We start from the raw sequence: 72,089 nt of genomic DNA, 5'->3' as shown, positions 1-72,089 counted from the left end.
GTGGCAATCCCTCCTACCTCCTCCAACCTCCTCCAACCTCCTCCTCCTCCACCTGTCCCTGGGCTCCAACACCGCTAGTTGCCGTCCAGAAGTGCTGTACGCACAGAGCCAAACACCTCGCCAATGTGTTAGTGGGGTTCAGCACCGCCAGCTGTTCCCCTGCTGTGTATACGGCAACGTGTACTGCGACCGCCACGCAGACACAACAAGTTAAATGTAAGGGAACCTGACCCCCCCCCCCCCCAGGCGTTTGTTACTGAAGGAGCCACCTTGTGCAGCAGTAATAATGCAAAGGGAAAAAGTGCCTCTTTTCGTGATGCTCCTTGCACATGCTGAACCTAACACTTATGAAATGTGTCCCCACACAGCGTTAAACCGTCCGGTAGGTGGAACTTTCCTTTGTCGTGTGACGCAGCACAGCCATCATTTTTACCCCCTTGGCGCCGTGCGCCCACTCCTCAGCGTTGTTTGAATCTGTCCCGGAGCCTGCGCTGTTAGGTTAGCCCTTGGCCATGCACACATGTTGCGCTGCCCGTCTTCTGACCTCATTTGGTGTCAGGCTGGCTGCGCCTGTGCGGGTGCGCTGGTCGAGATCCCGCCTCGCAGTGTCGTCTAATGTAATCCCACCGCGGGCCTGTGATCCGTGCCCGTGCGCAGTGCATATCCTCTCCTCTCACTCCCCTCCCTACGGCTTCTTCAGACTGTGCGATGTCAGCTGGTCCCTAATAGCATGCCACGGCCGTGACAACGCACAGTCTGAAAAAGCCGTAGGGAGGGGAGTGAGAGGACAGGATATGCACTGCGCACGGGCACGGATCACAGGCCCGCGGTGGGATTACATTAGACGACACTGCGAGGCGGGATCTCGGCCAGCGCACCCGCACAGGCGCAGCCAGCCTGACACCAAATGAGGTCAGAAGACGGGCAGCGCAACATGTGTGCATGGCCAAGGGCTAACCTAACAGCGCAGGCTCCGGGACAGATTCAAACAACGCTGAGGAGTGGGCGCACGGCGCCAAGGGGGTAAAAATGATGGCTGTGCTGCGTCACACGACAAAGGAAAGTTCCACCTACCGGACGGTTTAACGCTGTGAGGAGACACATTTCATAAATGTTTGGTTCCGCATGTACAAGGACCATAATTAAAAGAGCTAAGTTTACCTTTTCCAGCATTAGTGCTGTACACAATGGCTCTTTCAGCTACAAACGCCTGGGGGGGGGGGTGTTAAAGGTTTCCTTTCAACTTGCTCGAGTGCAGGCTTCGGCCTACACTCCGCTCCCCCTGCTCCTCCTGCTGACCCTGGGCTCTAACACCGCCAGTTTTTGCCCAGATGTGCTAGCTGCACAGAGAAAAACACCAGCCAATGTGTCAGTGGGGTTCAGCACCGCCAGCTGTTCCCCTGCTGTGTAGCCGGCAACGTGTCCTGCGACCGCCACGCAGACACAAGAACTGAAATTGAAGGGAACCTGTCCCCCCTCCCCCAGGTGTTTCTATGTTTTACAGCTACCTTGAACAGCAGTAATGCTGCATGTGTTCAAGGTGGCTCAGAAACTTATTCTCCTTGCCCATGTTGAAGTGAACACGTCTAAAATGTGTCCTCTGTGACCATTAAAACGTCCCTCAGGTGTGATTTGACTTTGTATTGACACACGCAACAAGCTCCTTGGTAGCGCTGCCCGTCTTCTGGCATCATTGTTTGGCTGGCTGCGCCTCTGCGGCCGCCCTGACCCACACAACGCCCCTCGGTGTCTTATTTATTGGGACTGCGAGGGTGTGATTGATGGGCAGGATCAGTGCATCAGTTCGCCTGTCCCTCCTCTCCTTCCGCCTTCTTCGGACTGTGCGGCTTCATGGCCGTGGCATGCGATAAGGGATCAGATGACGCCGCACAGTCTGAAGCGGGTGTAAGGACCCGAGTGTGAGAGGCCAACATATGTGCTGCGCCAGGCCCTGAATCCCAGCCCCGCAGTGTTTTAACAATGTTAAGACACTGCGGGGCTGGGATTCATGGTCATCGCGAACCGCAACGGCCGACATTAAATGATGTCAGAAGATGGGCAGCGCTAACGGCGCTAGGCCAGGGGATAACACGACAGCGCAGACTCCTGTACAGCAAATAACAACGCTCAGGAGGCTGCACCCAGCACCAAGGTGGGATTCTTGACATCTGTGCTGCGTCTCATTACAAAGGGAACTCTCGCCTCCATTACACAGTTTGACTGTATAAAGGGCTAAATGTTATACGTGTTCCATTCAGCGTGTGCAAGGAGAAAAATTACAAGAGCAACCTTTGACTTGCGCAGCACTACTGCTGCATAAGCTGTGGCTCTTCTACTTTCTAACCCCTGAGGGGGGGTTAAAGGTGACTTTTGAAATCGGTTCAATTAGGCTTCGGCCTACACTCTGCTCCACCTGCAGAGCCCGGGCTCCAACAACGCTAGTTGCTGTCCGGAAGTGCTGGCTGCACAGAGCCAAACACCTCGCCAATGTGTCAGTGGGGTCCAGCACCGCCAGCTGTTCCCCTGCTGTGTAGCCGGCAACGTGTCCTGCAAAAGCCACGCAGACACAACACACCCAAAGCTGCCGCCTGTGCAGGCTTCGGCCTACACTCCCCTCCCCCTGCTCCTCCTCCTCCTGCTCCTCCTCCTGCTGTCCCTGGGCTCTAACACACCGCCAGTTTTTGCCCAGATGTGCTAGCTGCACAGAGAAAAACACCAGCCAATGTGTCAGTGGGGTCCAGCACCGCCAGCTGTTCCCCTGCTGTGCAGCCGGCAACGTGTCCTGCAAAAGCCACGCAGACACAAGAACTGAAATTGAAGGGAACCTGTCCCCCCTCCCCCAGGCGTTTTTACGTTATCCAGCCACCTTGTACAGCGGTAATGCTGCATGTGTGCAAGGTGGCTCATAAACGTATTCTCCTCGCACATGTGGAACTGAAAACACGTCTGAAATGTGTCCTCTGTGTGACCATTTAACCGTCCCGGGGGTGTGACTTTCCTTTGTAATGACACGCTGCAACCCCCTTGGTAGCGCTGCCCGTCTTCTGGCATCATTGTTTGGCTGGCTGCGCCTCTGCGGCCGCCCTGACCCACACAACGCCCCTCGGTGTCTTATTTATTGGGACTGCGAGGGTGTGATTGATGGGCAGGATCAGTGCATCAGTTCGCCTGTCCCTCCTCTCCTTCCGCCTTCTTCGGACTGTGCGGCTTCATGGCCGTGGCATGCGATAAGGGATCAGATGACGCCGCACAGTCTGAAGCGGGTGTAAGGACCCGCGTGTGAGAGGCGAACATATGTGCTGCGCCAGGCCCTGAATCCCAGCCCCGCAGTGTTTTAACAATGTTAAGACACTGCGGGGCTGGGATTCATGGTCATCGCGAACCGCAACGGCCGACATTAAATGATGTCAGAAGATGGGCAGCGCTAACGGCGCTAGGCCAGGGGATAACACGACAGCGCAGACTCCTGTACAGCAAATAACAACGCTCAGGAGGCTGCACCCAGCACCAAGGTGGGATTCTTGACATCTGTGCTGCGTCTCATTACAAAGGGAACTCTCGCCTCCATTACACAGTTTGACTGTATAAAGGGCTAAATGTTATACGTGTTCCATTCAGCGTGTGCAAGGAGAAAAATTACAAGAGCAACCTTTGACTTGCGCAGCACTACTGCTGCATAAGCTGTGGCTCTTCTACTTTCTAACCCCTGAGGGGGGGTTAAAGGTGACTTTTGAAATCGGTTCAATTAGGCTTCGGCCTACACTCTGCTCCACCTGCAGAGCCCGGGCTCCAACAACGCTAGTTGCTGTCCGGAAGTGCTGGCTGCACAGAGCCAAACACCTCGCCAATGTGTCAGTGGGGTCCAGCACCGCCAGCTGTTCCCCTGCTGTGTAGCCGGCAACGTGTCCTGCAAAAGCCACGCAGACACAACACACCCAAAGCTGCCGCCTGTGCAGGCTTCGGCCTACACTCCCCTCCCCCTGCTCCTCCTCCTCCTGCTCCTCCTCCTGCTGTCCCTGGGCTCTAACACACCGCCAGTTTTTGCCCAGATGTGCTAGCTGCACAGAGAAAAACACCAGCCAATGTGTCAGTGGGGTCCAGCACCGCCAGCTGTTCCCCTGCTGTGCAGCCGGCAACGTGTCCTGCAAAAGCCACGCAGACACAAGAACTGAAATTGAAGGGAACCTGTCCCCCCTCCCCCAGGCGTTTTTACGTTATCCAGCCACCTTGTACAGCGGTAATGCTGCATGTGTGCAAGGTGGCTCATAAACGTATTCTCCTCGCACATGTGGAACTGAAAACACGTCTGAAATGTGTCCTCTGTGTGACCATTTAACCGTCCCGGGGGTGTGACTTTCCTTTGTAATGACACGCTGCAACCCCCTTGGTAGCGCTGCCCGTCTTCTGGCATCATTGTTTGGCTGGCTGCGCCTCTGCGGCCGCCCTGACCCACACAACGCCCCTCGGTGTCTTATTTATTGGGACTGCGAGGGTGTGATTGATGGGCAGGATCAGTGCATCAGTTCGCCTGTCCCTCCTCTCCTTCCGCCTTCTTCGGACTGTGCGGCTTCATGGCCGTGGCATGCGATAAGGGATCAGATGACGCCGCACAGTCTGAAGCGGGTGTAAGGACCCGCGTGTGAGAGGCGAACATATGTGCTGCGCCAGGCCCTGAATCCCAGCCCCGCAGTGTTTTAACAATGTTAAGACACTGCGGGGCTGGGATTCATGGTCATCGCGAACCGCAACGGCCGACATTAAATGATGTCAGAAGATGGGCAGCGCTAACGGCGCTAGGCCAGGGGATAACACGACAGCGCAGACTCCTGTACAGCAAATAACAACGCTCAGGAGGCTGCACCCAGCACCAAGGTGGGATTCTTGACATCTGTGCTGCGTCTCATTACAAAGGGAACTCTCGCCTCCATTACACAGTTTGACTGTATAAAGGGCTAAATGTTATACGTGTTCCATTCAGCGTGTGCAAGGAGAAAAATTACAAGAGCAACCTTTGACTTGCGCAGCACTACTGCTGCATAAGCTGTGGCTCTTCTACTTTCTAACCCCTGAGGGGGGGTTAAAGGTGACTTTTGAAATCGGTTCAATTAGGCTTCGGCCTACACTCTGCTCCACCTGCAGAGCCCGGGCTCCAACAACGCTAGTTGCTGTCCGGAAGTGCTGGCTGCACAGAGCCAAACACCTCGCCAATGTGTCAGTGGGGTCCAGCACCGCCAGCTGTTCCCCTGCTGTGTAGCCGGCAACGTGTCCTGCAAAAGCCACGCAGACACAACACACCCAAAGCTGCCGCCTGTGCAGGCTTCGGCCTACACTCCCCTCCCCCTGCTCCTCCTCCTCCTGCTCCTCCTCCTGCTGTCCCTGGGCTCTAACACACCGCCAGTTTTTGCCCAGATGTGCTAGCTGCACAGAGAAAAACACCAGCCAATGTGTCAGTGGGGTCCAGCACCGCCAGCTGTTCCCCTGCTGTGCAGCCGGCAACGTGTCCTGCAAAAGCCACGCAGACACAAGAACTGAAATTGAAGGGAACCTGTCCCCCCTCCCCCAGGCGTTTTTACGTTATCCAGCCACCTTGTACAGCGGTAATGCTGCATGTGTGCAAGGTGGCTCATAAACGTATTCTCCTCGCACATGTGGAACTGAAAACACGTCTGAAATGTGTCCTCTGTGTGACCATTTAACCGTCCCGGGGGTGTGACTTTCCTTTGTAATGACACGCTGCAACCCCCTTGGTAGCGCTGCCCGTCTTCTGGCATCATTGTTTGGCTGGCTGCGCCTCTGCGGCCGCCCTGACCCACACAACGCCCCTCGGTGTCTTATTTATTGGGACTGCGAGGGTGTGATTGATGGGCAGGATCAGTGCATCAGTTCGCCTGTCCCTCCTCTCCTTCCGCCTTCTTCGGACTGTGCGGCTTCATGGCCGTGGCATGCGATAAGGGATCAGATGACGCCGCACAGTCTGAAGCGGGTGTAAGGACCCGCGTGTGAGAGGCGAACATATGTGCTGCGCCAGGCCCTGAATCCCAGCCCCGCAGTGTTTTAACAATGTTAAGACACTGCGGGGCTGGGATTCATGGTCATCGCGAACCGCAACGGCCGACATTAAATGATGTCAGAAGATGGGCAGCGCTAACGGCGCTAGGCCAGGGGATAACACGACAGCGCAGACTCCTGTACAGCAAATAACAACGCTCAGGAGGCTGCACCCAGCACCAAGGTGGGATTCTTGACATCTGTGCTGCGTCTCATTACAAAGGGAACTCTCGCCTCCATTACACAGTTTGACTGTATAAAGGGCTAAATGTTATACGTGTTCCATTCAGCGTGTGCAAGGAGAAAAATTACAAGAGCAACCTTTGACTTGCGCAGCACTACTGCTGCATAAGCTGTGGCTCTTCTACTTTCTAACCCCTGAGGGGGGGTTAAAGGTGACTTTTGAAATCGGTTCAATTAGGCTTCGGCCTACACTCTGCTCCACCTGCAGAGCCCGGGCTCCAACAACGCTAGTTGCTGTCCGGAAGTGCTGGCTGCACAGAGCCAAACACCTCGCCAATGTGTCAGTGGGGTCCAGCACCGCCAGCTGTTCCCCTGCTGTGTAGCCGGCAACGTGTCCTGCAAAAGCCACGCAGACACAACACACCCAAAGCTGCCGCCTGTGCAGGCTTCGGCCTACACTCCCCTCCCCCTGCTCCTCCTCCTCCTGCTCCTCCTCCTGCTGTCCCTGGGCTCTAACACACCGCCAGTTTTTGCCCAGATGTGCTAGCTGCACAGAGAAAAACACCAGCCAATGTGTCAGTGGGGTCCAGCACCGCCAGCTGTTCCCCTGCTGTGCAGCCGGCAACGTGTCCTGCAAAAGCCACGCAGACACAAGAACTGAAATTGAAGGGAACCTGTCCCCCCTCCCCCAGGCGTTTTTACGTTATCCAGCCACCTTGTACAGCGGTAATGCTGCATGTGTGCAAGGTGGCTCATAAACGTATTCTCCTCGCACATGTGGAACTGAAAACACGTCTGAAATGTGTCCTCTGTGTGACCATTTAACCGTCCCGGGGGTGTGACTTTCCTTTGTAATGACACGCTGCAACCCCCTTGGTAGCGCTGCCCGTCTTCTGGCATCATTGTTTGGCTGGCTGCGCCTCTGCGGCCGCCCTGACCCACACAACGCCCCTCGGTGTCTTATTTATTGGGACTGCGAGGGTGTGATTGATGGGCAGGATCAGTGCATCAGTTCGCCTGTCCCTCCTCTCCTTCCGCCTTCTTCGGACTGTGCGGCTTCATGGCCGTGGCATGCGATAAGGGATCAGATGACGCCGCACAGTCTGAAGCGGGTGTAAGGACCCGCGTGTGAGAGGCGAACATATGTGCTGCGCCAGGCCCTGAATCCCAGCCCCGCAGTGTTTTAACAATGTTAAGACACTGCGGGGCTGGGATTCATGGTCATCGCGAACCGCAACGGCCGACATTAAATGATGTCAGAAGATGGGCAGCGCTAACGGCGCTAGGCCAGGGGATAACACGACAGCGCAGACTCCTGTACAGCAAATAACAACGCTCAGGAGGCTGCACCCAGCACCAAGGTGGGATTCTTGACATCTGTGCTGCGTCTCATTACAAAGGGAACTCTCGCCTCCATTACACAGTTTGACTGTATAAAGGGCTAAATGTTATACGTGTTCCATTCAGCGTGTGCAAGGAGAAAAATTACAAGAGCAACCTTTGACTTGCGCAGCACTACTGCTGCATAAGCTGTGGCTCTTCTACTTTCTAACCCCTGAGGGGGGGTTAAAGGTGACTTTTGAAATCGGTTCAATTAGGCTTCGGCCTACACTCTGCTCCACCTGCAGAGCCCGGGCTCCAACAACGCTAGTTGCTGTCCGGAAGTGCTGGCTGCACAGAGCCAAACACCTCGCCAATGTGTCAGTGGGGTCCAGCACCGCCAGCTGTTCCCCTGCTGTGTAGCCGGCAACGTGTCCTGCAAAAGCCACGCAGACACAACACACCCAAAGCTGCCGCCTGTGCAGGCTTCGGCCTACACTCCCCTCCCCCTGCTCCTCCTCCTCCTGCTCCTCCTCCTGCTGTCCCTGGGCTCTAACACACCGCCAGTTTTTGCCCAGATGTGCTAGCTGCACAGAGAAAAACACCAGCCAATGTGTCAGTGGGGTCCAGCACCGCCAGCTGTTCCCCTGCTGTGCAGCCGGCAACGTGTCCTGCAAAAGCCACGCAGACACAAGAACTGAAATTGAAGGGAACCTGTCCCCCCTCCCCCAGGCGTTTTTACGTTATCCAGCCACCTTGTACAGCGGTAATGCTGCATGTGTGCAAGGTGGCTCATAAACGTATTCTCCTCGCACATGTGGAACTGAAAACACGTCTGAAATGTGTCCTCTGTGTGACCATTTAACCGTCCCGGGGGTGTGACTTTCCTTTGTAATGACACGCTGCAACCCCCTTGGTAGCGCTGCCCGTCTTCTGGCATCATTGTTTGGCTGGCTGCGCCTCTGCGGCCGCCCTGACCCACACAACGCCCCTCGGTGTCTTATTTATTGGGACTGCGAGGGTGTGATTGATGGGCAGGATCAGTGCATCAGTTCGCCTGTCCCTCCTCTCCTTCCGCCTTCTTCGGACTGTGCGGCTTCATGGCCGTGGCATGCGATAAGGGATCAGATGACGCCGCACAGTCTGAAGCGGGTGTAAGGACCCGCGTGTGAGAGGCGAACATATGTGCTGCGCCAGGCCCTGAATCCCAGCCCCGCAGTGTTTTAACAATGTTAAGACACTGCGGGGCTGGGATTCATGGTCATCGCGAACCGCAACGGCCGACATTAAATGATGTCAGAAGATGGGCAGCGCTAACGGCGCTAGGCCAGGGGATAACACGACAGCGCAGACTCCTGTACAGCAAATAACAACGCTCAGGAGGCTGCACCCAGCACCAAGGTGGGATTCTTGACATCTGTGCTGCGTCTCATTACAAAGGGAACTCTCGCCTCCATTACACAGTTTGACTGTATAAAGGGCTAAATGTTATACGTGTTCCATTCAGCGTGTGCAAGGAGAAAAATTACAAGAGCAACCTTTGACTTGCGCAGCACTACTGCTGCATAAGCTGTGGCTCTTCTACTTTCTAACCCCTGAGGGGGGGTTAAAGGTGACTTTTGAAATCGGTTCAATTAGGCTTCGGCCTACACTCTGCTCCACCTGCAGAGCCCGGGCTCCAACAACGCTAGTTGCTGTCCGGAAGTGCTGGCTGCACAGAGCCAAACACCTCGCCAATGTGTCAGTGGGGTCCAGCACCGCCAGCTGTTCCCCTGCTGTGTAGCCGGCAACGTGTCCTGCAAAAGCCACGCAGACACAACACACCCAAAGCTGCCGCCTGTGCAGGCTTCGGCCTACACTCCCCTCCCCCTGCTCCTCCTCCTCCTGCTCCTCCTCCTGCTGTCCCTGGGCTCTAACACACCGCCAGTTTTTGCCCAGATGTGCTAGCTGCACAGAGAAAAACACCAGCCAATGTGTCAGTGGGGTCCAGCACCGCCAGCTGTTCCCCTGCTGTGCAGCCGGCAACGTGTCCTGCAAAAGCCACGCAGACACAAGAACTGAAATTGAAGGGAACCTGTCCCCCCTCCCCCAGGCGTTTTTACGTTATCCAGCCACCTTGTACAGCGGTAATGCTGCATGTGTGCAAGGTGGCTCATAAACGTATTCTCCTCGCACATGTGGAACTGAAAACACGTCTGAAATGTGTCCTCTGTGTGACCATTTAACCGTCCCGGGGGTGTGACTTTCCTTTGTAATGACACGCTGCAACCCCCTTGGTAGCGCTGCCCGTCTTCTGGCATCATTGTTTGGCTGGCTGCGCCTCTGCGGCCGCCCTGACCCACACAACGCCCCTCGGTGTCTTATTTATTGGGACTGCGAGGGTGTGATTGATGGGCAGGATCAGTGCATCAGTTCGCCTGTCCCTCCTCTCCTTCCGCCTTCTTCGGACTGTGCGGCTTCATGGCCGTGGCATGCGATAAGGGATCAGATGACGCCGCACAGTCTGAAGCGGGTGTAAGGACCCGCGTGTGAGAGGCGAACATATGTGCTGCGCCAGGCCCTGAATCCCAGCCCCGCAGTGTTTTAACAATGTTAAGACACTGCGGGGCTGGGATTCATGGTCATCGCGAACCGCAACGGCCGACATTAAATGATGTCAGAAGATGGGCAGCGCTAACGGCGCTAGGCCAGGGGATAACACGACAGCGCAGACTCCTGTACAGCAAATAACAACGCTCAGGAGGCTGCACCCAGCACCAAGGTGGGATTCTTGACATCTGTGCTGCGTCTCATTACAAAGGGAACTCTCGCCTCCATTACACAGTTTGACTGTATAAAGGGCTAAATGTTATACGTGTTCCATTCAGCGTGTGCAAGGAGAAAAATTACAAGAGCAACCTTTGACTTGCGCAGCACTACTGCTGCATAAGCTGTGGCTCTTCTACTTTCTAACCCCTGAGGGGGGGTTAAAGGTTACCTTTGAAATTGGTTCAAGTAGGCTTCGGCCTACACTCTGCTCCCCCTGCAGAGCCCGGGCTACAACACCGCTCGTTGCTGTCCGGAAGTGCTGGCTGCACAGAGCCAAACACCTCGCCAATGTGTCAGTGGGGTCCAGCACCGCCAGCTGTTCCCCTGCTGTGTAGCCGGCAACGTGTCCTGCGACCGCCACGCAGACACAACACACCCAAAGCTGCCGCCAGTGCAGGCTTCGGCCTACACTCCCCTCCCCCTGCTCCTGCTCCTCCTCCTTCTCCTGCTGTCCCTGGGCTCTAACACACCGCCAGTTGGGGCCCAGATGTGCTAGCTGCACAGAGAAAAACACCAGCCAATGTGTCAGTGGGGTTCAGCACCGCCAGCTGTTCCCCTGCTGTGCAGCCGGCATCGTGTCCTGCAAAAGCCACGCAGACACTTGCTCTTGTACCTTCTGCTCCCCATCCTGGTTCCAGTACCGTCAGCTGGTTCCGGGCAGAGCCTTTGGCTTAGGTGCCTCCCTTTGGTATCCGAGTTCCACCAACGTCAGGTGGTCCTTGGTAGTGCTTTCAGGCACGGGTACCTCCTGCTTAGTAACCGGGTTCCAGTAACGTCAGCTGGTCCTCGGTAGTTCCATTGGCTCTTGGACCTTCGGCTACCCATCCGGGTTCCAGCACCGTCAGCTGGTTCTCGGCAGTGTCTTTTGCTCTTGTACCTTCTGCTCCCCATCCTGGTTCCAGTACCGTCAGCTGGTTCCGGGCAGAGCCTTTGGCTTAGGTGCCTCCCTCTGGGTATCTGAGTTCCACCAACGTCAGGTGGTCCTTGGTAGTGCTTTCAGCACGGGTACCTCCTGCTTAGTAACCGGGTTCCAGTAACGTCAGCTGGTCCTCGGTCGTTCCATTGGCTCTTGGACCTTCGGGTAGCCATCTGAGCTCCAGTTCCATCAGCTGGTTCTCGGCATTCTCTCAGCCTTCTTGTACCTTCTGCTGCATTTCCAAGTTCAAGAGACTAAACACGATGACCCGGAAGACCACCCCTAAGATGACGACGACACCAGAGACGACAACCACCGTGATGACGACGACCCTGGAGACGATGACCCTGAAGACCACCCCGATGACGACGACCCCGGAGACGACCCCGATGACGACGACCCCGGAGACGACGACCCTGGAGACGACGACGACCTGGAAGACCGAGAAGCAGAAGAACAAGAGGCTGCAGAACAAAGAGCAGAAGGACATTAAGCATAACACAAAATATCAGAGCAAAAAATATTATGTAAATTATAAGCAGAAGAAGACTAAGCAGTGTATGGGGGTGAGTCCGTTCCTCCTCGTGGTGCCCCTGGATAAAGCCTGATGCTGCAGGCCAAACTGAACGCGGACAAATGTAACTGTTTTGTGACAGGCAGAACGGAAGGTGTAATCTTCAAACTTTTATAGATAACAACTACGGGAATGCCTGTCACAAATAAGAATATGATGAAGAAGTAGAATATGATGAAGATAATAGTAAAATAAAAAGAATATGAACAATGTAACCCAAAAAATAATAGGTAGAAGATGAAGAAGAAGATGAAGAAGGTGAAGAAGTTGATGTCAAAGAAGCTGATGATGAGGATAATGAAGAAGAAAGCGTGGGAGAAGTAAAAAAGAAGGTGAAGGGCGTGGAAGTAGTGAAACATCAATATCTGACATAAAAAAAAAAAATAACATAGTCAAATTCTTTCTAACGCCGAACGTCATAAAAAAAAAAAAAAAATCCTGCTATTCTATTAGATTGGGCTAAACCTCTGTGCCTTTAATGTCTCCGCCACGTCCCCCAATACATCCTACATTATTCTTAGTTGTTTTCCTTCATGTAGAATGAACCTACAAGTGTATAAAGGGTTTATTTTAATTCCGATATTTTCGTCCCATTGACTTGCATTGGGATCGGGTATCGGTATCGGATTGGATTCCGATACTGTGACGGTATCGGCCGATACTTTCCGATTCCGATACTTTCCGATATCGGAAAGTATCGCTCAACACTAATTATTATCATTATTATCCATAGTGCCTATTATGTTATACAGGAAAGATATATATCTTGGTACCGTGTTACCCAGTAGATAGAAAAATATTTAGAATTGAGAGTCCTCAGTGGTTGATACCTTTTAATGGCTAACTGAAAAGATGGTAACAAATTGCAAGTTTTTGAGACTACACAGGCCTCTTCATCAGGCAAAGACTAAAATAAATTCTGAAGAATCACATATTTATGCACAACATAGCACAAAAAAAAAAAGGAAAAAAACATGGATAAGATAGGTGACATGAAGCAGAATTACCATCAAACCTGCTGACAAGGGAGGTGCAATAGTCATGATGAACACATCAGACTATATGAAGGAGGCAAACAGACAACTTATGGACACACGCTACTACAAAAAATTGGAGTCGGATCCTACACAGGACTATTACAAGGAACTAGTTGGTATCTTGTCTGCCCGACGAATCCATAAGAGCCAATGACCTGATACCAGAAAGTCCAAGAACAGGTACATTCTACATGCTTCCCAAAATCCACAAATCTGAAAACCCAGGAAGACCAATTATTTCATGCGTGGGCACCCTTACTGAGCAGGTATCTGGATGGGTAGAGGGTGTTCTTAAACCCCAGGTAAAGGATACACCCAGCTTCATTCAGGACACAACTGATCTATTGAATAAACTATCAGCAATAGGTCCTCTACCAGAAGGAACCATCCTGGCCACCATGGATGTGGAATCTTTGTACTCCAATATCCCACACAAAGATGGATTAAATGCCTGCAAATTCTTCCTGGAAAACACAGGGACTGATGCAAATTCTGTGGTGAAACTTATAAAATTCATCCGCACCCACAATTACTTTGAATTTGACAAGAAGATCTATCTACAGGAGACTGGCACAGCAATGGGAAGTAAAATGGCCCCACAGTATGCAAACATTTTCATGGCCAAGCTTGAAAGCGACTTTTTGTCCTCATGTCCCATTAGGCCTCTGGCCTACTACCGCCACATTGATGACATTTTAATCATCTGGATGGAGTCTGAGCCACAGCTAAAGACGTTCCATGAACAGTTTAATCAATTTCATCCAACCATCAACTTGACACTCAACTACTCCTGCACTGAAATTAACTTTTTGGACACCATCATTAAGCTGCAGAACAATAAAATAGAGACATCCCAGTATCAGAAGCTAATCGACCGTCCAACATACCTTAAATGGGACAGTTTCCATCCAAAAACACATAAAAAAACTCTATTGTCTACAGCCAAGCCATCAGATACAATCGTATATGTTCCAACCCCATGGATAGGTATAAACACCTTGGTCGCCTCAAAAAGACCTTTTTGAATCAGGGCTACCATCCAAGAACAATTGAAAACCAGATTACAAGAGCCACCAGAATATCAAGGTATCACCTGCTACATTACAAAGCTAAAGAAGAAAATAACTGGGTACCTCTAGTAGTTACCTACAATCCAAATCTGGAGGTGCTAAGGGGAGCTGCACGGAGATTACAACCTTTACTACAAAAAGATGCCCAATTACAATCCATTTTTCCAGACCCCCCCACTACTGTGTTTTAGGCAGCCCCCAAATCTAAAAAGCATCATTGTCAAGAGCTCCCTGTCCTCTCCAACAGCTGCAGGTACCTTTCCCTGCAATCAGAAAAAATGTAAAACCTGTCCATTTATAATGACCACGGACAAGATAAAGATCCCCAATTCACATCAGGACTACAAGATACCAGGTACTTTCAGCTGCGACACTTCTAATGTGGTGTACTTAATTATTTGTATTAAATGTCCAACTGGGGGTCTATATGTGGGGGAAACAGGGCAAAAGCTTAGAACAAGAATAAATTCTCACCGCCACACAATAAGAGAAAAAAGAATGGATCTACCTGTGGGAATACATTTTTGTCTCCCAAATCATAACATTCTGGACATGAAATTACTTGTGTTAAAAGTAGTGTTGAGCATTCCGATACCGCAAGTATCGGGTATCGGCCGATATTTGCTGTACTGGAATACCAAGTTCCGATATATTTGTGATATCGGAAATCGGAATCGGAAGTTCCCAGTGTATGGTTCCCAGGGTCTGGAGGAGAGGAGACTCTCCTTCAGGCCCTGGGATCCATATTCATGTAAAAAATAAAGAATTAAAATAAAAAATATGGATATCCTCACCCCTTTGGCGGACCCTGGACCTTAGCGATGTAACCGGCAGCCTCCGTTCCTAAGAATGCAGTGAGTTTAGGACCTGCGATGATGTCGGGGCTTGTGATTGGTCGCGTGAGCGGTCACATGAGCGGTCACGCGACCAATCACAAGCCGCGACATCATCGAAGGTCCTTAACTCTGCATTCTTAAGAACGGTGGCACCGCTAAGAGCAGGGGCCGCCGGAGGGGTGAGTATATCAATATTTTTTATTTTTATTCTTTATTTTATACATGAATATGGATCCCAGGGCCTGAAGGTGAGTTTCCTCTCCTTCAGACCCTGGGAACCATTCCGATATTTTGTGTCCCATTGTTATGCATTGTTATCGGGTATCGGTATCGGCGATATCTGATATTTTGCCGGTATCGGCCGATCCCATCCGATACCGATACCTTTGCATATCGGAAGGTATCGCTCAACACTAGTTAAAAGGTAACCTTAAAACTCAGAGAGACAGAACAGTCTGGGAATATAAACTGATGACGACCTTTGACTGTCTTAGTATTGGAATGAATGTGTCACATGGATTTATGTCTTTTTACATCAACTAAGGAACTTGCCCCTCAGACCATGTGGGGCCATCACAACAGAATGAGACCCCCAATCAGAGGACAATAAAAGATTCCTTATCTAAGAACTGGCCCAATATTTATGGACATAATTGTTCATCACTCATGGTAATTTTGCTTCATGTCACCTATCTTATCCATGGTTTTTTCCTTTTTTTTCTGTGCTATGTTGTGCATAAATATGTGATTCTTCAGAATTTCTTTTAGTCTTTGCCTGATGAAGAGACTTGAGTAGTCTCGAAAGCTTGCAATTTGTTACCATCCTTTCAGTTAGCCATTAAAAGGTATCAACCACTGAGGACTCTCAATTCTAAATATTTCTCTATTATGTTATATGGATCTTATGTTTCTCTAGTATGCTGCATGAAGGTATTGTTTCATACTATTTTGTCATGTGTTCTTTTCTTTAAATGACAGATTTTGATAGGGTACGAACTATATAAAAAGCACTGAAATTTGCACCATGCAAATTGCAATTTTATGTGTAATACTTTAAAGAATGGCATAGATAAATAATTTATGGAAGATGAGTCAGCCCATGGAAAGCCGTCCATATACCCTCAGCAACCATACTGTGACAAAGGAGTTGTTTGGAGAAACTTGGCCAGTGTAGATGAAAGGGGAAGTTTGTGATCAATAGAAGGAGTGCATGTATGGTCATTGTTGGAGATGTTATTGTCAAGTGAAAAGATTAGACCTAGACCTATTCCACTATGTTTTAGGAAACATGGTGTACTTGGAGCCTAAAAGTCGTAACCTTTGGCAAAAGTTTGATGTAGTCTGTGTAGAAAGACAGGGAAAGTGTCTGGTTTGCAAAGGTGAACCCCTGACGGGGAGACAGTTCCGCCAAGAGAGATTCAGCCATCAGAAGAGCAGATGGTAAGATAGCATACCAACAGGCAATCAGACTGTGAGGTAAGTAGGGTAGCCTAACCATGTGGAAAGGAGCTTTGCAGGTGTTCTGTGCACAGTTGCTGATCAGTAGGCTGACAATATCATTAACCTGGGTGGGGATAGCTATGGTAGTACAGTCTTCTGTGGCTTTGGAGACTATAGCAAGCTGAAGGGAACCAGTAGAAAGTAGCTGTAATGCTGAGCCCAGAACTGAAAAAAAAAACAATCAGTAGGTCCAGTTGTAACATAAGTTGAATTATTATAACCATTTTATGGTGGCATAATGGTGATGATTGTCCATTCTGTCAATCAAGCAAATAGGAAGCCATGAAGCTGTAGAAGAGCGTGTTCTTGGGCTGAGAAGATCTTATGCATCGTCGATCAATTTCAATTGCACGTGCGCTGTGTAGTACAGCTTAGTGAACTGTTGAATTCAGTTGTGTTGCATATTGGTACTGAACTAACCAGTATTTTAGTAGCCTAGTAAAAAAGGTCTATGAAAGGAGGGCTACTGTGGTGCAGAATAAACATTTGTTGGTGGTAGTTGAGAAGACACTTGGACGTACGTGAAGTGACACAATCATTAGAAGATATTCTTGTGATGTGAACAGAAGTCAGAAATCAAAGGTCACAACATTGTTCTTTTTACACTCAGTTTAGTTAATCTTTGAAAAATGTAAGTTAAAGTACCACCTTGTCTGCATCTCCTGCCATTATACTTTTATAAATCATTTGAGACTCGCAACTAAAAAGAACGAGTCCTCTAAAAGTAATAGTAAATATAAGTGTTAAAGGGTTTTTTTTGTGCCATGATCTGCTTAACAAATGTGACCACTGTTTTTCATGCTGTTTCTGATAACCAATCGCGCCCTCATCACACATACTGCAGACCTTCCTAGATTTTAGGACAGTGGCAAATGCATATAGATAGGCTAATTGGCTTCTTATGTAACTGAGATATGGAAATAATATTGTCAGGCACACTTTAAAAACTTTTTCCTCTTTCTCAGTGCACAATACCGTAGACTATAGTTGTGCAATATAAGCACAGAAAAACATAATACCTGTAGAATTCAAAATAAACATGGAAACCATGCTTCTACTGGGACTATTAGTGCATCATCATTCATGTTCTAACCAGAATTGCCATTGGAATGTGCTTCTAGGAATATCACAAATGACGATATACTGTATGTACCAATCCATTTTCAATCTTTATATGATATGATTAGAGATAAAATGATTTTTACTTTGGAGTACAGAATGTATAAATAGTTAACAATATTTAGAAAGTGACAATTTAACTGTAACATTTAATAACTTTACGATATAACGATCTGCAGTGGAAAGGGCCACACTCTCGTGAAGATTGACACTTTTTAATGACAGTTCCGTGGAGGAAATGTTGTTTGCAAGGAATCATTACTATTTTGGCTTTGATCACTTATAAGTTGTCAAATATATTTTCTGTCTCCATTTTATATACAGTTTGGACCTGTCAATCATAGCAATGATAGAAAATAGTTTTACATCAGAGTAAAGTTTGTTTCTCAGACTTTGAGAAACCTTCATAGAAATAACCACAAAAGGAAAAAATGTTCAATCCTGACATTGACCTTAGTGAAACGGACAACGATTTTATTCTAAGAAACAGATGAATATCTTCCATTTTTCTAAAGTGACCTTGGGGGCATTGTGGTAAGCGAAAACCCAGCTCACTCACTGAAGTTTTATATCTGATAGCTTGACTGTTTGGGAGTTGCTTGTTTTTTATTTGTCAAAGATAAAATTTCATTTGTATTAAACTTATGACTTGTGACTAGTGTTGAGCGATACCGTCCGATACTTGAAAGTATCGGTATCGGAAAGTATCGGCCGATACCGTCACAGTATCGGAATCCAATCCGATACCGATACCCGATACCAATACAAGTCAATGGGACTCATGTATCGGACGGTATTCCTGATGGTTCCCAGGGTCTGAAGGAGAGGAAACTCTCCTTCAGGCCCTGGGAACCATATAAATGTGTAAAAGAAAGAATTAAAATAAAAAATATCGCTATACTCACCTGTCCGACGCAGCCGGGACTTCAGCGAGGGAACCGGCAGCGTTGTTTGTTTAAAAATCGCGCTATTACTTGGTTACGTGAATTCCCGGCTTGTGATTGGTCAGGTCGGCCATGTTGCCGGGACGCGGACCAATCACAGCAAGCCGTGACGAAATTACGTCACGGCTTGCTGTGATTGGTCCGCGTCCCGGCAATATGGCCGCCCTGACCAATCACAAGCCGGGACGTCACGGGAGGCTGGACACGCGCTCATTTTAAAATGGGCGCGTGTCCAGCCTCCCGTGACGTCACGGCTTGTGATTGGTTGCGCCGCGATCAACCAATCACAAGCCGGGAGGCTGGACGCGCTCATTTTGAAATGGGCGCGTGTCCAGCCTCCCGTGACGTCACGGCTTGTGATTGGTTGCGCCGCGATCAACCAATCACAAGCCGGGAGGCTGGACGCGCTCATTTTGAAATGGGCGCGTGTCCAGCCTCCCGTGACGTCACGGCTTGTGATTGGTTGCGCCGCGATCAACCAATCACAAGCCGGGAGGCTGGACGCGCTCATTTTGAAATGGGCGCGTGTCCAGCCTCCCGGCTTGTGATTGGTTGACCGCGACGCAACCAATCACAAGCCGTGACGTCACGGGAGGCTGGACACGCGCCCTTTTTAAAATGAGCGCGTTTCCAGCCTCCCGTGACGTCACGGCTTGTGATTGGTTAATGGCGGCCATGTTGCCGGGACGCGGACCAATCACAGCAAGCCGTGACGTATTTTCGTCACGGCTTGCTGTGATTGGTCCGCGGCCCGGCAACATGGCCGCCCTGACCAATCACAAGCCGGGACTTCGCGTAACCATGTAAAAGCGGGAATTTTAAACAAACAACGCTGCCGGTTCCTGCGCTGAGGTCCCGGCTGCGTCGGACAGGTGAGTATAGCGATATTTTTTATTTTAATTCTCTATTTTACACATTTTAACATTAATGTTGTTCCGATACCCGATACCCGATACCACAAGAGTATCGGAATCCCGGTATCGGAATTCCGATACAGCAAGTATCGGCCGATACCCGATACTTGCAGCATCGGAATGCTCAACACTACTGACCAGTTGTGACTCCTTATAAATCCTCTAAAGAAGCCGACGATCTTCCACGGGTGATAGCAAAGCATTGGGAAATGTAAGTACTACAATATATCATTATTTGCAAAAAGTCACAAAGACACTTTGACACACAACAAAATGGCGTGGGCTATATAACTTTAAATGAAAGGTAGCCTAGAAAAAATGAACTTTGTTAGGCTAGACTAATTGCTAATTTTTTTTTTCCAAAACCAGCTAAAGATTAATGCTTTTAGGTATATAATCTGCAATTTATATTGTGATTAACCCCTTCATGACCAGAGGTATTTTTGTTTTTGCGGTTTCGTTTTTTTCTCCCCTTCTTCCCAGAGCCATAACTTTTCTATTTTTTGGTCAATATGGCCATGTGAGGGGCTTGTTTTTTCTGGGACAAGTTGTACTTTTGAACAACAACATTGGTTTTAACATACAGTAAACTGCAAAATGGGAAAAAAATTCCAAGTGCAATGAAATTGCAAAAAAAGTGCAATTCCACAGTATTTTTTTTTTACTATGTTCATTAAATGCTGAAACTGACCTGCCATTGTGATTCTCCAGGTCATTACGAGTTCATAGACACTAAACATGTCTAGGTTCTTTTTTATTTAAGCAGTGAAGAAAAATCCAAGCTTTTGATTAAAAAAAGTCTCCATTCTCCTAAAACTGTAGTGTCTCCATTTTTCGTGATCTGGGGCTGGGTGAGGGTTTATTTTTTGTGCGCTGATGTCTGTTTTGATAAGATTTTCGTGTAGATAAAGATCTTTTCATCTCCCGTTATTGCATTTTATTGCAATGCAGCGGTGATCAAAAAGACGTAATTCTGACATTTTGATTTTTTTTTCTCATTACGCCGTTTAGTGATCAGGTTAATTCTTTTTTATATTGATAGATCGGGTGGTGTTGTAGCTGTTTGCATTCTGACCCAATGTCAGATATGCCAGATCACCAGTGAGGCCAAATCAGGAGGTTCATTGACAAGTGCGCTTGGAAGAAAAGGAAACCGCACACATGTTGTGAGCAAGTCACTTTATCTGATGTAATGGAGAAAGAGACAGTATTTTATACCATTTACAACAAATGTATCTCAATGTAATTCATGTAGCTATCCCCCCATTACCCCGGGTCATGCTGACCTTTATTTACCATGTACCAAGAACATGTTGTTTGTTGACTATTGAAAACATATAAGATAAGAAGTAAAAAATCCTTGAATCGGAGACTACAAGACTACTGCATCATAAGAACAAATTCTAGCAGATTCTAGCAATTAAAGGCAAAAGGCAAATTAAAGGCAGAACATTAACCCTTCTATATCATAGAATATGATATGATGTATATTTGAATTTTTTATTGTTTTATTTTGAATGGGGCAAAAAGGGGGGTGATTTGAACTTTTATATTTTTTTTAATATTTTTAAAAGCCTTTTGTTTTACTTTTTACATGCTTCAATAGTCTCCATGGGAGACTAGAAGCTGCAGTTGTCTGATCGCCTCTGCTATACACAGGCAATGATCAGATCACCTGTGTGTAGCAGTAAATGCTCACTAGCTCATAGCAATCCAGCTATCACAACCATAGAGGTTTGCTGGAGACCTCTGGTTGTCATGCCAACCCATCGGTGATCTGAGATCATGTGACAGGATCACCAATGGGGGGGATTTCCGGCACGCTTCCTGTGAACACGAGTTAAATGTCTCTGTCAGAGAGCCCAACGTCAGAAAGTGGTTAAGGCACACCTATGACAGGGCACGTTTTCTCATTATTTCTCATATTCGGTAGTTCTTTATAATACCCAGGCAGCACCATATAAATATTGCTGTACAATACCGAGGAAAACATATAAGATTGTAATAATACCACATAGCGAGAAAATAAGAAGTTTTACACCATTGTAGTTGAACAGTGACATAAATTATCCCGATGTGTCCATAAATGATGGCCCACAACATGCGAGATAAACATTGCCTTAATCACTTCATGTCACAGCTAGTGTTGAGCGATACTTTCCGATATTGGAAAGTATCGGTATCGGAAAGTATCGGCCGATACCGTCAAAATATCGGATCCAATCCGATACCGATACCCGATCCCAATGCAAGTCAATGGGACGAAAATATCGGAATTAAAATAAACCCTTTATAAACTTGTAGGTTCATTCTACATGAAGGAAAACAACTAAGAATAATGTAGGATGTATTGGGGGACGTGGCGGAGACATTAAAGGCACAGAGGTTTAGCCCAATGTAATAGAATAGCAGGATTTTGGGGTTTTTTTATGACGTTCGGCGGTAGAAAGATTTTGACTATGTTAATTTTTTTTTTATTTTGTCAGATATTGATGTTTCACTACTTCCACGCCCTTCACCTTCTTTTTTACTTCTCCCACACTTTCTTCTTCATTATCCTCATCATCAGCTTCTTTGACATCAACTTCTTCACCTTATTCATCTTCTTCTTCTTCTTCTACCTATTATTTTTTTGGTTACATTGTTCATATTCTTTTTATTTTACTATTATCTTCATCATATTCTACTTCTTCATCATATTCTTATTTGTGACAGGCATTCCCGTAGTTGTTATCTATAAAAGTTTGAAGATTACACCTTCCGTTCTGCCTGTCACAAAACAGTTACATTTGTCCGCGTTCAGTTTGGCCTGCAGCATCAGGCTTTATCCAGGGGCACCACGAGGAGGAATGGACTCACCCCCATACACTGCTTAGTCTTCTTCTGCTTATAATTTAGATAATATTTTTTGCTCTGATATTTAGTGTTATGCTTAATGTTCTTCTGCTCTTTGTTCTGCAGCCTCTTGTTCTTCTGCTTCTCGGTCTTCCAGGTCGTCGTCGTCTCCAGGGTCGTCGTCTCCGGGGTCGTCGTCATCGGGGTGGTCTTCAGGGTCGTCGTCTCCGGGGTCGTCGTCATCGGGGTGGTCTTCGGGGTCATCGTCTCCAGGGTCGTCGTCATCACGGTGGTTGTCGTCTCTGGTGTCGTCGTCATCTTAGGGGTGGTCTTCCGGGTCATCGTGTTTAGTCTCTTGAACTTGGAAATGTAGCAGAAGGTACAAGAAGGCTGAGAAAATGCCGAGAACCAGCTGATGGAACTGGAACTCGGATGGCTACCCGAAGGTCCAAGAGCCAATGGAACTACCGAGGACCAGCTGACGTTACTGGAACCCGGTTACTAAGCAGGAGGTACCCGTGCCTGAAAGCACTACCAAGGACCACCTGACGTTGGTGGAACTCGGATACCCAGAGGGAGGCACCTAAGCCAAAGGCTCTGCCCGGAACCAGCTGACGGTACTGGAACCAGGATGGGGAGCAGAAGGTACAAGAGCAAAAGACACTGCCGAGAACCAGCTGACGGTGCTGGAACCCGGATGGGTAGCCGAAGGTCCAAGAGCCAATGGAACTACCGAGGACCAGCTGACGTTACTGGAACCCGGTTACTAAGCAGGAGGTACCCGTGCCTGAAAGCACTACCAAGAACCACCTGACGTTGGTGGAACTCGGATACCCAGAGGGAGGCACCTAAGCCAAAGGCTCTGCCCGGAACCAGCTGACGGTACTGGAACCAGGATGGGGAGCAGAAGGTACAAGAGCAAGTGTCTGCGTGGCTTTTGCAGGACACGATGCCCGCTGCACAGCAGGGGAACAGCTGGCGGTGCTGAACCCCACTGACACATTGGCTGGTGTTTTTCTCTGTGCAGCTAGCAGTACCGGGCCCCAACTGGCGGTGTTGGAGCCCGGGGTCAGCAGGAGGAGGAGATGGAGCAGAGTGTAGGCCGAAGCCTGCACTGGCGGCAGCTTTTGGGTCTGTTGTGCCTGCGTGGCAGTTGCAGGACACGTTGCCGGCTGCACAGCAGGGGAACAGCTAGCGGTGCTGAACCCCACTGACACATTGGCTGGTGTTTTTCTCTGTGCAGCTAGCAGTACCGGGCCCCAACTGGCGGTGTTGGAGCCCAGGGCTCTGCAGGGGGAGCAGAGTGTAGGCCGAAGCCTAATTGAACCAATTTCAAAGGTAACCTTTAACCCCCCCTCAGGGGTTACAAAGTAGAAGAGCCACAGCTTATGCAGCAGTAGTGCTGCACAAGTCAAAGGTTGCTCTTTTAATTTCGCTCCTTGCACACGCTGAATGAAACACGTATAACATTTAGCCCTTTAAACAGTCAAACTGTGTTGGAGGCGCGAGTTCCCTTTGTAATGAGACGCAGCACAGATGTCAAGAATCCCACCTTGGTGCTGGGTGCAGCCTCCTGAGCGTTGTTATTTGCTGTACAGGAGTCTGCGCTGTCGTGTGATCCCCTGGCCTAGCGCTGTTAGCGCTGCCCATCTTCTGGCATCATGTAATGTCGGCCGGTGCGGTTCGCGATGACCATGAATCCCAGCCCCGCAGTGTCTTAACATTGTTAAAACACTGCGGGGCTGGGATTCAGGGCCTGGCGCAGCACATATGTTCGCCTCTCACACTCGGGTCCTTACACCCGCTTCAGACTGTGCGGCGTCATCTGATCCCTTATCGCATGCCACGGCCATGAAGCCGCACAGTCCGCAGAAGGCGGAAGGAGATGAGGGACAGGCGAACTGATGCACTGATCATGCCCGTCAATCACACCCTCGCAGTCCCAATAAATAAGACAACGAGGGGCGTTGTGTGGGTCAGGGCGGCCGCAGAGGCGCAGCCAGCCAAACAATGATGCCAGAAGACGGGCAGCGCTACCAAGGGGGTTGCAGCGTGTCATTACAAAGGAAAGTCACACCACCGGGACGGTTAAATGGTCACACAGAGGACACATTTTAGACGTGTTTTCAGTTCCACATGTGCGAGGAGAATACGTTTATGAGACACCTTGCACACATGCAGCATTACCGCTGTACAAGGTGGCCTTTAAAACGTACAAACGCCTGGGGGAGGGGGGACAGGTTCCCTTCAATTTCAGTTCTTGTGTCTGCGTGGCTTTTGCAGGACACGATGCCGGCTGCACAGCAGGGGAACAGCTGGCGGTGCTGAACCCCACTGACACATTGGCTGGTGTTTTTCTCTGTGCAGCTAGCAGTACCGGGCCCCAACTGGCGGTGTTGGAGCCCGGGGTCAGCAGGAGGAGGAGATGGAGCAGAGTGTAGGCCGAAGCCTGCACTGGCGGCAGCTTTTGGGTCTGTTGTGCCTGCGTGGCAGTTGCAGGACACGTTGCCGGCTGCACAGCAGGGGAACAGCTGGCGGTGCTGAACCCCACTGACACATTGGCTGGTGTTTTTCTCTGTGCAGCTAGCAGTACCGGGCCCCAACTGGCGGTGTTGGAGCCCAGGGCTCTGCAGGGGGAGCAGAGTGTAGGCCGAAGCCTAATTGAACCAATTTCAAAGGTAACCTTTAACCCCCCCTCAGGGGTTACAAAGTAGAAGAGCCACAGCTTATGCAGCAGTAGTGCTGCACAAGTCAAAGGTTGCTCTTTTAATTTCGCTCCTTGCACACGCTGAATGAAACACGTATAACATTTAGCCCTTTAAACAGTCAAACTGTGTTGGAGGCGCGAGTTCCCTTTGTAATGAGACGCAGCACAGATGTCAAGAATCCCACCTTGGTGCTGGGTGCAGCCTCCTGAGCGTTGTTATTTGCTGTACAGGAGTCTGCGCTGTCGTGTGATCCCCTGGCCTAGCGCTGTTAGCGCTGCCCATCTTCTGGCATCATGTAATGTCGGCCGGTGCGGTTCGCGATGACCATGAATCCCAGCCCCGCAGTGTCTTAACATTGTTAAAACACTGCGGGGCTGGGATTCAGGGCCTGGCGCAGCACATATGTTCGCCTCTCACACTCGGGTCCTTACACCCGCTTCAGACTGTGCGGCGTCATCTGATCCCTTATCGCATGCCACGGCCATGAAGCCGCACAGTCCGCAGAAGGCGGAAGGAGATGAGGGACAGGCGAACTGATGCACTGATCATGCCCGTCAATCACACCCTCGCAGTCCCAATAAATAAGACAACGAGGGGCGTTGTGTGGGTCAGGGCGGCCGCAGAGGCGCAGCCAGCCAAACAATGATGCCAGAAGACGGGCAGCGCTACCAAGGGGGTTGCAGCGTGTCATTACAAAGGAAAGTCACACCACCGGGACGGTTAAATGGTCACACAGAGGACACATTTTAGACGTGTTTTCAGTTCCACATGTGCGAGGAGAATACGTTTATGAGCCACCTTGCACACATGCAGCATTACCGCTGTACAAGGTGGCCTTTAAAACGTACAAACGCCTGGGGGAGGGGGGACAGGTTCCCTTCAATTTCAGTTCTTGTGTCTGCGTGGCTTTTGCAGGACACGATGCCGGCTGCACAGCAGGGGAACAGCTGGCGGTGCTGAACCCCACTGACACATTGGCTGGTGTTTTTCTCTGTGCAGCTAGCAGTACCGGGCCCCAACTGGCGGTGTTGGAGCCCGGGGTCAGCAGGAGGAGGAGATGGAGCAGAGTGTAGGCCGAAGCCTGCACTGGCGGCAGCTTTTGGGTCTGTTGTGCCTGCGTGGCAGTTGCAGGACACGTTGCCGGCTGCACAGCAGGGGAACAGCTGGTGGTGCTGAACCCCACTGACACATTGGCTGGTGTTTTTCTCTGTGCAGCTAGCAGTACCGGGCCCCAACTGGCGGTGTTGGAGCCCAGGGCTCTGCAGGGGGAGCAGAGTGTAGGCCGAAGCCTAATTGAACCAATTTCAAAGGTAACCTTTAACCCCCCCTCAGGGGTTACAAAGTAGAAGAGCCACAGCTTATGCAGCAGTAGTGCTGCACAAGTCAAAGGTTGCTCTTTTAATTTCGCTCCTTGCACACGCTGAATGAAACACGTATAACATTTAGCCCTTTAAACAGTCAAACTGTGTTGGAGGCGCGAGTTCCCTTTGTAATGAGACGCAGCACAGATGTCAAGAATCCCACCTTGGTGCTGGGTGCAGCCTCCTGAGCGTTGTTATTTGCTGTACAGGAGTCTGCGCTGTCGTGTGATCCCCTGGCCTAGCGCTGTTAGCGCTGCCCATCTTCTGGCATCATGTAATGTCGGCCGGTGCGGTTCGCGATGACCATGAATCCCAGCCCCGCAGTGTCTTAACATTGTTAAAACACTGCGGGGCTGGGATTCAGGGCCTGGCGCAGCACATATGTTCGCCTCTCACACTCGGGTCCTTACACCCGCTTCAGACTGTGCGGCGTCATCTGATCCCTTATCGCATGCCACGGCCATGAAGCCGCACAGTCCGCAGAAGGCGGAAGGAGATGAGGGACAGGCGAACTGATGCACTGATCATGCCCATCAATCACACCCTCGCAGTCCCAATAAATAAGACAACGAGGGGCGTTGTGTGGGTCAGGGCGGCCGCAGAGGCGCAGCCAGCCAAACAATGATGCCAGAAGACGGGCAGCGCTACCAAGGGGGTTGCAGCGTGTCATTACAAAGGAAAGTCACACCACCGGGACGGTTAAATGGTCACACAGAGGACACATTTTAGACGTGTTTTCAGTTCCACATGTGCGAGGAGAATACGTTTATGAGCCACCTTGCACACATGCAGCATTACCGCTGTACAAGGTGGCCTTTAAAACGTACAAACGCCTGGGGGAGGGGGGACAGGTTCCCTTCAATTTCAGTTCTTGTGTCTGCGTGGCTTTTGCAGGACACGATGCCGGCTGCACAGCAGGGGAACAGCTGGCGGTGCTGAACCCCACTGACACATTGGCTGGTGTTTTTCTCTGTGCAGCTATCAGTACCGGGCCCCAACTGGCGGTGTTGGAGCCCGGGGTCAGCAGGAGGAGGAGATGGAGCAGAGTGTAGGCCGAAGCCTGCACTGGCGGCAGCTTTTGGGTCTGTTGTGCCTGCGTGGCAGTTGCAGGACACGTTGCCGGCTGCACAGCAGGGGAACAGCTGGCGGTGCTGAACCCCACTGACACATTGGCTGGTGTTTTTCTCTGTGCAGCTAGCAGTACCGGGCCCCAACTGGCGGTGTTGGAGCCCAGGGCTCTGCAGGGGGAGCAGAGTGTAGGCCGAAGCCTAATTGAACCAATTTCAAAGGTAACCTTTAACCCCCCCTCAGGGGTTACAAAGTAGAAGAGCCACAGCTTATGCAGCAGTAGTGCTGCACAAGTCAAAGGTTGCTCTTTTAATTTCGCTCCTTGCACACGCTGAATGAAACACGTATAACATTTAGCCCTTTAAACAGTCAAACTGTGTTGGAGGCGCGAGTTCCCTTTGTAATGAGACGCAGCACAGATGTCAAGAATCCCACCTTGGTGCTGGGTGCAGCCTCCTGAGCGTTGTTATTTGCTGTACAGGAGTCTGCGCTGTCGTGTGATCCCCTGGCCTAGCGCTGTTAGCGCTGCCCATCTTCTGGCATCATGTAATGTCGGCCGGTGCGGTTCGCGATGACCATGAATCCCAGCCCCGCAGTGTCTTAACATTGTTAAAACACTGCGGGGCTGGGATTCAGGGCCTGGCGCACCACATATGTTCGCCTCTCACACTCGGGTCCTTACACCCGCTTCAGACTGTGCGGCGTCATCTGATCCCTTATCGCATGCCACGGCCATGAAGCCGCACAGTCCGCAGAAGGCGGAAGGAGATGAGGGACAGGCGAACTGATGCACTGATCATGCCCGTCAATCACACCCTCGCAGTCCCAATAAATAAGACAACGAGGGGCGTTGTGTGGGTCAGGGCGGCCGCAGAGGCGCAGCCAGCCAAACAATGATGCCAGAAGATGGGCAGCGCTACCAAGGGGGTTGCAGCGTGTCATTACAAAGGAAAGTCACACCACCGGGACGGTTAAATGGTCACACAGAGGACACATTTTAGACGTGTTTTCAGTTCCACATGTGCGAGGAGAATACGTTTATGAGCCACCTTGCACACATGCAGCATTACCGCTGTACAAGGTGGCCTTTAAAACGTACAAACGCCTGGGGGAGGGGGGACAGGTTCCCTTCAATTTCAGTTCTTGTGTCTGCGTGGCTTTTGCAGGACACGATGCCGGCTGCACAGCAGGGGAACAGCTGGCGGTGCTGAACCCCACTGACACATTGGCTGGTGTTTTTCTCTGTGCAGCTAGCAGTACCGGGCCCCAACTGGCGGTGTTGGAGCCCGGGGTCAGCAGGAGGAGGAGATGGAGCAGAGTGTAGGCCGAAGCCTGCACTGGCGGCAGCTTTTGGGTCTGTTGTGCCTGCGTGGCAGTTGCAGGACACGTTGCCGGCTGCACAGCAGGGGAACAGCTGGCGGTGCTGAACCCCACTGACACATTGGCTGGTGTTTTTCTCTGTGCAGCTAGCACATCTGAGCCCCAACTGGCGGTGTTAGAGCCCAGGGTCAGCAGGAGGAGCAGGGGGAGCGGAGTGTAGGCCGAAGCCTGCACTGGAGCAAGTTGAAAGGAAACCTTTAACCCCCCCCCCAGGCGTTTGTAGCTGGAAGAACCATCGTGTACACCACTAATGCTGGAAAAGGTAAACTTAGCTCTTTTAATTATGGTCCTTGCAGATGCTGAACCTAACACTTATGAAATGTGTCCCCTCACAGCGTTCAACCGTCCGGTAGGTGGAACTTTCCTTTGTCATGTGACGCAGCACAGCCGTCATTTTTACCCCCTTGGCGCCGTGCGCCGCCTCCTCAGCGTTGTTTGAATCTGTCCCGGAGCCTGCGCTGTTAGGTTACCCCTTGGCCATGCACACATTTCGCGCTGCCCGTCTTCTGACATCATTTGCTGTCAGGCTGGCTGCGCCTGTGTGGGTGCGCTGTCCGAGATTCAGCCTTGCGGTGTCGTGTAATGTAATCCCACCGCGGGCCTGGGATCCGTGGCCATGCGCAGTGCATATCCTCACCTCTCACTCCCCTCCCTACGGCTTCTTCAGACTGTGCGGTGTCACGGCCGTGGCATGCTATTAGGGATCAGCTGACACCGAACAGTCTTTAGAAGCCGTAGGGAGGGGAGTGAGAGGCGAGGATATGCACTGCGCATGGCCACGGATCCCAGGCCCGCGGTGGGATTACATTACACGACACTGCGAGGCTGAATCTCGGACAGCGCACACACACAGGCGCAGCCAGCCTGACAGCAAATGATGTCAGAAGACAGGCAGCGCGAAATGTGTGCATGGCCAAGGGGTAACCTAACAGCGCAGGCTCCGGGACAGATTCAAACAACGCTGAGGAGGCGGCGCACGGCGCCAAGGGGGTAAAAATGACGGCTGTGCTGCGTCACATGACAAAGGAAAGTTCCACCTACCGGACGGTTGAACGCTGTGAGGGGACACATTTCATAAGTGTTAGGTTCAGCATCTGCAAGGAGCACCACGAAAAGAGGCACTTTTTCCCTTTGCATCATTACTGCTGCACAAGGTGGCTCCTTCAGTAACAAACGCCTGGGGGGGGGGGGGGACAGGTTCCCTTAAATTTAACTTGTTGTGCCTGCGTGGCGGTCGCAGTACACGTTGCCGTATACACAGCAGGGGAACAGCTGGCGGTGCTGAACCCCACTAACACATTTGCGAGGTGTTTGGCTCTGTGCGTACAGCACTTCTGGACGGCAACTGGCGGTGTTGGAGCCCAGGGACAGGTGGAGGAGGAGGAGGAGGTTGGAGGAGGTAGGAGGGATTGCCACACACACAGCAGTGGAACAGCTGACGTTACTGAACCCCAATAACAGAGGAGGGACTGTTGACTGTGCGTACAGCACTTCTGGACGGCAACTGGCGGTGTTGGAGCCCAGGGACAGGTGGAGGAGGAGGAGGAGGTTGGAGGAGGTAGGAGGGATTGCCACACACACAGCAGGGGAGCAGCTGATGTTACTGAACCCCAATAACAGAGGAGGGACTGTTGACTGTGCGTACAGCACTTCTGGACGGCAACTGGCGGTGTTGGAGCCCAGGGACAGGTGGAGGAGGAGGAGGAGGTTGGAGGAGGTAGGAGGGATTGCCACACACACAGCAGGGGAACAGCTGACGTTACTGAACCCCAATAACAGAGGAGGGACTGTTGACTGTGCGTACAGCACTTCTGGACGGCAACTGGCGGTGTTGGAGCCCAGGGACAGGTGGAGGAGGAGGAGGAGGTTGGAGGAGGTAGGAGGGATTGCCACACACACAGCAGGGGAACAGCTGACGTTACTGAACCCCAATAACAGAGGAGGGACTGTTGACTGTGCGTACAGCACTTCTGGACAGCAACTGGCGGTGTTGGAGCCCAGGGACAGGTGGAGGAGGAGGAGGAGGTTGGAGGAGGTAGGAGGGATTGCCACACACACAGCAGGGGAACAGCTGACGTTACTGAACCCCAATAACAGAGGAGGGACTGTTGACTGTGCGTACAGCACTTCTGGACGGCAACTGGCGGTGTTGGAGCCCAGGGACAGGTGGAGGAGGAGGAGGAGGTAGGAGGAGGTAGGAGGGATTGCCACACACACAGCAGGGGAACAGCTGACGTTACTGAACCCCAATAACAGAGGAGGGACTGTTGACTGTGCGTACAGCACTTCTGGACGGCAACTGGCGGTGTTGGAGCCCAGGGACAGGTGGAGGAGGAGGAGGAGGTTGGAGGAGGTAGGAGGGATTGCCACACACACAGCAGGGGAACAGCTGACGTTACTGAACCCCAGTAACAGAGGAGGGACTGTTGACTGTGCGTACAGCACTTCTGGATGGCAACTGGCGGTGTTGGAGCCCAGGGACAGGTGGAGGAGGAGGAGGAGGTTGGAGGAGGTAGGAGGGATTGCCACACACACAGCAGGGGAACAGCTGACGTTACTGAACCCCAATAACAGAGGAGGGACTGTTGACTGTGCGTACAGCACTTCTGGATGGCAACTGGCGGTGTTGAAGCCCAGGGACAGGTGGAAAAGCAGAGGAACACAATGTAGGCCGAAGCCTGAGAAAGTCGAAAGGGAACCTTTAACCCCCCCCCAAGGCGTTTGTAGCTGAAAGAGCCAGCTTGTGCAGCACAAAAGATGCAAAAGGAAAAGGTGGCTCTTTTCATCATGCTCCTTGCAAACACAGAACTAAACACTTATAAAATGTGTCCCCTGATACCGTAACACCGTCCCGGAGGTGGGACTTTCCTTCATAATGTGACGCAGCACAGCCGTCATTCCTACCCCCCCGGCGCCGCGCACCCGCTCCTCAGCGTTGTTTGATTCCGTCCCGGAGCCTGCGCTGTTATGTTATCCCGTGGCCAGGCACACTTAGCGCTGCCCGTCTTCTGGCATCATTTGGTGTCAGGATGGCTGCGCCTGTGCGGCCGCGCTGGCCGAGAGCCCGCCTCGCAGTGTCTTCTGATTTAATCCCACTGGGGGCCTGGGATCCATGGACATGCGCAGTGCATATCCTCGCCTCTCACTCCCCTCCCTACAGCTTCTTAAGACTGTGCGGTGTCACGGCCGTGGCATGCTATTAGGGACCAGCTGACACCGAACAGTCTGAAGAAGCCATAGGGAGATGAGTGAGAGGTGGAGGTTCAGATATGCACTGCGCATGTCCATGGATCCCAGGCCCCCAGTGGGATTAAATCAGAAGACACTGCAAGGCGGGCTCTCTGCCAGCGCGGCCGCACAGGCGCAGCCATCCTGACACCAAATGATGCCAGAAGAGGGGCAGCGCTAAGTGTGCCTGGCCACGGGATAACATAACAGCGCAGGCTCCGGGACGGAATCAAACAACGCTGAGGAGCGGGTGCGCGGCGCCGGGGGGGTAGGAATGACGGCTGTGCTGCGTCACATTACGAAGGAAAGTCCCACCTCCGGGACGGTGTTACGGTATCAGTGGACACATTTTATAAGTGTTAAGTTCTGCGTGTGCAAGGTGCTAAACAAAAATAGCTACCTTTTCCTTGTGCAGCATTACTGCTGCACAAGGTGGCTCTTTCAGTAACAAACGCCTTGGGGGGGGGGACAGATTCCCTTACATTTCAGTTGTTGTGTCAGCGTGGCGGTCGCATGACACATTGCCGGCTACACAGCTGGGGATCAGCTGACGTTACTGAAACCCAATAACACTGGGTCGTATGTTTTGACTGTGCAGACGGCACTTCAGAGCCTCAACTGGCGGTGTTGGAGCCCAGGAATTTAAGTTCAGGTGGTAGAAAGATGAACACAACAGGAGACCTGGATAACGTATACAGTGACCTAATTATTTAATCAGGAGGAGGAGTGGCAAATTCCTGCGAGATCCAGGCCTTGTTCATTTTCAGGAAAGTAAGCCGGTCAACGTTATCGGAGGATAGTCGCATGCGACGGTCAGTTAGTACACCACCTGCAGCACTAAAGACACGTTCCGATAATACACTGGCCGCAGGGCAAGACAGCACCTCCAATGCATACTGGCTTAGCTCTGGCCATGTATCCAGCTTTGAGACCCAAAACTTGAAAGGGGAAGAGCCGTCTGGGAGTACAGCAAGAGGGCAAGACATGTAGTCTGTCACCATCTGACGGAACCGTTGCCTCCTGCTGACTGGAGCCGTCTGTGATGGTGTAGACTTTTGTGGGGGGCACAGAAAACTGTGCCACAGTTGGGCCATACTGGTCTTGCCTTGGGCAGAGGCACTGCTTCTGCTCCCTAATTGTGCAGAGCCTCCACCACTGCCTGGACGCACTGAGCTGCTTTGGAATGCACTAGCAGCACTTCTCTCAGTTGGAATGGAGAAGATGATGGAATTGACCAGTGTGTCTTGGTACTCCCGCATTTTTCGCTCCCGGTTCAACGGTGTGATGAGGCTTTCTACGTTGTCCCGGTAGCGAGGATCGAGGAGGGTGAACACCCAATAATCAGACATGTTGAGAATGTGGGCGATGCGGCGGTCGTTTCTCAGGCACTGCAGCATGTAATCCACCATGTGCTGCAGACTGCCAACTGCCCAAGAAACGCTGTCCCCTGCTGGAGGCGTGATCTCTGCCCGCTCGTCATCACCCCACCCTCGCTGTACACACTGAGTACTGGACAATTCGGTAACTCCCTCCTCTGGACGGACGTCTTCCTCCTCCATTGACTCCTCCTCATCCTCCTCACAAACTGTCCCCTGCCTACGCGTTTGTGAGGAACCACGTGGCGCTGACTGTCCAGAAGATGATGGAAATGGTGAATCCTCATCCTCCACCTCTTCCACAACATCATCCCTTAGCGCTTGCAGTGATTTTTCAAGCAGGCAGATAAGGGGGACAGTCATGCTGACTAGTGCATCATCTGCACTCGCCATCCGCGTGGAATAATCAAAGGGACGCAAAACCTGGCAGACGTCATTCATAGTGGCCCACTCTGTGGTTGTGAAGTCTGTACGGCGCTGACTGCGACTTTTTTGCGCCTGAAGCAGCTGGTACTCCATTACAGCTTGCTGCTGCTCACACAACCGCTCCAACATATGTAACGTGGAATTCCACCTGGTAGGTAGGTCACATATGATGCGATGTTCCGGCAGGCGGTGTCGGCGCTGCAGAGCCGCAATGCGCGCTTTTGCCGTGCTGGAGCGCCGCAAGTGAGCACACTCTAGGCGGACCTTGTGCAGCAGTGCATCAAGATCCGGATAGTCCCTCAAAAAGCTCTGCACGACCAAATTGAGCACATGTGCCAGACATGGGATGTGAGTGAGGTTGCCGAGGCCCAGAGCTGCCACCAGATTTCGGCCATTATCACACACTACCATGCCTGGCTGGAGATTCGCTGGCACAAACCACACATCGCTCTCCTGCTTGATGGCATTCCAGAGCTCCTGCGCTGTGTGGCTACGATTCCCCAAAAAAATTAATTTCAACACGGCCTGTTGACGTTTGGCCACGGCTGTGCTCATGTCGGTCGTAACAGGTACACGTTCATCATGGGTCCATGTGGAGGTGGACTGTGACGGCTCCTGCAGCGATGATTCTGAGGAACTGGTGTAAGAGGAGGAGTCAATGCGTACAGAATGGATTCCTGCAATCCTTGGAGTGGGCAGGACACGTCCTGCGCCACTCGCACGGTCTGTACCCGGCTCAACGACATTAACCCAATGGGCAGTGAGGGAAAGGTATCGCCCCTGTCCATGTTGACTGGTCCACGCATCGGTGGTGAGGTGGACCTTGCTACTGACGGCGTTCAGTAGCGCGTGTTTTATGTGTCCCTCCACATGCTTGTGCAGGGCAGGGACGGCTTGCCTGCTGAAGTAAAAGCGGCTGGGCACATTGTACTGTGGGACTGCCAATGACATCAAGTCACGGAAGCTGTCAGTCTCCACCAGCCTGAATGACAGCATTTCCAGTGACAGAAGTTTGGCAATGCCTGCAGTCAGAGCCTGTGCTCGTGGGTGGTTTGACGAGAAAGGCCGCCTTTTCTCCCATGCCTGTACTACCGATGGCTGTAGACTGGGCTGGGAGTGTGTGGATGACTGGGAAAGTGGTGCTGCGGGTGGAATTACAGCGGGTCTCTGGACAACAGGGCCAGAGGTTCTTCCACGGCGATCCTGGGAGGAAGCCGAACCAGCTGCGTGTGAGCTAGAGGAAGAGGCAACACGAGCTGAAGAGGTGGTAGCTGCCGCTGTTGGTTGGCCTACCTCTTCAGTGTGTTTTTCTAACTCCGCCGGGTGCCTGTTGCGCACATGTTTCCACATGTTGGAGGTATTGAGGTTGCTGACATTTTTCCCTCTTTTGACTTTTTGATGATACACCTTGCATCTGACATAGCAAATGTCATCTGCAACTGTGTCAAAAAAGGACCAGGCACTGCAAGTCTTGGGAGCGCCCTTTTTGGCTTTTGGAAGAGACATGCTCCTAACGGGTGCCAAAGCGGAGGCTGCAGGATCCGCAGTCTTCCCCCTCCCTCTCCCTCTTTGGGCCGTACGGGGAATCTCTTCCTCAGAGCTGCTCCCACCACCTTCCTGTCCCTCACGCCAAGATGGGTCGAGGACCTCATCATCTACACTACCCTCTGCCCCCAACTGCTCCTCCTGGGTAGTCTCAGCAGCAGAGCACGCACCAGTAAGTGGCACCTGAGTGTCATCATCAGCTGATGCGGCCTGCGATGTGGTGACCGGAGCCACTGGCCCACCCGCCTCTTCAGAGGAAGACAGAAAAAGCTGTTGGGCATCACTGCACCCTGCCTCTTCTTCCATTTCTCCAATGCTGCTTGGCTGGCCCCCTGTTTCCAAGCCAAGAGATTCAGAGAACAGAAGTAGAGACGGCTCCTGTCCTGGGCTCTCTGTCTGCCTGGGCAATTTGGCAGGTGGTGAAGAGACAGATGGCTGCTCTCCAGTGCTCTGTGTCTGAGAGGATGTGGCACTAATGGAAGTTGATGCATTAGCTGCCATCCATCCGACAACAGCTTCAATTTGTTCTTGACGCAGCAGCGGTGTACGGCGCTCTGACACAAAGCTGCGCATGAACGACTGTTGCCTGGTGAAAGTTGGTGCTGATGAGTCACCGGTGCCCGCAGCAGGCACAGAATCCCCACGTCCCCTCCCTGCTCCGCGCCCACGCCCACGCCCACGTGCCTTACTCACTGCCTTCTTCATCTTGGTTGACTGATAAAGATAAGCAGAAAAGTACTAACGGATTTGTGTGCTTATTCCTGAGCAACTCCTCCTAACAGGTATAAGAAACACTAATTTTCTAAAGTGTGGACTAGACTTTAATATGAGCTAATGTGGCCTACACAAATGTAAAGTGGTGTAACTGGTGTGTTTGGTGAACTTTATTATTTATTTATTTTTTGGGGGCTGAACTGACAACAGATAGAGCTGCAGTCACACGGAGACCGTGCAGACAGACGTAAACGGCGCTGCAAGGCCCAAAAACCCTCCTCTACTTTATCCTATGTAGTGTTTTTCCACAAATTAGCTGGAGACGGGTGGAAAGACACTAATAGGATTTTTTAAAATAAATTAGCAGCAGACTACACTACTTGAAAAAAAATTAAAATTGATTTGGCGGTATGACGCAGTGAACAACCCTGAGCTGGAGACAACCAGGCTATGGCTGCTCACAGACTACAGGGCGAGCTGCAATCACACGGAGACCGTGCAGACAGCCGTAAACGGCGCTGCAAGGCCCAAAAACCCTCCTCTACTTTATCCTATGTAGTGTTTTTCCACAAATTAGCTGGAGACGGGTGGAAAGACACTAATAGGATTTTTTTAAATAAATTAGCAGCAGACTACACTACTTGAAAAAAAATTAAAATTGATTTGGCGGTATGACGCAGTGAACAACCCTGAGCTGGAGACAACCAGGCTATGGCTGCTCACAGACTACAGGGCGAGCTGCAGTCACACGGAGACCGTGCAGACAGCCGTAAACGGCGCTGCAAGGCCCAAAAACCCTCTTCTACTTTATCCTATGTAGTGTTTTTCCACAAATTAGCTGGAGACGGGTGGAAAGACACTAATAGGATTTTTTTGAATAAATTAGCAGCAGACTACACTACTTGAAAAAAAAAAAAAAAAAAAAGAACAGTATGAGGCAATGAACCACCCTCCCTGAACTGAATACAACCAGCTATGGATGGCCTATGTGGCTGCACTCAGACTAGAGAGTGGGCTGCACTCACACACACACACACACAGACCTTGCAGATCGCTGTGAAAACAGCGCTACAAGGCAAAAGCAAGGTGAATAGTAGGTGAACACAGCGGTTGCTAAATTAGCCTTTGGAAAGCACAAAGAAGCAAATCGCTATCTCTAAACTGTCCCTCAGTCAGCAAACAGCGTCCTGTCACTAACTGAATTCACAGCAGAGTGATCGCAAAATGGCGCCAGCGACTTTTAAACTGCAGCATGACATCATTTCAGCAGCCAATCACAGCCTTGCCAGTAGTTTCATGCCCTCCATGCTAAACAGGATGTGCCCACACTTGGAATCATTCTCATTGGCTGAATTTCTACATTTTGAATCTTGGAACTTCCGATTCCGGTATCCGATACGCGGCAAGTATCGGAATCCCGGTATCGGAATTCCGATACCGCAAGTATCGGCCGATACCCGATACTTGCGGTATCGGAATGCTCAACACTAGCCTTCAGTGAAGCAGGTGGATCAAGTTTCTGTGATGAGTAAGCCAAGCAAATAGACTGTCTGATCCAATTCGCAATCGTGTTCTTTGCCGCCTACTTGCCTTTGTTCCGTCCTGAGAACTGGATGAATAAATTTTGATCAATTCGCCAGGCTTCAGTCTGTCGTAGGTAAAATAGAACCACCCTGTGGACGTCAAGGGTGTGGAAGGCCTCTTCCTTAGGGTTGGAGGGGTTTGGGCAGAATGAGGGTAGCACAATATCCTGATCCCTGTGAAAATGTGAGACCACTTTAGGAAGAAAGGACTGATCTAGTTTCAGTATAATGCTATCCGCAGTGAACATCAGATAAGGTTCCTATATCGACAGGGCCTGAAACTCTTCTATACGTCTAGCCGTAGAGCATGGGAAAAAGTTCCCAGGCTCGAGGTCATATGAGGACATCCAGCAGAGGGCGCATCACCGCGACTGAAGGTAACTACAGGTCATTGACCTACTTTACCTTCATTCCCTGGGGTTTACAGGCAGGAGCACAGCTGCATTATAGTAGAGCTCCTGCCTGTAAAATATTTTAACCCCTTCAGATGGATTTACATCGTGGGACGTTACAGATCTACGGAAGGTATGTATATTGTTGGTTTATTATTTTTAATTTGTTACAGAACGATGGTCTTCAGGTGGATTAAGAGAGCAATAAATTTCATACAATTGGATTAATAATGGATAGGTGTCATAATTGACGCCTCTCCATTATTAATCTGGCTTAATGTCACCTTACAATAGCAAGGTGACATTAACCCTTCATTACCCCATATCCCACTTCTACACGGGAATGGGAAGAGAGTGGCCAAGTGCCAGAATAGGCGCATCTTACAGATGTGCCTTTTCTGGGGTGGCTGGGGGCAGATGTTTTTAGCCAGGGGGGGCCAATAACCGTGGACCCTCTCCAGGCTATTAATATCTGCCCTCAGTCACTGGCCTTACCACTCTGGCGGAGAAAATTGCGCGGGAGCCCACGTCAATGTTTTCCGCGATTTAACCCTTAAAATTAATAGCTAAAGCGCCGAAATTTTGCACATACACACTACTAACATTAGTAGTGTGGAATATGCAAAAAAAAAGGGGATATGAGATGGTTTACTGTATGTAAACCATGTCTCATATGTCGGGTTTAGGCAGGAGAAATGAAAAGCCGGCAACTGATTTACCGGCTTTAGGGTTAGGGGTAGGGTTAGGGGTAGGGTTAGGGTTTGGATCCCTTTATCACCTTGATGGTGGGGGGTGGCTTATCAGTGTGTATTCTTGTTTTTTTCTATAAAAACGCATGCATTTTTACCGCAAACAAATGCATGTGCTTAAAAACGCATGCGTTTACATAGACAGCAATACTTTTTTTGCGGCAAAAAAACACCTCTAGAAATTACTACATGTTGCATTTCCGCAACAAAACGCAAGCATGGAAAAAATGCATGCGTTGTCAAACGCGGCAAAATGCATGCAAAAAAAAGCATGCATTTTTAATGTTAAGTATAGGAAAAAAAAGCATGCGTTTTTTGCGGTAAAACACAGCGGCAAAAAACGCAAATGTGAAACCAGCCTAAGACCTGTGCTATATTGGGATGGAAGGGGTCTGGGGTTTCTGGGAAACACCAGGACGTAAACCTTTTCCAGACCTTGGCATAGATGGCATTGGTTACTGGCTTTCTGCTTTTTTGGAGGGTTTGGATTACTTTATCAGAGAGTCCCTTGGCACTTACATTTTTGGCCTCAGTAACCATGCTGCCAGGTTCAGTTTGTGTAGGTCCGGATGCAGTAGGGGACCTTGGTGAAGGAGGTTGACTTTCTGAGGTAGAAGCCAGGGACCTTCTAGAGCCATGTCCAGTAGGGCACTGTACTAGCTCCTCCTGGGCCATAGTGGTGCGATTAGGATTGTGGTGACTCGGTCTATCCTGATTTTTTGTAGTGTCTTTGCCAGCATGGGGATGGGTGGAAAGGCATCCTTCAGCTGGGAAGAGTCCTCAAAGGGAAGGGCTGTTTTCTTAGTTACCCTGGACACTTGTACATCCACTTTTGGGGTCTCCCATAAGGAGTTATCTCCGTCCAAAGGGAAACGTTTTTTTAGTTCTGAGGGGATACTAAGACCTTTTTCAGGGAGGCCACAATCGTGTAGGATTAGATCCTGAATGTTTTTATGTACAGGAAACCCCTTTTGATCTTTGGGCTTTAATCCCTGAAACATCTCGTCCTGTACTGTAAGTTTAATTTCCTCATCCTCCACCCCCATGGTGCCTCTTACTATACTGATTAGGTCACCCATATCCTCAGAATTAAAGTAATATTTTTTGTTCTCTGATTTAAGGGTGGGGGTGGAAGTGGAACCCTCATTCTCCCAAATGTCCCCCAAACCTGAGGATTGAATCTCCCCAGAGTCTGAGTCCGACTCTACTGGAACCGTTTTCCTCTTCTTAGGAGGAGGTGGTTGAGGCACCGGGGTCCCTTCAGATCCTCTTCATGCCCCATAGGGGATAGGAAAACACTGGTGGTTGCAGGAAGGGGAGGGGTATTTAACCTCTTTGTGTTCCTGTCCCCTATTAGGGCGGGGAAGACAACCTCCGAAGTGGCTGTCGTGGAAGGTGACTAGAGAAAACTGTGATTTTATCAGAACTGCTGCACCCAGTGAACTAAGTGATACATTGCAGGAATCAGGGTATCTGCCCTACATTATGCTGCTCTCACAAGAAGTAGCAAAAACCTATTGACTGATTCCCTTTATCTAGTATTTCTATTATGTAATTAATTTAATAAAATGTTAACCGAACTTTATACATACAAGAAAAGCACTAACACATTAACCTATAAACTTTCATGCAATCTTCTATAGAGTTGGAAGAGCTTTTCTTTAAACAATGGTAGACCTCTTTAGAGGGCCCCTGTACAGCTGCACATATGGCTTTTCAGTGGCTGAGCATACAGACATAGACCAAACTAGACTTTTAACCCAAATTCTTACGTGATCTTTTTGGTCAAGGTTTTGTAAAAGAAATACAAGTTATGTTTACTTTAGCTAGATTTCATTTCTTAAAATGCTTTTGGAAATAGCATTCATGTCTGCATGACATCACTGTTGGCCAGATACTTGGAGCTCTGATTTTATGCATTTTTTATAAACTCTTTTCTTTTTCCTTATTTTTTGGAGAATGCCACTAAGCATGCACAAATGGAGTTTGACTGCAATTCTAAAGTGAAATCTGTCTTGATATGTTACATGTGAGGTAGTATTATAGTTCACAGAAGGAAAAAAAACAATTATTTATTATTATTATTATTATTATTATTAATAATAATAATAATAATAATAATAATAATAATATTATGACCATATAGTATTATAGTTAATAGAAATAAGTTTTTCCATGAACAAAGTACATTTTAATTAATAGATACTGGAATAATAATAAGTCCCACAATTTGTTGTGTTAAAACAATGTTCCTGTGCTGCGATAATCTTATAAATGTGCCCCTGCTGTGTACTGTGTAATGGCCATGTCTGACCGTACAGGAACGTGGTCTTATCATACCACAGCTCCTGGGCAGGGGAGGAAGCAAAAGAGTATACAGACAGGACAGCAGAGGATCACAGCTGATTCTTTTTGCCAGGTAAAACATTTCCCTGCCTGTTTTAAGCAGTGTTTTACTTCACAGAAATAATCAGCTGTGATCATATGCTTTAATGTCTGAATACTCTTTTGCATCCTCACCTGCCCAGGAGATGTGGTATGATCAGTCCATGTCTCTCTATGGTCAGACACGGCCATTACACAGTACACAGCAGGGGCACGTTTATAAGATTATCTCAGCACATGAACATTGTTTTAGCACATCAAATTGTGAAGCTTATTATTACTATTTCAAAATCTATAAATATTGATTAAAAGTAACTTTGTTTGGGGGAAAACCCCTTTAATTTCATTTTGTTTCAACATGGCTGCAGCACATCTGATTCATAACACTAGAGCATAGCACAGAAAGCTCTATGCTTCTAGTAACCCTTTACACTTTAGAGCAAAGAAGGAAATAATTGTATATAGTACATTATATTAGATACATTTCAAACAATACTAAATCTTAATCCTACTCATCAGTGTGGAGTAGGGCAAATCCCCTGAAACAGCTGTCTGTGGATGGATACCATGTTTTGGTATAGGAAAAAAGCAAATGTTCCAGCTTCATACGAATAAAATGCAAATTTTAATAGAAATTTTTTTTAAAAAGTGCATACTCCACAGATCTCACAATAGCCCTGGGAGGAAAGCTACGTGTTTCGACTGCTGCCGCAGTCTTTATCCAAGCTAATGCTTGCATTGAGAAACACGTGATGCTGTCTCCGCGGCTTTTCTACATGCATTTGCATATTTCCCTTAAGGGATGGGGGCAGTGTTCTGGATCACTGCGTTGAGAAACACGTGATGGTGTCTCCGCGGTGTTGGATGTTTTGATCTCCCCGAGGTTATTCATCCTTATGTTTATAAACTAGCACAGCACACTTGCAGCAGGGCATTGCAGCACCTCGAAGGTGTAGAAGGAGAGGTCGGGCCAAATGTGGTGCTTGTACAACCAATCAGGGCCGCCATCAGGGTTTTACTGCCTTTGCTGCTGTATGGGGCTCGGTGAGCAGCAGTGCAGAGGGGGCCCACTGGTATGGGGCCCTGCTCTTGTGCTTCTGCTCACTGGGCCCCATCAGGCCACAAGTGCTGTGGCACACACGTCAGCGCACACGTCTGCGCTGGTGCCCAGGACCAGGAGCTTTTTCCGAGCTGGGCATGGCTGTCTAACCCTGATGGCTGTGCAGCTTCCACTCCCTCCATGTTCTCTGTACTTCTGGTCAGGTGACAGTGCATATGTGATGACATGTACCGGACTTTGGAAGTAGAGCTGCGCTGTTGGGGAATGTGTGTGGGAAGTATGTGAAACGTTTTTGTTTTCTTTATAAAAAGAATTCAATGGGTGAGTGGGTGAGGGTAAATGCAAGTGATGAAGTGGGCAGTGGGGGGTTAAAGGAGACTGAACATGATGAAGTGGGGGAGTGGGGCTGCACATGATGAAGTGGGGGGGTTGGGCTGCACATGATGGACTGGTAGAGCCTTTGGACTTACATTTCAAGGGACAAGCATCCTAATAAGATATCTGAATTTAATGTTTTCCGCAAAACATTACTTAAAGAAGATCAACTATTGTACGTTCAAATCTTACTCCAACCGAATGAGTAGTTAAATGCATTTTTCTAATAATGACATATAGAAAAAGTCCAGCTCACACTCAAAACGGCATTTCAACACTCTGTAACAAGGAAACGTGCTGTTCAGATGTAGTGGATAGCAAAAAAGGAGAAATTCCATCTCTACAGTGTGCAGAAAAATGCAAACCACCAGGGCAACGAAGGAGCGGCTTCGTAAGAAGCATATGAAGGTCCTGGCATGGCCTAGCCAGTCTCCAGATCTTAACCCCATAGAAAACCTTTGGGGGGAGTTGAAAGCTCGTGTTGCTCAGCAACAGGCCCAAAGCATCTCTGCTCTAGAGGAGATCTGCATGGAGTAATGGGCCAACATACCCCCAAGAGTGTGTGTCAACCTTGTGAAGACTTACAGAAAACGTTTGACCTCTGTTGTTGCCAAAAAAGGATATATAGCAAAATATTGAGATGAACTTTTGTTAATGACCAAATACTTATTTTCCACCATAATTTGCAAAATAAATCTTGCCAAATCAGACAAGGTGATTTTCTGGATTTGTTTTCTCATTTTGACTCTCATAGTTGTGGTCTCCCTATGATGTCAATTACAGGCCTCTCTCATCTTTTTAAGTGGGAGAACTTGCACAATTGGTGGCTGACTAAATACTTTTTTCCCCACAGTATACATCTATTTACAGTATGTCTGAGAGCTTTGGGAAAATACATTGGCTTGAGACCCTAGTTTCGTAAATTTATATCATATGATTCCATGACCCGCCTCTTTAAAAAGAAAATTATTAAATTATTAAAATAATAATATACTACATTATTAATGACCGCAATGCCTTGAACCAACATCTTAGAGTAGAAATCATTGGATGAAACATAGGTAACTGAGCGCCTCCCCTGCTGTCTGCACTGCTTATTCTTCCCACTTTACCTCTAGTCTTCTCATGTTTGCAAAATAGAATGAATTTCAATGGCTAAAATATATAATCGCATAACCTTTGTAGATAACTTTGATTGGCATGTCCTTGTAATAAGTTTTTTTGTCCATAAATCATATGATTGATTGAAATAAATAGGAGACAGTGGTAATTATTTTAAGTGAGTATAAGTGTGCCAAAATATGCATGGTATTGTGGGATTAAGTATCAGTCTCTCGTAGCTGACATTTAGGAAGTGTACAAGTGATGACATTGAATTATATAAGATAACATTTATTGGAGCTGTACTTTTTGCTAGAAGAAACAGTATGTGAACCTTTAAAATGAATAAAGCTATTGATTTACTACTGTATGATACAGAGGATAGTTTTGTGTATTGTTATGTTTATGAAGATGAATTATTTTGCATTCATTTGCAGAGAATGCATTCATATTTCTTATTCAGAAACCTGCCTTTTATTTTTTAAAGTTTCTTTTTTAGTTTCCATATTTTTCCATATATACATTTCAAACTATGATTGGTGACAAATTTTGTGTATCTACACTATTATCTTCGTGTTTTTTCTCATGTGACATTGAGATAAAGTACATCATAGTTGGTGAATTGTGGCCTCCACCGATCTACAGAAAATTGTGCCCCTTTATTTGATGGTTTCTGTGCAATTTTTATTTTTACTTATCCATTAAAAATGAATATAGACTTAGCCAGGAATGTCAAACTCAAATACAGAGGACCAAAATTAAAAACTTGAACAAAGTCACAGGCCATCCTTTATTAAAAAAAAGTCTATAATTGATGAACATTTTCATGTGGAAGCAAACTTAAAGGGGGGCCCAAACTTCCAGTGTTTGCCATGCTGTCATGTGCATGACAGTGCGGCAAACACTGCTTCTGATTGGCAGTAAGATCATTACTGCCGGTCAGAGAGCAGCGACTCCCTCGCTGTCAGATGACAGCGTGAGCCCGCAGCTCTGACCGGAGGTAAAAAGTTTACCTCCAGTCACAGGTGTCGGCTGATGGGACTACTACTCCCATCAGCCAAAGCTTGCTGCTGCTAATAACAGAGAGATCAAGCAGCGGCTGTTGGGAATATTCATCAGCCTGCGCTAAAAATAAATAAATAAAAAAATGACGTGGGTTCGTCTTTATTTTTAATAGCCAGGCAATACTGACAGCTATGGGCGGCAACCTGCAACTGTCAGCTTTAGCAAGACTGGTTATCAAGGATAGAGGGGTCCTATGAAGTTTTTTTATTTAAATAATGGGGTCCCCCTATTTTTGAAAAATAGCCAAGCTAAAGCAGACAGCTGGGGACTGATAACCTCAGGATGGTCAGAGGCCATTGATATTAACCCACCCAGCCCAAAAATAGCAGCACATAGCCACCCCAGAAAATGTGCATCAATTAGATGTTCCAATTCTTGAACTCTGCCCAGCTCTTCCCGCTTTCCCTGTGACAGTGGAAAATGGGGTTCATATTTGTGGGGTTGATGTCACTTTTGCATTGTCTGGTGACATTAAGTCCACGGTTTAGTAGTGTAGAGGCAACTACAAGACGCCAATCCATTACTAATCCTATAGTTATATTCTAAATAAATACACAGTCAGCATAAAGCATTTTATTTAAAATAAAAAAAACACACTTTTACTTTTTTATTTAAAAAAAAATAAATACTGTTATATTCACTTAACGCCCATTCCACTGAAGCTATGGTCTCCTGTAAAAAAATAAAAATTAACAATCTCTCTCGCCTGTTCAACCTTCTGTCTCACTCTGTGTCCATGTCTGCTATAAACGGTTTTCAACCTGCACCATGCCAAGATGCAACAAGAAACAAGCGGGGTGGAGGGCACCATCGTAATATCACTAACTGGGAACCTATCAAAAAAAGAGAAACCAGGGATCACCCCAAAAATTTTTTTATACAAAATTACAAATTTTATTATAGTCACGCAAGACACATCAAACAATTAAAAGCACTTAAAAACCAAAAAGTGGTACATACCCCAACAAGGGGATGCCCCCCAAGACCACATAAAGGCTTATTCCACAATATGTATACATGTAAGGTACAAAGATATTATCAAATAACAATATGCAGCCTATATAAACATGGAAAATATATGGCTGCTCCAAAATGTTTGTAAATGTTCACTAGGCGTATAGTCGCTATGACCTTTCTAATGTTAAATAGGTATATAGGCGTATAATCACTATCTATTTTATAGTGTTACATGGACCAAGAACACCAAAGAGTAGTACAGAAAATAAAACATGTGTAGCCCAACACCTGTAATGAGCCCAGATACAGTACGGGATATTAAAAAGACTAGCACATATGATAATAATCTAAATGCCAGGAAGGCCTGGCACAGTACAAAGAATAAATGAATAAATACACCATCTATACACCCATGAGTCCTCCCACCCGCAAATAATGCAGTATAAAAAGATGCATAGATGCAACCATCAATGTTAAAAATCATGGGAGAAAGAGATGCTGTGAGCTTTGCCTCAGTGACTAGTGGTGAGTTCCCAGCATGACCCTTGGACTGTGGTGACTCACTGAGCTTAGCGCTGCAATGTGAGACTTTTTTTTAACATTCTAGCGGCGATCTCACTAAAGGTACTGTCACACTCAACGAGAACGACAACGATCCATGACGTTGCAGCATCCTGGATAGCGATCTCGTTGTGTTTGACACGCAGCAGCGATCTGGATCCTGCTGTGATATCGCTGGTCGGAGCTAGAAGTCCAGACCTTTATTTCGTCGCTGCTCACCCGCTGTCATCACTGGATCGGCGTGTGTGACGCCGATCCAGCGATGTGTTCACTTGTAACCAGGGTAAACATCGGGTTAATAAGCGCAGGGCCGCGCTTAGTAACACGATATTTACCCTGGTTACCATTGTAAAAGTAAAAAAAATACACTACATACTCACATTCTGATGTCTGTCATGTCCCCCGGTGTCCACGCGCTGCTGCAGGGAGCTTTCCCTGCACTGACTGTGTGAGCGCCAGCCGGCTGTAAAGCAGAGCACAGCGGTGACGTCACCGCTGTTACTGCCGGCGCCGCTGACACATTCCGTGCAGGGAAAGCTCTCTGCAGCAGCGCGTGGATGCTGGGGGACGTGACAGACATCAGAAGGTGAGTATGTAGTGTTTTTTTTTACTTTTACAATGGTAACCAGGGTAAATATCGGGTTACTAAGTGCGGCCCTGCACTTAGTAACCCGATGTTTACCCTGGTTACCTGGGTGCTGCAGGGGACTTCGGCATCGTTGAAGACCGTTTCAACGATGCAGAAGTCATTCCCCTGATCGTTGGTCGCTGGAGAGAGCTGTCTGTGTGACAGCTCCCCAGCGACCACACAACGACTTACCAACGATCATGATCGCTGGTCGTGATCGTTTGTAAGCCGCTTAGTGTAATGGTACCTTAAGATAGTCCCATCAGCCAATGCCTGTGACAGTAGGTAAACATTTTCAGCTACAGGCTTACTCAGTCTGCTCTGAAATGCCACTCTTTTTTCTACTGGTAGTGTTTTTCTGACAATTTGTTGTATTTTATAGAAAAAGCCAAGGTCTGTAAATAGCTTACAACACTGCAAAAGAATCTCATTGTTAAAAGTTATCTAAAGTTAGGAAAAGGGTACACAGTTTTTTGCAAGGCATTAGATATACCATGGAACACTGTGAAGACAGTCATCAAGAAGTGGCTTAAATTAGGCACAATATTAATATTACCTAAAAATTGATGTCCCTCAAAAATTAATGAAAAGACAAGAGGAAAATTGGTCTGGGAGACTGCCAAGACTCCTACAGTAACATTAAAAGTACTGCAGGAATTTCTGGCAATACCAGTTGTGTGCTACATGTAAAAACAATCTTCTGTATTCTATATATATGTGACTCGTGGGTAGGGTGGAAATATGGAGGCCTTTTCTTACAAAGAAAAGCATCCAAGTCATTCTATGTTTTGCCAAAACCTACATCAATTCTGCCAAAACATAAGGGAAAACATGTAATGGTGTGATGAGACCAAGGATTAATGTTCTGGTCATAATTCCATAATGAATGTTTGGCACGAACCCAACACTGAGCATTACCAAAAGAACACCATAGCCACAGTGAAGCATGGTGGAGGCAGCATTATGCTTTGAGGCTGGTTTTCAGCAGCTGAAATTGGGTCTTTAGTAAAGGTGGAGGGAAAATTGATCAGTTCTAAATATCAGTCAATTTCGCAACAAAACCTTCAGACCACAACTAAAAGGCTGAAGATGAAGAGGAATTTCTCCTTTTATCATGACAATGACCTTAAGCATACAGTTGTTCTCAAAAGTTTACATACTCCAGCATAATTTTTGCTTTCTTGGCCTTTTTCTGAGAATATGGATGATAACAGCAAAACTTTTCTCAACTCATGGTTAGTGGTTGGGTGAAGCCATTTGTTGTCAAACTACTGTGTTTTCTCTTTTTAAATCATAATGACAACCCAAAACATCAATATGACCCTGATCAAAAGTTCACATACCCTGGTGATTTTGGCCTGATAGCATGCACAGAAGTTGACACAAATGGTTTTGAATGGCTACTGAACGTAATATCATCACCTGTGATCTGTTTGCTTTTAATCAGCGTGTGTGCATAATAGCTGAGTGAGTGTCTGGGATGCAGACAGACTCTTGCATCTTTCATCCAGCCACTGATATTTCTGGATTGTGAGTCATGGGGAAAGCAAAAGAATTGCCAATGGATCTACAGGAAAATGTAGTTTAACTGTATAAAACAGGAAAGGGACACAAAAAGATATCCAAGGAATTGATAATGTCAGTCAGCAGTGTTCAAACTGTGACTAGCAAATAAGTGGCTCTGTAAAAACAATACCACGGTCAGCTAGACCAACAAAAATGTCATCAACAACTGCCAGGAAAATTGTTCAGATTGCAAAGAAAAACTCACACATAATATCAGCTGAAATAGAGGAATCTCTGAAAACTAGCTGTGTGACGGTTTCAAGATGCACAATAATGAGGCACTTGAAGAAAAATGGACAGCATGGTCAAGTCGCCAGAAGAAAGCCATAACTGCACAAATGCCACAAAGTATCTCACCTACAATATGCCACACAGCACATAGACAAGCCTCAAAACTTCTGGAACAAGGTAATTTGGAGTGATGAGACCAAAATTAAATTTTTTGGCCACAACCATGAACGTTACATTTGGCGAGAGGTCAACAAGGCCTATGATGAAAGGAACACTATTTCCGCTGTAAATCATAGAGGTGGATCGCAGATGTTTTGGGGATATGTGAGCTACAAAGGCACAGGAAACTTGGTCAAAGTTTAAGGAAAGATGAATGCAGCATGTTATCAGCAAATACTGGAAGCAAATTTGCACTTATCAGCCTGAAAGCTGCGCACGGGACGTACTTGGATGTTCCAACATGACAATGATCCAAAACACAAAGCCACGTCCACCTGTCATTGGCTACAGCAGAAAAAAGTGAAGGTTCTGGAGTGGTCATCTCCTTCTCCTGACCTCAATATTATTGAGCCACTCTGAGGAGATCTCAAGCACCCAGTTTATGCTAGCCTTCACAGAAATTTTCCAGAACTGGAGGCTTTTTGCCAAGAAGAGTGGGCAGCATTATCATCTGAGAAAATAAAGAACCTCATCCACAACTACCACAAAAGACTTCAAGCTGTCATTGATGTTAGATGGGCAAAACACGGTATTAAGAAATGGGGTATGTGAACTTTTGATCAGGGACATTTGGATGTTTTGGTTTGTCATTATGATTTAAAAAGAGAAAACACAGTAGTTTGACAATCAATGGGTTCAACCAGCCACTAACCATGAGTGGAGAAAAATTTTTGGTGTCATCATTCATATTCTCTGAAAAAAAGCCAAGAAAGCAAAAATTCTGCTGGGGTATGTAAAATTATGATCACAACTGCACCTCCAAAACAACAAAAGAATGACTTTTCCAGAAGAAGATCAACATTTTAGAAAGGCCCAGCCAGAGCTCAGACCTAAATACAATTGCTATTCCATGGGTTGACCTGAAAAGAGCTGTATACAGGAGATCCCTTCTCAATTTGACAGATTTGGAGCACTACTGCAAAGAAGAGTGGACAAAGATTGTCAATTCTAGAAGTGCTAACAGACTACTATTCAAAAACACTGAAATTGAGTGCTGTCATAACGGCTAAACCAACAAAGTATTAGTTTAAGGTTGTTCATATTTATGCAACCACATTATTTTAGTTCTTTAATTTTCTTCTATCGGAAAAGTTTTCAGTTTATTTTTTAATTGAATTGTACAGATTACTTGACTTAACCCCTTCACCTCGAAGCCCATTTTCACATTCCTGACTAGATCAAATTTTACAATTCTAGACAGTTTTCATTCATGTTATGTTTCAGAAATGATTCAATGGATCCTACTAATTCTGGGAATGTTTTATTTGACACATTTTACTTCATAATTATGGTAAAATTTGTTGGATAAGACTTGCATTTATTTGCAAAAATATTGGAAATATGGTGAAAATTTGGAAAATTATGGAATTTTCAAATTTTAAGTTTTATACCCTTAAATCAGAGAGTCATATCACACAATATAGTTAATAAATAACATTTCTCACATGTCTACTTTACATCATATATTTTTTTAATTAGGAGGTTATAAGGGTTAAAATTGACCAGCGATTTCTCATTTTTCAACAAAATTTGCAAAACTATTTTTTTAGGGACCACATCACATTTGAAGTGACTTTGATGGGACTATATGACAGAAAATACCCCAACATGACACCATCCTAAAAAATGTACCCCTCAAGGTAAAGAAAAAAAAACACTAGCAAAAGCAGAGATGCTTACCTGCCCAGGCCTCCAAACAAATACACTATCAGGATGCAGTGAACCCATGTAGTTAAGATGGCGGCAACACAGGTGCAAAAATACCGATGAGACAACCACTCAGAGCCTGTCAATCCCAATGGGGGGTGGTTTCTTGGTATGTAATTGCACAAAGACGACTTGCAGTGGCGCTGTTCACACAATGGAAATGCGCAGCGTCCAGGTTAACAGCCTACTAGTTACACCCATACTATTAGATCAGGCGGGCTGCTCAGCGCTATCCAGATGCATCCCATGTGAACAGACACCACAGTTTATAAAACCAAATGGGCTCAACTGCACCCTGGTCTTGTAAACTATGGTGTCTGTTCACATGGGATGCATCTGGATAGCGTTTTTCTTTTACAATAATTTTCCTTTAGACTTTTTTTTTTTTTTTACTTTCTCAAGGGTAACAGGAGAAAATGGAACATTCATTTTGTTGTGCAATTTCTCCTGAGCATGCTGATTCCTCATATGTGGGTGAAATCTACTGCTTGGGCATAGGGAAGGACTTGGAAGGGAAGGAGTACCATTTCACTTTTTGAATGTAAAATTTGCTGGCATAATTAGCGGATGCCATGTCATGTTAGTAGAGCCACTGATGAGTCTACAGTCAACAGTTCAACAGTGGAAACCCCCAACAAGTGATACTGTTACCGACTGAGGCCGGTCTCACACGTCAGTGGCTCCGGTACGTGTAGTGACAGTTTTCTCACGTACCGGAGACACTGACGCACGTAGACCCATTCAAATGAATGGGTCTATGCACATGCCTTCGTGTTTTCACGGACCGTGTGTCCGTGTGCAAAACACGGAGACATGTCCGTGTTTCTCCAGCAGCACGGTCCGCAAAGCATCCCGCACACGTGCACACGGAGAACAGTGTGCCCATAGGGGTGGAGCCGCATATTCATCACTGTAATGAGCGGTACCACATGACCGCTCACACAGGACAAGCTGCCGGCGCTGAGAGGAGGCATCGCGGGAGCTGGGTGAGTATTTCTCTGCAAGCGGGTGGGCGCACAGGGGGTGGGGAGAGGTGGGCCATGGCAGGTGACCCCCAAACTTTATTTTAAACAAAAAAAATTGATCTTTCATCCCTTTTCTCCTGCTAGCGCTGCTTTCAGCAGAGCAGGACAGAAGGGATGAATGCCGGCTTCAGCACCACATGCTGGGGACAGCGCTTACTGTAGCGCTGTCTCTCCTGCACTGTCCGTGTGGTCCTCAGGCGGCACACGGCTGCCGCACGTGTGCCACACTGATATGCCACGTGAGCACATGGACACACGGATAACTCCGGTACTGTTTTCTCCGGTACCGGAATTATCTGGATGTGTGAGACCGGCCTAACCTGGTTGGATTAGTAATATTGCAACCACTAGGGGCAACACTGGGCAGGTAGCGTAGTCTGGAACAGCCAAGGAGTCGATACACAGGGAAAGCAATGCAAAACACTATAGAATAATAGGCGTTTTGATAAAAAATGTTAGAAAACTTTATTTATCACAAATTCACAATAGAAAAATATTAAAAACACAGACAAGGTAAATCGATAATAGTGTTATGGATAAGACACCAAAATATTGTGGCACTCTGTACAAAATTTACATTACATCGTAACCGTTATCTAGTAATTGGTGAGGACAATCCCCTCCTTTAAATATCTCAAATATCCCACCTGGGGAAATGTTCCCATAAGCATCCACCTGATCTTTAAGGCCTTATACCAGTTTGAATGCGCCTGGGATGGTGGACATAAGGGGGAGAAAAGGGGGAGAAAAAGGGGACTCTCACCATGTACTTACGTGCCCAATGAACGCACACCGATGCCGCTATCAGCATTGCTTTCTCAAGGGGAGGTGCGACACACCTCCCCTTGAGAAAACGAGGTATAATGCCTTATGGTACCGTCACACAGTGCCATTTTCATCGCTACGACGGCACGATTCGTGACATTGCAGCGTCGTATGATTATCGCTCCAGCGTCGTAGACTGCGGTCACACGTTGCAATACACGGCGCTGGAGCGATAATTTCATGACGTATTTGCGATGTAGAAGCCGTTGGTTACTGTGCGCACATCGTATACAACCTGTGTCACATGATGCAATCATGCCGCCACAGCGGGACACTAGACGACGAAAGAAAGTTTCAAACGATCTGCTACGACGTACGATTCTCAGCGGGGTTCCGGATCGCAGTAGCGTGTCAGACACTACGATATCGTAACGATATCGCTAGAACGTCACGAATCGTGCCGTCGTAGCGATGAAAATGGCACTGTGTGATGGTACCCTTAGAGAGCAGGTGGATACTTATGGGAACATTTCCCCAGGTGGCCACAATTGATTGTCAGCAATGAAAGGGCCTTAATTTATTTAATAGAGGGATTTGCTTTTGGAATATTTAAAGGAGATGATTTTCCCACCAATTACTAGATAACGGTTACAATATAATGTAAATTTTGTACGGAGTGCCACGATCTTTTGGTGTCTTATCCATAACACATCTATTTACCTTGTCTGCATTTTTAATACTTTTGTATTGTCATAAATAACGTTTTCTATGTTTTTTAGCAAAACTCCTATTATTCTCCAGTGTTTTGCATTGTTAATTATGGAGTTATATGTAGTGGCCAAGTGATTCACATGGGTCACATTATGAGTCTGGAAATTGTGGTATTAATACAGGAGCAGCAATGTAGTTTGAAGGAATAAGCAGGAATCATAGTCAAGGAAGCCAGAGTTAATTTACCAGGAGCAGTAGTATCGTTTGAAGGAATAGCAGGTGGAAGGAAGCTTGACTAAAGGCAGGTAGCTCAATAATCATGCAAGGAACAGAGAGCAAGGCCAGGTTTAAATGGGGTGTGAAATCAGAATGAGCCAATCAGGAACTCTGGGTAGAAACCAACAGGAAACTCAGGGAGGAGACATCAGCAACAACATAGGTAAGTATTTGGATAGATAAATAAAAGTTGTCACTGAACTCATGAAATCCATGGCAAAACTTTTAATGCAGTCTAAAGTAAACGTTTCGTCATCAGTGGACCTTCATCAGTATTCTGCAGTGTACAATATTCAAAATAAACATAATTCATCACAATTGCATACAATCAAGTTAAAATAAACAGAGACACTTCATATAATGCATAATCTGTCATAAGAGGATAACAACTAACACCGTGAATGTAAGGAAAGCAGGTAAACAGGAAATAGGGAAAAGGAGGACCTACCCGACTGCTCCAGCTGTGTCTGTATGTGTATCAATGCCTATAATAATAGGAGTAGCATGATAAATTGTTGTTGTATCATAAAAGGAAGCATGACAAGCCTTTGGTAATGCCTTCTTTGAGGTTAGTGGTGTTAGTACAGGTCAGTGATAGAAAATGGCCAGTCTCTGACCTATAGTAGCGGAACAGGATGCTCTAGAAAAAATTGTAAAAAAGAATAGAAGAAAATACTTGTAAATGTGTGGGGATGAGGAAGGATTAATTTAGTCAGTATGGCTGACCAGTAATTAGCTAAATACGCAGAGGAAGGTATTCAGAATCAGCCGGATGGGTGGCCCTACATGTACTGAGTAATTGTGGGTAGGTACCTGGTAAGGGGACCCCTCTTTGCTTCCAGGCATGACATCACCCCCTGTGAGGGAGGCATTGCCACTGTGACCACCGGACTCCTGGGGTGCCACACATGCACTAATTAATTAATTGTAGGTAGGTAATTATAAGATTGTGGCCTGATATGCCCCATAAAGAACTGACCTGTGCCACATATAGATGAGGATAAATTGGTGAGAAGTCCCGATCTGCTGGATAGGAGATATATACAGTGAGTCCGTTATGTCATGGTGCACTTTTATAGTTTACATTTTGGCGCCCTTTCTCTGGCCCAATCATATCAGACCTGTTTGTGAGGAGAGATAACAAGAACCAATCAAACAACACAAACTCAGTTAAGCTGTTGCTGAGCCCCCCAGTCAGATTAACCCCTGATAAACTGAACTCTGATTAATACACTGCCAGGTCTGTTACATCATGCAAACACAAGCTTATGCCAGCAGTGTTGTTTTCCATGCCAGTCAAAATGTGGATGGTACAAAGGAAAGTGCAGTGTGTTCTGTGGCTCGCTAAATTCGAATCCATGACCAAAGTGCTACATCAATATTGGCACATTTATAACGAAGCGCCACCACATCGGTGGGATAAGCAGTTGAAGAAAACCAGCAGTTTGGTGGAGAAACCCCGTTCTGATAGGCCATCAGTCAAGGACAAGTCTGTAGAGGCTATACGGGATAGTTACATAAGGAGCCATAAAAAAAATCTGTGCATGTGTGTCCTCGACAATTACACCTAGGCAAGAATTTAGTTGATAAAGTGTTAAAGAAACATCTCTGTTTTACGGGGTACAAATTGCGACTGTTGCACCCTATCAAACCGGTGGATAGACCCAAACAATATGCTTCATGAAATCGACAATGATGCAAGATTTTTGGAGAAGATTGTGTTTAGTAGTAACATAGTAACATAGTAACATAGTTAGTAAGGCCGAAAAAAGACATTTGTCCATCCAGTTCAGCCTATATTCCATCATAATAAATCCCCAGATCTACGTCCTTCTACAGAACCTAATAATTGTATGATACAATATTGTTCTGCTCCAGGAAGACATCCAGGCCTCTCTTGAACCCCTCGACTGAGTTCGCCATCACCACCTCCTCAGGCAAGCAATTCCAGATTCTCACTGCCCTAACAGTAAAGAATCCTCTTCTATGTTGGTGGAAAAACCTTCTCTCCTCCAGACACAAAGAATGCCCCCTTGTGCCGTCACCTTCCTTGGTATAAACAGATCCTCAGCGAGATATTTGTATTGTCCCCTTATATACTTATACATGGTTATTAGATCGCCCCTCAGTCGTCTTTTTTCTAGACTAAATAATCCTAATTTCGCTAATCTATCTGGGTATTGTAGTTCTCCCATCCCCTTTATTAATTTTGTTGCCCTCCTTTGTACTCTCTCTAGTTCCATTATATCCTTCCTGAGCACCGGTGCCCAAAACTGGACACAGTACTCCATGTGCGGTCTAACTAGGGATTTGTACAGAGGCAGTATAATGCTCTCATCATGTGTATCCAGACCTCTTTTAATGCACCCCATGATCCTGTTTGCCTTGGCAGCTGCTGCCTGGCACTGGCTGCTCCAGGTAAGTTTATCATTAACTAGGATCCCCAAGTCCTTCTCCATGTGAGATTTACCCAGTGGTTTCCCGTTCAGTGTGTAATGGTGATATTGATTCCTTCTTCCCATGTGTATAACCTTACATTTATCATTGTTAAACCTCATCTGCCACCTTTCAGCCCAAGTTTCCAACTTATCCAGATCCATCTGTAGCAGAATACTATCTTCTCTTGTATTAACTGCTTTACATAGTTTTGTATCATCTGCAAATATCAATATTTTACTGTGTAAACCTTCTACCAGATCATTAATGAATATGTTGAAGAGAACAGGTCCCAATACCGACCCCTGCGGTACCCCACTGGTCACAGCGACCCAGTTAGAGACTATACCATTTATAACCACCCTCTGCTTTCTATCACTAAGCAAGTTACTAACCCATTTACACACATTTTCCCCCAGACCAAGCATTCTCATTTTGTGTACCAACCTCTTGTGCGGTACGGTATCAAACGCTTTGGAAAAATCGAGATATACCACGTCCAATGACTCACCGTGGTCCAGCCTATAGCTTACCTCTTCATAAAAACTGATTAGATTGGTTTGACAGGAGCGATTTCTCATAAACCCATGCTGATATGGAGTTAAACAGTTATTCTCATTGAGATAATCCAGAATAACATCCTTCAGAAACCCTGATGAGGCGACTTTCCATATCTGTGGACATGTTCATCGCCATAACGTCCAATATGGGCTGCTGAACATCTTTATTAGTGATGAGCAAATATACTCGTTACTCGAGATTTCTCGAGCATGCTCGGAGGTCCTCTGAGTATTTTTTAGTGCTCGGAGATTTAGTTTTTCTTGCCACAGCTGAATCGTTTACATCTGTTAGCCAGCATAAGTACATGTGATGTGGGGGATGCCTGGTTGCTAGGGAATCTCCACATGTACTTATGCTGGCTAACAGATGCAAATCATTCAGCTGCGGCAAGAAAAATTAAATCTCCGAGTACTAAAAAATACTCGGAGGACCCCCGAGCATGCTCGAGAAATCTCGAGTAACGAGTATATTCACTCATCACTAATCTTCATGCCTATGTTGAGTACGAACATACCCCTAAAGTGAACTTGTGGTGTGGCCTGATGCATGATAAGGTGATAGTTATGAAACTGGGAGAGTTTTTCTTTCATTTGAAGCAGATTTCACATTTCTATTGTTTTTTGTTGCTTTCCAGTGACTGGTCAAAAGTGCACCATGACTTTATGGACGCACTGTATATGTAATAGTAGAATTATGTAATGCAATGACTCTATTAAGTAAGAGATAGTAAAGTAGAATATTATTGGTGGTAGTTGGAGATTATATTTTACTGATATTGTAGATCAGGGTATCGTATGACATCTGTAAAGATGGTAAGGAAACATCACATTAAAAGTAGATGAGGACAAATGTAGTTGAATGCATGTGGGGTAAGATCTTAATGGTGGTGGGTGGTGGCCAGGTCCCCGTATCCAACGCAGTGTCCGCCGTTAGTTGGAATAGGGGCACGTGTGAGCTGATATGGACAGGGGGCGGGACAACTCATGATGGCAATTGTTGATAGTATTCATGTTCTGTAGAATGTCCTGTAGAATGTAAGCCTGCAAGGGCAGGGTCAACTCCCCTCTGTATCAGTCTGTCATTGTTAGTTTTGTTTACTGTAAGTGATATTTGTATTGTGATGTAACTCCGTCTCATGCACAGCACCATGGAATTAATGGTGCTATATAAAAAAAAAAAAAAAAATAATAATAATAATAATGTTCTGAGTAAAGGATATGGTAGTGTCTATGGGTATAATGTGAAGTCAAAATTCATCAATCTTTTATGAATTTTATGAATATTTCTAGTGATTTTTTTAAAACCCCTCCGAGAGAGAAAAAAAAAGGGAGGGACCTAAAACGTGAGTTGCGGCACCAGATCAATTTCAAACTTCATTATGCTACCCTCACAGAGTATCTCCATGTAAAAAAGGATAGAGGACTTAGGGTCCCACTTCATCCTACATTGTTCAGGGAATCTCCCGAGTGCTGCCAGAAATTTGAACAAATTTTAAGCAAGTGCTCGTTTGATCTGATGACTGTTGAACACTTACAGGGAGCGATTGCTTCTACAAAGGACTCCATAAAAAACATTGAGTCCCAATTAGCTTCTTCAGGTATGGCATACGAGTTGAGCACTCTGAGAACTAGGATTAAGACTGTCACTGACCAACACAGGTGTAATACTGAAAATAGAAATATAATTAAATTTCAACGGGATGCTAATGGTTACGAGAATAACCACATATATCACTGGCATGATAAATCCAATTCTCGGTCTCATATTCCAAGATTTGATTATTGTTCCTCTAATGATCCTTCTACCTCATGTTACGAATCGACAGACGGGATGTTCACACTGGATCAGGCCTTTTTTCAGGCCAAAGAAGTCGATGACAAAGAAGAAGAGGACCCGCCAGCGACAGAAGAGATACAGAGTTGTCCAGAGTGACACGCTCCCGGGTACCTTTCCATTAGTTATCAATAATTCATCACGGACTCTGAGTATTGCAGAACATATTCTATTACAGAAAGGTTTATCGTTCTGCCCTATTCATGAACACAGTAATATTTGACTAAGACAAACCCCATCATTCCAGTATTCTACATACTACCTAAGGTTGATAAGAATCTTGAATGTCCCCCAGGCTGACCTATTGTCGCTTCCACAACTCCATACTTTCTCCTTTGTCAATCTTCTTAGAAAAGATACTGACCCCACTCATACAGAGACTGCCATCCTTTTTACTCGATAGAGGTGATTTTCTACAGAAAATTAAAAATCTCGGTATACCTAGGGTCTCTATCTTGGTTCGCTCAATGTTAAGGACCTATATATATCGATTACTCATCAACAAGGTATCACATGTGTTCAACACTTACTTGAATCCTCCAACATAGACCCTAATAACATTGAATTATGCCTAGAACTGTTGACGTTAGTTCTAAGAATTAGTTCATGTTCGAGGACTGCTTTAATCTCAGACCAAAGAGACTGCAATGGGCTTGAATTTGGCCACAAACTATCCAAATTCCACATTTGAAGAAGATATTGTATACTCAGATCCCCTCTTTCAGTTCCATTCATTATATAATCTGGAAAAGATACATTGATGATGAATTCTGCATTTGGACAGGTACTGTTATGGACCTGGTGGTTAGGAGCACCCGGAATGACCTGATGGTTAAACTAGAAATAGGGACAAGCTCTGGGGAAGTGGGAACTCTGCTGACCGCAAACCCTACTCCTATCACACACTAGAAATAGCCGTGGAGCGTACCTAACTCTCCCTAGACGCCTCTTCACAGCCTAAGAGCTAACTACCCCTAAAGATAGAAATAGAAGCCTTACCTTGCCTCAGAGAAATTCCCCAAAGGAAAAGGCAGCCCCCACATATATTGACTGTGAGTTAAGAGGAAAGTCACAAACACAGGAATGAAACAGGTTTTAGCAAAGGAGGCCAGTCTTCACTAAATAGTCAGAGGATAGAAAAGGGAACTATGCGGTCAGCACAAAAAAACTACAAAAACCACGCAGAGTATGCAAAAAGACCTCCACACCGACTCACGGTGTGGAGGTGCAACTCTGCACCCCCAGAACTTCCAGCTAGCAAGGAAATATCATGATAGCAAGTTGGACTAGAATTTAGCAGTACTAAGAAATATATTCAGGAAGCAGTAACAACAAATGAACAAGCAGGGACTTAGCTTCTGCTGGAGTAGACAGGTCATCAGAGAAGTCCAAGAGAGATCTGAACCAATACTGAGACATTGACAGCTGGCATGAAGTAATGATCTGAGTGGAGTTAAATAGAGAAGCCAGCCTAGCAATAAACGAGGGCAGCTGGGAAAACCAACCTCAAGGACCAGCAGTTCCACTCAAAGCCACCAGAGGGAGTCCACGGACAGAACTCACCAAAGTACCATTCATGACCACAGGAGGGAGTCCGAGAACGGAATTCACAACAGTACCCCCCCCTTGAGGAGGGGTCACCGAACCCTCACCAGGGCCCCCAGGCCGATCAGGACGAGCCAAATGAAAGGCACGAACTAAATCGGCAGCATGGACATCGGAGGCAACAACCCAGGAGTTATGCTCCTGACCATAGCCCTTCCACTTAACCAGGTACTGAAGCTTCCGTCTTGAAATATGAGAATCCAAAATCTTCTCTACCACATACTCCAACTCCCCCTCGACCAACACCGGAACAGGAGGATCAACGGAGGGAACCATAGGCGCCACATATCTCCGCAACAACGACCTATGGAACACATTATGGATGGCAAAAGAGGCTGGAAGGACCAAACGAAATGACACAGGATTGAGAATTTCAGAAATCTTATAAGGACCAATGAAACGAGGTTTAAACTTAGGAGAAGAAACCTTCATAGGAACATAGCGAGAAGACAACCAAACCATATCCCCAACACGAAGTCGGGGACCAACACAGCGACGGCGGTTAGCGAAACGTTGAGCCTTCTCCTGGGACAACATCAAATTGTCCACTACGTAAGTCCAAATTTGCTGCAACCTATCCACCACAGAATCCACACCAGGACAGTCAGAAGGCTCAACCTGCCCCGAAGAAAAACGAGGATGAAAACCAGAATTGCAAAAAAAAGGTGAAACCAGAGTAGCCGGACTAGCCCGATTATTAAGGGCGAACTCAGCCAATGGCAAGAAGGTCACCCAATCATCCTGATCAGCCGAAACAAAGCATCTCAGATAGGTTTCCAAAGTGTGATTGGTTCGTTCGGTTTGGCCATTTGTCTGAGGATGGAAAGCCGAAGAAAAAGACAAATCAATGCCCATCTTAGCACAAAAGGACCGCCAAAACCTAGAGACAAACTGGGAACCTCTGTCAGACACAATGTTCTCCGGAATGCCATGCAAACGAACCACATGCTGAAAAAATAGTGGAACCAAATCAGAGGAGGAAGGTAATTTGGGCAAGGGTACCAAATGGACCATCTTAGAAAAGCGATCACAAACCACCCAGATGACAGACATCCTTTGAGAGACCGGAAGATCTGAAATAAAATCCATGGAAACATGCGTCCAGGGCCTTTTCGGGACCGGCAAGGGCAAAAGTAACCCACTGGCACGAGAACAGCAGGGCTTGGCCCGAGCACAAGTCCCACAGGACTGCACAAAAGAACGCACATCCCGTGACAAGGAAGGCCACCAAAAGGACCTAGCCACCAAATCTCTGGTACCAAAAATCCCAGGATGACCAGCCAACACCGAACAATGAACCTCAGAAATAACTCTACTAGTCCATCTATCAGGGACAAACAGTCTGTCCGCTGGACAACGGTCAGGTCTATCAGCCTGAAACTCCTGCAGCACCCGCCGCAAATCTGGGGAGATGGCAGACAGAATTACCCCCTCTTTGAGAATACCAGCCGGCTCAGGGACTCCCGGGGAATCAGGCACAAAACTCCAAGAAAGGGCATCAGCCTTCACATTCTTAGAACCAGGAAGGTATGAGACCACAAAATCGAAACGGGAGAAAAACAGCGACCATCAAGCCTGTCTAGGATTCAACCGCTTGGCAGACTCGAGATAAGTCAGATTCTTGTGATCCGTCAAGACCACCATGCGGTGCTTGGCTCCCTCAGGCCAATGTCGCCACTTCTCGAATGCCCACTTCATAGCCAGCAACTCCCGATTGCCAACATCATAATTACGCTCAGCAGGCAAAAACTTTCTAGAAAAGAAAGCACATGGCTTCATCACCGAGCCATCAGAACTTCTTTGAGACAAAACAGCCCCTGCTCCAATCTCAGAAGCATCCACCTCGACCTGAAAAGGGAGCGAAACATCTGGCTGACGCAGCACAGGGGCCAAAGAAAAACGACGTTTCAGCTCCTGAAAAGTCTCAATGGCCGCAGAGGACCAATTCACCACATCAGCACCTTTCTTTGTCAAATCAGTCAAAGGTTTAACCACACTAGAAAAATTAGCGATGAAGCGACGGTAAAAATTAGCAAAGCCCAGGAATTTCTGAAGGCTCTTCACAGATGTAGGCTGAGTCCAATCATAAATGGCCTGAACTTTAACAGGATCCATCTCGATAGTAGAAGGGGAAAAAATGAAGCCCAAAAAGGAAACCTTCTGAACTCCGAAGAGACATTTAGACCCCTTCACAAACAAGTAATTAGCACAAAGGACCTGGAATACCATTCTGACCTGCTTCACATGAGACTCCCAATCATCCGAAAAGACCAAAATATCATCCAAATATACAATCATGAATCTATCCAGATACTTTCGGAAGATGTCATGCATAAAGGATTGAAACACAGATGGAGCATTAGAAAGTCCGAATGGCATCACCAGATACTCAAAATGGCCCTCGGGCGTATTAAATGCTGTTTTCCATTCATCGCCCTGTTTAATACGCACAAGATTATACGCCCCTCGAAGATCTATCTTGGTGAACCAACTAGCCCCCTTAATCCGAGCAAACAAATCAGACAGCAGAGGCAAAGGGTACTGAAATTTGACCGTGATTTTGTTAAGAAGGCGGTAATCTATACATGGTCTCAGAGAACCATTCTTCTTGGCCACAAAAAAGAACCCTGCTCCCAACAGTGACGAAGACGGGCGAATATGCCCTTTCTCCAAGGACTCCTTTATATAACTCCGCATAGCGGCGTGTTCTGGCACAGATAAATTGAAAAGTCGGCCCTTAGGAAACTTACTACCAGGAATCAAATTAATAGCACAATCACAATCCCTATGAGGAGGTAGGACACTGGATTTGGGTTCATCAAATACATCCCGATAATCCGACAAAAACTCAGGGACTTCAGAAGGAGTGGAAGAAGAAATTGACATCAACGGAACATCGCCATGTACCCCTTGCCAACCCCAACTAGACACAGACATTGTTTTCCAATCCAATACTGGATTATGAACCTGTAGCCATGGCAAACCCAACACGACCACATCATGCAAATTATGCAACACCAAAAAGCGAATATCTTCCTGATGTGCAGGAGCCATGCACATGGTCAACTGAGTCCAGTACGGAGGTTTATTCTTGGCCAAAGGCGTAGCATCAATACCCCTTAATGGAATAGGATACTGCAAAGGCTCCAAGGAAAAACCACAGCGCCTGGCAAACTACAAGTCCATCAAATTCAGGGCAGCACCTGAGTCCACAAATGCCATAACAGAGTAGGACGACAAAGAGAAAATCAGAGTAACAGACAAAAGAAATTTAGGCTGTACAGTACCAATGGTGACAGACCTAGCGAACCGCTTAGTGCGCTTAGGACAATCAGAGATAGCATGAGTGGAGTCACCACAGTAAAAACACAGTCCATTCTGAAGTCTGTGTTCTTGCCGTTCAGTTCTGGTCAAAGTCCTATCACATTGCATAAGCTCAGGCCTCTGCTCAGAGGACACCGCCAAATGGTGCACAACTTTGCGCTCGCGCAATCGCCGATCAATTTGAATGGCCAAGGACATTGATTCATTCAGACCAGCAGGCGTAGGGAACCCCACCATAACATCCTTAAGGGCTTCAGAAAGACCCTTTCTAAAAATTGCTGCCAAGGCACACTCATTCCATTGAGTAAGCACAGACCATTTTCTAAACTTCTGGCAATATACCTCCGCTTCATCCTGACCCTGACACAAAGCCAGCAAGATTTTCTCTGCCTGATCCACAGAATTTGGTTCGTCATAAAGCAATCCAAGTGCCAGAAAAAAACGCATCTACATTAAGCAATGCAGGATCTCCTGGCGCAAGGGAGAATGCCCAGTCTTGAGGGTCGCCACGTAACAAAGAAATGACAATTTTTACTTGCTGAATGGGGTCACCAGAGGAACGAGGTTTCAAAGCAAGAAACAGTCTACAATTATTTTTGAAATTCAGAAACTTAGACCTATCCCCAGAAAACAAATCAGGAATTGGAATTCTAGGTTCTAACATCGGATTCTGAACTACATAATCTTGAATGCTTTGTACCCTTGCAGTGAGTTGATCCACACAAGAGGACAGACCTTGAAAATTCATATCTACACCTGAGTCCTGAACCATCCAGAGATTAAGGGGAAAAGATAAACAAAACACACTGCAAAGAAAAAAAAATGGGTTCAGAACTTCTCTTATCCCTCTTTTGAGATGCATTAACACTTTGTTGGCCAGCTGTACTGTTATGGACCTGGTGGTTAGGAGCACCCGGAATGACCTGATGGTTAAACTAGAAATAGGGACAAGCTCTGGGGAAGTGGGAACTCTGCTGACCGCAAACCCTACTCCTATCACACACTAGAAATAGCCGTGGAGCGTACCTAACTCTCCCTAGACGCCTCTTCACAGCCTAAGAGCTAACTACCCCTAAAGATAGAAATAGAAGCCTTATCTTGCCTCAGAGAAATTCCCCAAAGGAAAAGGCAGCCCCCACATATATTGACTGTGAGTTAAGAGGAAAGTCACAAACACAGGAATGAAACAGGTTTTAGCAAAGGAGGCCAGTCTTCACTAAATAGTCAGAGGATAGAAAAGGGAACTATGCGGTCAGCACAAAAAAACTACAAAAACCACGCAGAGTATGCAAAAAGACCTCCACACCGACTCACGGTGTGGAGGTGCAACTCTGCACCCCCAGAACTTCCAGCTAGCAAGGAAATATCATGATAGCAAGCTGGACTAGAATTTAGCAGTACTAAGAAATATATTCAGGAAGCAGTAACAACAAATGAACAAGCAGGGACTTAGCTTCTGCTGGAGTAGACAGGTCATCAGAGAAGTCCAAGAGAGATCTGAACCAATACTGAGACATTGACAGCTGGCATGAAGTAACGATCTGAGTGGAGTTAAATAGAGAAGCCAGCATAGCAATAAACGAGGGCAGCTGGGAAAACCAACCTCAAGGACCAGCAGTTCCACTCAAAGCCACCAGAGGGAGTCCACGGACAGAACTCACCAAAGTACCATTCATGACCACAGGAGGGAGTCCGAGAACGGAATTCACAACAAGGTACATCCCAGACACTGGATCGCTTTTTTTACAAACTTAACTCGGCATGGCCCGGTCTCTTTTTCACTATTACTACTCGTCAGGTGAGCACCTAAGGGTCTGAATAGGGAGTGTGATTTATTATCATTTATTTAATACCATGCATCCCCATTATATAATGATTATCATATATGGATCATATTTGGCCTCTACCTTATAATTGCTTTTCTGCTCTGTCTGTATAATGATATTGCTCTCTATCATCGAGCAATACTAGTATTATATACTTCATACATGTTTGTTGCAGTTAAATATTCCTGCCAATATTATTTTATTAATCAATTTGTCTTTTTCTGCAGAGCCGCTTATATTGATTACATCCTGCAATTCACTGCCCGATCCTCTAACTTGGACTTTCTTCTTCCTCCATTCGTACTCGGCTGCTTCATAAAATTTGACTTCACACTATACCCATAGACACTACCGTATTCTTTACCCATAACATGAACACTATCAACAATAGCCGTCACTAATTGCTATGCTGTGGAATGCATACATTGCGAGCTGGTGGAACACATGCCAATGTCACTTCGGTGACAAGGTTCCAGTCTTTGGCAGGGACACTTGTCCCGCCTCCCGTCCATATCAGCTCACACGTGCATACTACCCCTATTCCAACTAGTGGCAGACATCGCGTTGGATATGGGCACCTGGTCACCACCCACCACCAGTAAGATCTTACCCCACATGCATTCAACTACATTTGTCCTCATCTACTTTTAATGTGACGCTTCCTTACCATCTTTACAGATGTCATACGATACCCTGATCTAATATATCAGCGATATATAACCTCCAACCACCTCTGGTAAAATTCTACTTTACTATCTCTTACTTAATATTGTCATTGCAATACAAAATTCTATTATTATATATATATATATCTCCTGTCCGGAAGATTGGACTACTCACCAATTTATCCTCATTTATATGTGGCACAGGTCAGTATTTTATGGGGCAAAACATGCCACTATCTTATATTTAAACACCTACAATTACTTAATTAGTGCATGTGTGGCATCTCAGGAGTCCGGTTGCCACAGTGGCATTGCCTCCCTCACAGGGGGTGATGTCATGCCTGGAAGCAAAGAGGGATCCCTCTTACTTGTAACACCAGCATCCAACACCTTTCCTGGCTCTAAACCAGAAGGGGGAGCTCTAACACCCGGTTTCAGTGGAGCTTCCCTATAAGTTCTGGCTTGAGGTGGGGTTAGTGAGTGAGTAGGAGTCAGAGAGGAGAGAAGTCGAGGAGAGCCTGGGGAGTGGAGCTGTAGCCAAGCTCACCCCAGAGCTGAGCGCAATCAACCAGACACTGGAGTCCGTGGTTGCACGGGTACAGAAGTCCCGGCAGCTAAATCCGGATGGCAGGAGACTGCAGGTCTCCTGGCCCATCTAACACCCAGCGGCACAGCAGCATACCAGAGCCCGGAGCTGCCACAAAGGAGGGACACATGGAATAGGCTCAAACGGCCTGCCATGTGGGTAATATTTTACACAAACTAACAGACAGTGAGAGGGACTTGTGCAGAGCTTCAAGCAGCAAGAACTTAAGAGGACAGCGCAGAAGGAAGGCCTCCAAACCCAGCTGACTAGGTGGATCCTAAATTGCTTCCAGGCTGCTCGGACCCCCATCATCATCTGTTAAGCTTGCCCCAGACTGCATCTTCTACCACCAAGTAAAGGTAAAGAAAACTACAGTCCTTATAGCCTCCAGTCATTTCCCACACCCTCAGTCCTGCACCCAACATCCACGATCCCTTACAAAACTATACCGGTAGCCCTGGGGCCACCTGTGGGGAGCAGAACCATCCCAGCAGCATCACTATCAACCCCAGCGGTCTCCTTAAGCAGCATCGGGCACTCATTGCCGAACACCACAGGTGGCGTAATGAACTAACCAGCTATAAACTTTATTCCCCTTTCATCTTAATGTTATTGGACGTGCAGGGCCACAGACCGGGTCACTGCTGCTGTGACAACCCCCATGAAGACCTGTCCAACCCAGCCCGAGTACATCAGTGCTCTAGCAGGCACTCCACATGTGTCATCAATCATATCTTTATATACTATAGAGTCACCCATCCGGCTGATTCCGCATACCTTCCTCTGTGTATTACGGTAAGCTAATTACTGTTGAGCCATACTGAATAAATTAATCCTTCCTCATCCTCACACATGTACAAGTATTTTTCTCTTTTCTTTTTTACAATTTTTCTAGAGCATCCAGTTCCGCTACTGGACATTTCCTATCACTGACATGTGCTAAGACCACTAACCTCAAACAGGTATTAGTATTATTACTTACCACAGCCTTGTCATGCTTCCTTTTATGATACAAAAACCATTCATCATGCTACTCCTATTATTATAGGCATTAATACCCTTACAGACACAACTTGAGCAGTCGTATAGGTCCTCCTTTTCCCTATTCCCTGTTTACCTGCTTTCCTTACATTCATGGTGTTCTTAGTTGTTATCCTCTTGTGAGAGATTATGCATTATATGAAGTGTCTCTGTTTATTTTAACTTGATTGTATACAATTGTGATGAATTATGTTTATTTTAAATATTGTACACTGCAGAATACTGATGAAGGTCCACTGATGACCAAAACATTTACTTTAGACTGCATTAAAAGTTTTGCCATGGATTTCATGAGATGAGTGCCGAATTTTATTTAACTATTCCATTGGCTTGGGAACCGATTTGAGCACCAATGCAGCTGTGCCACAATATACTCTGTACTCAGATATTTGATGGAACTGTCCAGCAACATGAATAGCTCAGAAGGAAAAGCTGCTGACTAGTGCACAGGAATTACCAGGTTTGAATCCAGACAGTACTCCCCTCCTTTCAGGATGTCCTCTGGAAATCTCAGATGCTGGTTTCTCTGGATGTCTCAGATAAAAAGCTCTTATAAGCCTGGGTGCACGGATGTTGCCCTTCAGCTCCCATGAATTAACTTCTGGTCCTTAACCCCTCAATTGTACCAAATATTGTAGTCTCCCTCTAAATTTTCTAGAGTCCAGAATTTCATCCACGATGTACTCTTCTTCACCATGGACTGTTTATGGTGGAGGAGGTAGCTGAGTTCTACCTGGAAATGGGTTCTCACTGAATGGCTTGAGCAAGGACACATGGAACACAGGGTAAATTTTCAGTCTGCTGGGAAGTTTTAAACGGAAAGCAACTGGGTTAATTTGTGTAGAAATTTTAAAAGGTCCTATGATTTTTTGACCTAATTTAGAAGACGGTACGTTTGTCTTCAGATTTTTGGTAGAAATCCAAACCTTGTCACCGACTTGAAAGGTATGAGGGGCTTTGCAACGTTCATCTGCCATTTCTTTATAGTTTTCTTGGGCCATTTGTAACATCTCAGTTAGTTCTTTTTGAGCTTTGTGCAACTCTGTTAGTCTGTTTGTAACTGAGGAACTGAGGTATTGAAGATTAGGAATAAATACCGGATGCAAGCCATAGTTAGCAAAAAATGGGCTTTGGGATGGAGAACCCATCTGCTGGTAGATAATCCACCAAGTCATCCTGTAGGTAAAAAATAAAACAGCGCAGGTATTGTTCAAGGGTTTGGTTAGTTCTTTCAGTCTGTTCATTGGATTGTGGGTGGAAGGCAGTAGACAAATTGACAGTAACTCCAAATGCTGTACAGAAGGTGTTAGGGCTAGCAGAACGCACCAAGTATAGATAGGTAGCTACAAGGTGTGTTCGCAGCCCGGGGTCCACCGTGCAGAGGTATCTGCTGCAAAGTAATGGCAGATAACCTCTGAGCTCACACGTGGGTTAAGCTTCACCCTGTGTGAACTGGAAGCGATCTCTGTTGACTCACAGAGTCGCGTTATACACAAAACTAATACCCTAGCTAAGGGTTGTGCTTGCTCTGGAACTCTTCTGTGCTAACCTCACACATGAATGAACCAGATGCTAAGCCAAGGCTAATTGCCCCCACTGATGATAGCTGCTTGCCTGAGTGTACAGTCCCAAACCTACAGCCTTACATTATATATATATTTATATATATATATATATATATATATATATATATATAGAGTGGTATAGTATCCACCGGCATAAGCCAAACACATTTGATACTAGCGCATGGCCATGCAAACCTTTTATAGTTGTAGCTCTACAGGACTATCCTGGTGGACCAATAGGAACTGCAACAGGGCCTGAGCGTCTGACCCCTGACCTCCAATGAGAGGTCCTCCCGTGGGCATGCTCAGGAAAAGCAGGACTTAGTCCCAGAAAAGCCTGCTCGCTGCTGACCAGTGCTGGCTACAAAGACAGAGCCTGGAAAGGAAAGACTAGCCATTCGCACAGTATCAGGCTGAGATGGTGCTGGGACTGACATCTCCACTGAGCAGGTTCCACTGCGGCTGGAGGAGAATGGGAAACTGCAGCAGAGATGGCCCGAGATTCCCCCTGTGCAGAAGCAGGAACTCGACCCCTGACATCTGTCCTTTCCTCAACCCTCACTCTACCAAAATGCTTGTGCATGCCCTAATCATCTCTCGCCTCGACTACTGCAACATCCTCCTTTGTGGCCTATCCTCTAACACATTTGCACCCCTCCAGTCCATCCTTAACTCTGCTGCCCGACTAATTAATCTCTATCCCCCTTATCTGGATTGGCGGTGATGAATCATTGACTCAATTTTACACAGACCTCAACAGAGCAACTACTGACTTGTCTTTCACTATCCACCGTGACATACAATCCATTCACTTTTTGGATACCAGCATTTCAATTACCATGGATAGGAAATTGGAAACTGACCTATACACAAAGCCCATGGACAAGAACAGTTTCCTTCACTATACAAGTTGTCACCCTCAACACATAAAGAGGTCCCTTCCAAAATCCCAACACTATAGGGTTTGTCGCATTGTGTCCAATATAAATACTCATATACTTAGACATGACAACATGGATCTCAATTTTCGCCAAAGGGGATACCCTGATAGAATTCTTAGATCATCCAGAAATACACCTGAGCATACAGTCACGGACAAAAAACAGAGAGTATTTTTTATCAGTACGTTTCACCCTTTTAATAGAGCAATAAATAGTAACGTATTAAAGCATTGGTCTATTCTACAAACATCATACCAAGAAGTTCCTGCGTTTATGAATAGGCCAGTTATGGGTTATAAGTGACCGGAGAACATTAAAAATCACATTGTCAGGGCTGATGTGGGCTGTGCAAGAACGGGCCTAATGCATCACACATTATCTACCCCTCATAGAATCACATTCCCGTGATTAGGTTGCCTTCAGTGCTCTAATATTTCCAAAGGGGACAGCTTCACCCACCCCCGGTCCAGCAAACGTTATCCTATCAAGGTTTTCTATACATGTGAATCTTCATATGTCATTTATCTCATCAAATGCCCTTGCGGTCTGGGATACGTGGGTGAAACTACCCAGCACATCCGTGATCGGATATCGCAGCATAAGTCCACAATCAGATGATGAATGTTGTTACCCATTCCCTCACACTTCATTTCGAGTGGTCATACTATTTCCCAGCTCAAATACCAGGTAATATACCATATTCCTCCCAACAGGCGAGGAGGCAATAGGATTAGGATGTTGAAACAACGCAAATCTGTTTGGATCCAAACGTTACAGACTTTATCTCCTCTGGGGCTCAATAGAGAATATGAAGTCTATTATTGATATGCAAAAATTTATTGGATGTATAAATATTTGAAGTGATACACGGTGTCATAACCATTGATACTGCACCCATGAAGATCTAACTTGTCCTGTTTCTTTTTCCTCTTAGATACCTCTATAGACAACAGACTAGGTAATTAGTTTCACTCCCCGTCCACATATATTTTTGATTTACCTTTTTAATTTTTATTTTCTGATTTTGCATTTTTTATTTTAATTTTTACTTTTTTATATTTTATTTTTTATTTACTTTTTCTTTTTTCTTTTTATATTATATGTTTTCCATTTATTTTTCCATTTCATTTATTACTTATTTTTCCATGTTTTTTTTATTTTTCATTTCAATTTATTTATTTATTTATTTTCATTTTCTTATTTTTTGTATCCATTTCTGATTTTTTATTTATTTCACTTTTTATTCCCAAATTTTGATCATTGATTTTTTTATTGTTTTATTTCATTTTTCTTATTTTTCAGTCTTTATTTTTCATTTTTTCCTTGTTTCATCTCTGGGTCTTGATATGCTCTCCACGCGTTCTGCCCCCTTTTCTTGCCTAATTCACATTATATCCTACACTATTTTTCCTCATTATACATATGGAGGAGTGATAAGGAACACAGATGCCCTTTATCTATGACCGGGGGAGTGATCATTTGCACCCCCTCTCACCAATCAAGCGCCCTAGTATATATTTCATTACTAGAGACCCCTTTCAACACAGGTAAAACCTGGTCTGTGTTTGTTTATTTCTATGTTGGTCATGTGAACTTATGTCATATAGGCAATATTATATCTTCATGGACAGTATCGACATGGGTCCCAATCTTATATACTTTAATCTTGAGGTGCACGTGGATATATTCTATTGTTCCTTGGGATTCTGCTTACATATTCTATATTGGGGTATTATAAGCGATCTTCATGTACGTTTATCTGTAATTGTATTCTATACTTGAGTATGATGAGTGATATTCATGTATGTTTTATTATAAAACTGTCCTGGTTTTGTTTCAGACTAGGAAGGGGCCCTGGGGTAACCTTAGCTATTTCTTACTTGTCTTTCAACTGTCCTCTTGTGTTTGTTACCAGTAAATTTTTGTATATATACAGGTGCTTCTCAAAAAATTAGCATATAGTGTTAAATTTCATTATTTACCATAATGTAATGATTACAATTAAACTTTCATATATTATAGATTCATTTTCCACCAACTGAAATTTGTCAGGTCTTTTATTGTTTTAATACTGATGATTTTGGCATACAACTCCTGATAACCCAAAAAACCTGTCTCAATAAATTAGCATATTTCACCCGTCCAATCAAATAAAAGTGTTTTTTAATAACAAGCAAAAAAACCATCAAATAATAATGTTCAGTTATGCACTCAATACTTGGTCGGGAATCCTTTGGCAGAAATGACTGCTTCAATGCGGCGTGGCATGGAGGCAATCAGCCTGTGACACTGCTGAGATGTTATGGAGGCCCAGGATGCTTCAATAGCGGCCTTAAGCTCATCCAGAGTGTTGGGTCTTGCGTCTCTCAACTTTCTCTTCACAATATCCCACAGATTCTCTATGGGGTTCAGGTCAGGAGAGTTGGCAGGCCAATTGAGC

The sequence above is a fragment of the Ranitomeya variabilis genome, chromosome 1 (assembly GCF_051348905.1).
Source record: "Ranitomeya variabilis isolate aRanVar5 chromosome 1, aRanVar5.hap1, whole genome shotgun sequence".
NCBI lineage: Eukaryota > Metazoa > Chordata > Amphibia > Anura > Dendrobatidae > Ranitomeya > Ranitomeya variabilis.
Note: the sequence above shows the minus strand (reverse complement) of the source record.